The 72,089-nt window shown below is 42.2% G+C and overlaps 1 protein-coding gene and 1 long non-coding RNA gene across 4 annotated transcripts; both read left to right on the top strand.

The window, feature by feature from the left end:
- Positions 43,491-65,686, top strand: LOC8066773 (TOM1-like protein 2). 3 transcript variants are annotated; one of them, XM_021447626.1, is made up of 10 exons: positions 43,866-43,898; positions 45,016-45,094; positions 45,176-45,274; positions 52,083-52,146; positions 52,230-52,343; positions 61,343-61,512; positions 61,601-61,682; positions 62,171-62,256; positions 64,179-64,442; positions 64,539-65,686. In XM_021447626.1, the coding sequence occupies exons 4-10, from the start codon at positions 52,090-52,092 to the stop codon at positions 65,293-65,295; spliced, it is 1,530 nt and encodes a 509-aa protein (XP_021303301.1). In that variant the 5' UTR covers positions 43,866-43,898; positions 45,016-45,094; positions 45,176-45,274; positions 52,083-52,089; the 3' UTR covers positions 65,296-65,686. The 3 variants fall into 3 exon arrangements, with proteins under 3 accessions (XP_002440893.1, XP_021303303.1, XP_021303301.1); XM_002440848.2 differs by lacking the exons at positions 43,866-43,898; positions 52,083-52,146 and adding an exon at positions 43,491-43,811; XM_021447628.1 differs by lacking the exons at positions 43,866-43,898; positions 52,083-52,146; positions 64,179-64,442; positions 64,539-65,686 and adding exons at positions 43,533-43,811; positions 62,727-64,170.
- LOC110430262 lies at positions 69,636-70,987 on the top strand. Its single transcript, XR_002447572.1, has 4 exons — positions 69,636-69,825; positions 69,892-70,014; positions 70,543-70,643; positions 70,794-70,987. It is a non-coding gene; the product is annotated as an uncharacterized LOC110430262 (long non-coding RNA).

Raw genomic sequence — 72,089 nt, 5'->3', positions numbered from 1 at the left:
AGTGATTAGCAATAGAATTTTGTACTCCCTTTTTATCTTTTATTTTCAAATCAAATTCTTGGACTAACAAGATCCATCTAATTAAGCGAGGTTTAATATCTTTTTTAGTGAGCAGATATTTTATTGCAGCATCATCAGTGTAAACAATTATTTTAGCTCCAACCAGATAAGATCTAAATTTATCAATGGCAAAGAAAACAGCCAGAAGCTCTTTTTCAGTGGTTGCATAATTAAGTTGAGCTCCTATCAAAGTTTTACTGGCGTAAGCAATTGCATGATGCTTCTTATCTTTAGTTTGTCCCAAAACTACCCCCACAGCATAATCACTAGCATCACACAATTTCAAAAGACAACAACCAATCAGGCGGTTGAATGATTGGTGCAGAGATGAGTGCATTCTTTAATAATTCAAAAGCTGTTAGACATGCATCACCAAATTCCAAAGGAGCATCCTTGGCTAGCAAAATAGTGAGTGCTCTAGCAAAGAATGAAAAATCTTTTATGAATCTGCAATAAAAACCAACATGGGCAAGAAAGCTTCAAATTCCTTTTACATTTACAGGTGGAGGTAGTTGTTCAATTACATCAATTTTAGCTTTGTCTACCTCAATATCTCTTTCAGACACTAGGTGTCCTAGCACTATTCCTTCCCTAACCATAAAATGAAATTTTTCCCAATGAAGGACTAAGTGCTTTTGTTCACATCTTTGCAAAACCTTGTCTGAGTTTTCAAGACAATTATCAAAAGTTTTTCCATATACAGAGAATTCATCCATGAATCCTTCCATAATCTCTTCAATCATATCAGAAAATATGGACATCATGCATCTTTGAAAAGAAGCTGGTGCAATACATAGCCCAAAAGACATTCTACGATAAGCATACATTCCATAAGGGCATGTAAAAGTGGTTTTGCTTTGATCATCTGGATGGATCAGGATCTGGTGATACCCTGAATATCCATCTAAGAAGCAGAAGAACGAGTGGTTCACTAACCGCTCTAACATCTCATCTATAAAGGGTAAAGGAAAGTGATCCTTTTTCGTGGCTTTGTTCAGTTTCCTATAGACTATGCACATCCGCCACCCTATAACGGTGCGTTGCAGAATTAGCTCGTTCTATTCATTCATGACAACAGTCGTGCCTCCCTTCTTACGCACAACTTGGACAGGGCTCACCCACTCATTATGCGGCATAGGATATATAATCCCTGCATGCAGCAACTTTGTAACTTCCTTTTTAACTACTTCCCTCATCGCGTTGTTAAGTCTACGTTGGGGCTCTCGAGAAGGTGAAACAGAAGGATCTGTCGGAATACGATGGGTCCAAATCATAGGACTGATTCCTTTAAGATCTTGGAGTGAGTAGCCAAAGACTCAGTGATGTTTTTCTAGAACAGTCATTAATCGCAGAGTTTGCTCCTGAGTGAGTTTATCACTCATGATTATAGGAAACTCTAGATTATTATTAAGGAAAGCATAGGTAAGACCGGGTGGTAAAGGTTTAAGCTCTATGGGAGGTTTAGGTGTTTCTGCAAACTCATCTAAGGGTTCAGGTTCAGAAGGTTCAGCGTCCTCTTCTATGAAGAAAGGAGCTTCTTTTTCTAAGTTCGGTTCATTTAAAAGCTCTAAAGACGTAGCTTTTACCTCTTCCATAGGATCAGGCAGAAGATATGATTCGGTCTTATTATTCAAAGAATGAGAAATTGTTATAGGAAATATGAAATCTTTTCCAAAAGAAATGTGTAGCTTTTCAGTTTGACCTTCATAAAGGAGTTTTCTAAAAGGTTGTCCTATCAACAGGTCGAAGTCCCATGTATCAAAGATATAAAAGTTCAAATGAACCATGGAGCCTTCTACCATGAAGGGTAGGACATTCAAAATTCCAAGACTATGGACCAATTGTCCCGAAGAATCCTTTATGAACTTTGTTGTGGGGGTTAAAATTAATTTTCCAAATAATTTATGTGCAAAAGCTTTAGACATGATGTTGATCCCCACAGCAGGATTATAGAGAGCATCAAATTGATCAGAATTATAAGCACAGCGTATAGGTATAGGAGGTGTATCCAAACGGATCAATTCAGAGGAACCTCTGATTCCTCCAACCATTCGCTACTCATGATTGAAATAAGCTCTCTTAATTGATATTCATTTGGTAAACAAATGCTAAAATGACCATTTTGGGGTTTGTCTATAGAATGGTAATTTGAAATGTTTCCAAAATCAGCAAAAAAATCAGATTCTATATCTAACATGAAATCAGGTGGTGGAATTACTTCCTTTTGTAGCTCAGAACTTGGGATAGCTAAAGCAGATGAAGAATTTTGTAGAGTGTCTACTTCGGCTTCGTAGGTTTCATCATGTAGGGTATTATCTATCTCAGCTTCTAGGATTCTGTCTAAGATTGCCCTAGCTTCATGAGTTGGGATACGAAACAAAGAACCTCTAGACATTGTACGCAGCAATTGTTTATGGTTTTTCTGAAGACCTCGAAATAAATGTAAAAGAAGAATAGGGTCTTCAAGATTAAGTTTTGGACCAGGTTCTAAAAGCTCAAAAAAATGTTTCCACGGTTTACCCAAAGTTTCATTTTCTTTTTGTTTAAAAGATAGAACTTCGAGTCTAAGATCGGCGATACGGTCGAGGGAATAAAAATCTAGACAAAAGTTTGCTCGTAAAACTCCCCATTCACCTTGTTGTTGACTTACCTTCTGTCTATACCATTGTCTAGCTTATTCCCTTAAAGAAAAAGGAAAAAGCTTCCAACATAAAGTTTTATCAGAAATGCCTTCAATGCGAAAACAATCGCATGTTTGCTCAAAATCTCTAAAATGGAGGTAAGGGTTTTCGTCTTCGTTTCCCGAAAAAGATATGTTCTCAATCATGGCAATTAACCTCAAACTTAACCTATACTAGGATGTTTGGATAGGTTGTGATGACTCCCATGGTAAAAGGTCAGTTCCCGAAGGTTTTGCAAATTGATAAATCGATTTAGAATCTTGGTTTTCCATAAGGTAAGAATAAAGAAAATAGAGAATATAAAAAGATAAGAAAAGATAAAAGTATAAATACAAGCTAGTAGCAAGACTCAAGGTTATCTCAACAAACCGTCTTTCTCCCCGGCAACGGCGCCAGAAATACTTGTTGATATTTGGTAACGCAATCAGGAAATGATCCACAAGCACACAGATATCGGTGAGCACTTCACCCGAGAGGTTATCCAGAGTATCATATTTATATTTTACAACTAGGAGAAAGCGTGCATCTGACTAACCAAATCTATTACTATTAACCAATAGGCTACAACCACTATGATTTGATGTGAGCGATGTATAGAGAAGACTACAACTACACCCTCGTTCTAACCTTGGTAAGGATGATCTACTATTCTATTGGGGAGGCTTACGGAATCTAGACACCACAAAGGATGTTCAACTTGCACCTATAAACCCTACCGATCCTGCTAACGGGATTATGGGCTACAAAGGTAGCTACAGAAATGTCACATTCCTTGCTACTACCACGATTTGGCTAGATAGGGGATATCTATGAGTATCCTAGCCCAAACACCACGTTTATGCTAGCGATGATTACTCTAAACTCTACGCGAAGAGATCAAAGTAAACTCATAAACCAAAGGACCATAAAACAAAGAACTTACTAGAATTTAGAAGTTCAAATACTGAAGAATCCTAGGAGCAAGCCTCGGGTTAGGAGACTTGATCCTGCAGGTACAACCTCGGAGTAGACACCGACAGGTCGGGCTTCCTCCGATCTACACCTCCACTCTGTCTCTCTCAATCTAGAAGAACTAATTCTAATCTCACATTGGATGCTAAGCCCTAGGAGATTGGAACCCTAGAGGGACCTCTCTCTCTGAATCCTCTGTGGAAAATATGCTAATGAATAATGGGATTGCTCTCCTCCAGGGACCAGGGGCCTTGCTTATATAGCCCTCTCAAATGAACGTGGGCCGTCGGATAAAACCGACCTTAATTGAATGGTTTTCCTTGATCCTCAGAGGCGGTGGAGCATAATTTGTGTGACTCGTGCTGATTGGCAACCATAGGGGGGCAGGCGCCCTAGGGGGCAGGGCGGGCGCCCTGCTGCTGGGCCCGCTCGGCCTCCCGCTCATTCGTGTGGCTTCTGGACTCTTCTAGACTGAGAAAAATTGGTGCACACATTAATATCTATATATAAACCCGACATGTGGGCCTTTCCTCCATATTTCCTGATTACCCCTGCAGAAATAGATAAACAACAAAACTCATGGAATTCTGTCAGATCAAACCCTAATTCTAGGTGTTGCTTGTATATGGATCATTTTCCTTGTTTATTTGATGATTAAAATTAATACTTAAGGACCATCAACAACAACACTGTTCAGCAGTCAGTGCAACAGGCGACATTAGATTATAATCAATCGGCTATGAAAATTTTTCCTCAGAGCCAGAGGCTTGCTAGAGATTTCAACGCTCCACCTTATCAAGGAAGACTGGCACCTAGAGAGATACCTCCTAGCTATCATTATTGTTGATGTCATTTTTGGACACGTATCTTTGGACATGTATCTAGGAGTTAATGAAACATAGATCGACAGGCGAAAGGTGTGATGGCCGGTTAACAGAGTTACTGATGGGTTATGATGTCGATGACAAAACACTAGAATGTGACTAAGTACAGGAATGATGATTGGTCCATGCCGATGGCCGATATCGATAGTTGACGATGCCGATGAAGGGTGATTCGCTGATGATAGCAGAAGGAGGTGTAGGACTTGCCGAAAAGGTGACGGTGGTGCGCTGACCGCCTAGGATGGATAAATTAATATTTTCCATAGTTATTAGAGTATGTTTTGTACAAGGATTCTGTCTAGTTTGGAATCAGAATCCTAGTCATGTCTAATTGTAACTCTTCTAGGAGGGGTATAAATATAAACCCAGTAGCAATGTAATATACACAATCAATAAAACACAAGTTTTTACATCTATTCCAGCATCTACTTTTTGATGACTTCGTCAATCTGCATATTTTCCTTTTACTTACGAGTTCTTAGGAATTCATCGAGTCAAAACTCCGCGAGTTCTCGAGTTCCGCATGAATACCTTATGGCCGTGACATTCAGGCGCATCGCTGTTGTCGGGACCAAAGTATTTGAGTTATCATCTTTGTTGATTATAAGGTCAAATCGGCTGGCACGCCTTAACTTCTGTAATACCCAAAGTTTGGAGTTATCTATCCGCTATTTGCTATCAAAGGTTATCTCTTCTATACTATGTTATATATTTATGCATTGTCTTTTGATATTACCCTTTATTTGTAGCTATATGTGGGATTTGACTTCTAAAACTCACATATGGTGTGTATCTGATTTTGTCCTTAAAATCGGGTATTACAACTTCGAATCGGGTATTAGCCCTTTGTGTTTGCAGATCTATTTTGGCATCAACACATCTTTTGGTACGCCCAGTGGGACCTAGATTCATCATCAAGATCAACATGTCGAATATAGATTTCGATGCAAACAACATTATTGCCGTAAGTGAGGCCAATCTTAGAGATGAGCAGAAGCAAGCTATGGCAAAAGCTATAGAGGAGTACAAGCAGCTGTGTTTCAAGTCCTTCAGTCTCAATAGGAGCGGTGAGGTGATCCAAAAGGAAGCATTGCCGATGCCTCGGCAAATCACATTTGAAGCCAATCGTGGTAAATTGCAAGAGATGGTTGATAGTGCTATTAATCATGCTTTAATCAATCAATCTAGTGTACTGTCCAATACAGTTTTCAATGCTATAGCTAGAACTTTTAAAGAAGGACAGATACCACCATCTTATGTGGGCCCAGCCTATCATCAGCCAGGTTCATCATCGGTTACAACTCCATCGGCTCCTCCAGCCGTTGAAGTTACTTCTCCTCCAAGCATGTTAGGGATAACTAATGGGCAATCTACACCGATGAGGACTACTCCAGCAACATCAGAGGGACAAGTCCAACTAGCTACGGATTTATTGGCATCGGCAATGTTAGGGTCTGTAATCCAAAATTGTCAAGTTCCTCCCAACTGGTGGGGATATGGTATGCCCCTAGATTTTGGTGTAAATAGTTCTGGGATGTCTCAAGTGGCTGACGTGATAGGCAAGGCTCCTATGACATCGGCACCCCCGATATCACCGATGACTCAAAATCCCCAGTATTCTACAACTACTACTGCAAGGCTTTTTATTGGGAATTCTCAGATGCTGACATTTCAGATACCTAACGCATCGGTGGATCCGCTGCCGACGCATCAAAGGTTTATGACTCAAGCAGGGTATGTTAATCCAATGATGACACCCAATTATCAGCCATCGGCAGGGCCTACGCCGATGAATGTTAACAATGTTTGGACAGGGCATTTTGTTTTCCCACAGATGGCTGAGCAGAATCATCAGGGTACGGGACAAATATAGCTTGGTTTTCAGAATCCAGGTCCAACAAATCAGCCGATGAATTTCACTCAGCAGATGGGTGGTCAACAGGCTGTAGCTAATGCCATGATGCCTGGAGATCGTGCACCTCAAAGGCACATAGAAGCTTATCAGCAGGCGCCAGAACCTCAACCTGTACATCGGCAGGATGCCGATGCCAATTGGGTCCATAAGATAGCTGAAATAATGAGAGACCAGTTCAGGATAAAACGCAAGGTCAATAATTATTCTTATCGGACACTGTATCCTCCTGCATATGATTTCATCCCTCTTCCGAATCGATACAAGGTGCCGGATTTCACCAAATTCTCTGGACAAGATGACACGTCGACTATGGAACATGTTAAAAGGTTCATCATCCAATGTGGAGAAGCTACTAATAGAGACGAGTTAAGAGTTCGTTTATTCTCATCATCTTTATCTGGATCGGCCTTCACTTGGTTTATTTCATTGCCTCCAAACTCAGTGATTACCTGGGCTAATTTAGAGAAGCAGTTCCACAAGTATTTCTTTTCCGGAGTTCATGAGAAGAAACTTACCGATTTAGTAAGGCTGAGGCAACGCAATGATGAATCGGTTGAAAGTTTTGTGCAGAGGTTGCGGGATGTCAAGAACAAATGTTATAGCCTGGTTCTGGATGATCGGCAGCTAGCCGATTTGGCTTTTCAAGGGTTGGTGCCAATATCAAAGACAAGTATGCCTCCCAAGAGTTTGAAAGTCTAAGCCACTTGGTGCAGAGGATTTCTAATCAAGATATCAAGGCTTTTGAGCCTAGCAAAGCTTGGAACAAAAAGGTGTCATTTGTCGATGAGGTGACAAGTTCAGATTCTGATGAAGAACCAGTCATCGGCTTGGCAGAGTGGGTGAAGAACAAAAAGGCGATGTCTTTTCCTTTTGGCCATAAGGAACCAGAGAAGTTTGCTTTTGATATCACCAAAGCCGATAGGATATTTGACTTTCTGCTTCAGGAGGGGCAAATTAAATTGTCACCCAACCATGTGATTCCATCGGCAGAAGAATTGAAGAAAATCAAGTATTGCAAGTGGCATAATGCGACATCTCACAGCACAAATGAGTGCAAGGTGTTTAGACAGCAGCTGCAATCAGCTATAGAATCCGGAAGGATTAAATTTGATAACTCCAAATCTCAAAAGCCAATGAAGATTGATCAACATCTTTTTTTCCACAAACATGCTGGATGCCAAGGGAAAGACCAAAGTCTTGACGTCGAAAGCAGCTGAGAGAAGCGCATCGATAGACCCCCAGCATCAAATCACTGCCGATGACGCTAAAGGTAAAGGGTTAATCTAGGAAGGCACTAGTTCTAGAAGACCTCATGGATCTGGCATTGTGATCACTCATAGGAGACATCAGGAAACATGGCAGCAGCATGAAGATCGGTATCACCGCCAACAAGAGGATCGACGCCGAGAAGGAGAAAGGCGCCGACAAGAGTGGAATTGGCATAAAGATCATTGGAATTGCCCGTTCTTCATCCACTATTGGGAGCAAAACATTAAGTTACCAACTGATAGAGACTACCCCGAGTGCAATGGTTACAATCGGTATGATAGACCAAATCGGCGATATCAGGATGATGATCGGCGTTTCAATGGGCCGATTAGAGGAAGGATGTCAGTTCATGATCGGCTGGGGGGCAGGCTTAGTGTGCATGACAGGCTTGGTGAACGTATCGGTTATTTTCCTAGAAATCAATAGGAGCTTGAGGAGATGGCGGATGCACGAGTTCTCAATGAGTTTATTTTCTGTAGAGATGCTAATACTCATCGGGTCGAATCAAAGGTGGTTCGGTATCAACCGGTAAATCAACCACAACTTCCCCAGTGGTGTCCAGAAGGATTGACAAGGACACAGAAAAGGAGGATGCAGCGAGAACGGTAGGAAGAATTGAATCAGGAAGAGAATTCTTCTAAGTCTGAAAATCGGTAGTAGTCGGATCACAAGGGAAAGGGTCCATCGGCAGATGTTAACATGGTATTTATGTTGCCGATAGAGTTTCTTCCACCTTTTAGTGAGGATGATGAGATAGATTTCCTTGATCAGATAGCTCAGTTGACTCTTGACCCAATGACAGCTATCTTTGAAAAGCACGCTGATGATAAAAGGCAGCATCTTAAAGCTTTATTTGTCAAAGGTAGGGTTGATGGACAGTCGATGACCAACATACTCATAGATGGTGGAGCTACTATCAATATTATGCCATATGCGATCTATTGGAAGCTTGGCAAAGGGGATCAGGATTTGACCAAGACCGATATGATGTTGAAAGACTTTGAGGGAAATGTGTCTCCAGTCAAGGGGGCCATATGTGTTGAATTGACCATGGGCAGCAAAATTTTGCCGACGACTTTCTTTGTCATCAGTGGAAAAGGTGCATATAATTTGCTATTGGGGAGAGATTGGATTCATGCCAATTGTTGTATTCCCTCTACAATGAATCAGTGCTTGGTTCAGTGGGTAGGTGACAAGATTGAAATTGTCCCAAGAGATTCTTCGTACGTTATTGCATCGGCAGAGGTAGACACTTATGAAAAGACCAGATGCATTTCAGGAGAAGTTTGGGAGAAGGATTTTCTCAAGGTTGCTGATTGTGAAATTCCACCGATCTAAGCAATCGGTTCCGACGAGAAGTTTTAATGGATAGGTTCGCCGATGACAAAAAGTTTGGTCAGGGGTTTACATCGGCTAATGATCTAGTAGAAATAGATATAGGTAATGGTGATAGGCCAAGGCCTACTTTTATTAGTGCTAAGTTAGATTCTGAGTGTAAGCAACAATAGACCGACTTATTAAAAGAATATAAAGATTGCTTTGCTTAGGATTGTACCAAGATGCCTGGTTTAGACCGATCGATTATTGAACATCGGTTGCCTATCAAGTTTGGGTTTCGGCCGCATCAACAGCCATCATGCCGATGCAATCCCAATATTAATCCTGACATTAATGCCAAAATAACTAAACTTACTGAAGCTAAATTTATTCGGCAATGTCGGTATGCCGAATGGATTTCTAATGTTGTTCCCATTTATAAGAAGAATGGGAAGCTTCGTGTCTGCATTGATTTCAGGAATCTCAATAATGCTAAGCCGATGGATGGATATCCAATGCCGGTTGCTGATTTGTTGGTTGATGCTGTGGCTGGACATCGAGTTATTAGCTTTATGGATGGCAATGCAGGCTACAATCAAATATTTATGGCTGAAGAAGATATTTCCAAGATGGCATTTAGATGTCCTGGTCATGTTGGATTATTTGAATGGATAGTCATGACTTTTGGTCTGAAAATGCTGGTGCTACCTATCAGAGGGCTATGAATTTCATCTTTCATGAGTTCATCAGCAAGATAGTAGAAATATATATTGATGATGTGGTGGTTAAGTCTGGAGATTTCACAAGACATCTAGCCGATTTGCAAAAGGTGTTGGAGTGCACAAGGAAGCATGGTTTAAAGATGAATCCTAATAAATGTGCATTTGGTGTATCGGTAGGACAATTTGTTGGTTTCATGGTGCATCAAAGGGGGGTTGAAATTAGTAGGAGATCCATTGATGCCATCAACAAGATAGTTGCTCCCACTAATAAAATGGAACTTCAATCATTGATCGGTAAGATAAATTTTATTAGATGATTTATATCTAATTTGTCTGGTAAGATTCGTGCTTTCAGTCCTCTGCTTAAGTTAAAAGCCAATCAAGAATTTGTGTGGGGAAAAGAGCAACCGTTAGCATTGGACGAAATCAAGAATTATTTGACGAATCCTCTGGTTTTAGTTCCACCTCAGCAGGGGAAGCACTTCAGGTTATATTTTTCTACCGATGATGTGGTCATCGGTTCAGCTCTAATTCAAGAATTTGAAGGGAAAGAACATGTGATTTATTATCTAAGTAGAAGATTGGTGGATGCTGAAACGAGGTATTCAGCAATTGAAAAGTTGTGCCTAAGTTTATACTTCTCTTGCATCAAATTGAGGCACTACTTGCTATCGACCGAATGCACTGTTATATGCAAAGATGATGTACTCCGATATATGTTATCAATGCCGATTATGAGTGGTAGAATCGGCAAGTGGATACTAGCATTGTTGGAATTTGACATGTGACCGAGATACTAGCGTTGTCACATATCAAAGACAAGTGGATACTAGTGTTGTCGGAATTTGGCAAGTGGATACTAGCGTTGTCAGCTAAGGTAGTCAAAGGGTAGATTATGGCTGATTTTGTGACTCAGCATTGTGGTATAGTGAAAGCTTTGAAAATCGTTCCATGGACGCTCTTCTTTGATGGATCGACATGTGACCGAGGGGCAGGAATCAACATAGTGTTAATTTCTCCTCGGGGAAAGAAGCATAAGTTTTCTTTGCCGATTGTTGCCACATCAACGAATAATCAGGTTGAGTACCAACCGCTAATCAAAGGGATGGAATTATGAAATGAGGTTCATGCTGATACTGTTGAAATCTTCGGCGATTCTATGCTTGTTATAAATCAGTTGGCTGGAATTTATGAATGCCGAAGTGAGGTTTTAATAACCTACTATGAAAAGTGTGTACAACAGATAAAGGAATTCAAAGATTTCCGATTGGAGCATGTTCCTCAATTGCATAATGAAGAAGCTAACCGATTGGCCCAACACACCTCGGATATCAACTCATCTCGAATGTGTTATTGGCAGTTGATGCCGATGATTGGAGAAGGGAGATTATTAATTATCTAAAAGATCCATCTAAGAAAGTTGAGAGGCATGTTAGGTTTCAAGCCACAAAGTATGTACTCCTTGAAGGAGAATTGTATTATCGGACGGTAGATGGAGTTTTGCTCAAATGTTTGGGTGATGCTAAAGCTAGGAGCTTGATGGTTGAAATTCATGAAGGAGTATGTGGAGCACATTAGTCGGCTTTTAAGATGAAATGGATGATTAGAAGAAACGGATATTATTGGCCGACTACACTTGAAGATTGCTTTAAATATTTCAAGGGGTGTCAAGGATGTCAGAAGTTTGGCAATATTCAGAGAGCGCCCGCATCGGCCATGAATCCTATTATCAAACCTTGGTCGTTCCGGGAATGGGCTATTGATCTCATCGGTCAAATTTATCCACCATCAAGCAAAGGGTATAAGTTTATCTTGGTTGCTACCAATTATTATACCTAATTGGTTGAAGCTATTCCTTTGAAGAAAGTGATATCAGACAACATGATTGATTTTGTGAAAGAACACATTGTTTACCGATTTAGCATTCCTCAAACAATCACTACCGATCAGGGTACTATGTTCACATCGGGAGAGTTTGATGAATTTGCAATCAGTATGGGGATTAAAGTGTTGAATTCTTCTCCTTACTATGCTCAAGCTAATGGGCAGGTCGAGGCTTCTAACAAAGGGATTATTAAGCTTATTAAGCGGAAAGTTGAAGAAAATCCAAGAAGATGGCATACATTGTTAAATGAGGCTTTGTGGTCATATCGGATGGCATGTCATGGGTCAACCAAAGTTTCACCCTATCAATTGGTGTATGGACACGATGCGGTGTTACCATGGGAAATTAAGACTGGATCTAGACGGACGTCTTTTCAAGATCAATTAACTACCGATGACTATGCTACCTTGATGAAAGATGAGTTGGATGATTTGGCAGAGCATCGGTTGAAAACTTTAATTAGCATAGAAGAAAATAAAGAGAGAGTTGCTAATTGGTATGATAAAAAGGTGAAGGATAAAGAGTTTGCCGATGGAGATTTGGTGTGGAAGTTAATTCTACCGATTGGGACTAAAAGTCCAAAATTTGGAAAATGGTCTCCTAATTGGGAATGTCCTTATCGGATAAGTCGGTCTGCTCCTGGCAATGCTTATATTTTAGAAACTCTCGAAGGAGTTGAATTTCCCAGAGCATTAAATGGAAAATATTTAAAGAGGTACGACCCAAGTATTTGGGTTGATGCGTGAAAGTTTAAATGCCGATCAACACTCCTATCGGCTGGATGAACTGTATCTAGGATCATGCATAATGTTTAGGTGCCGATAACAGTCCTATCGGCTGAACCAAAATGATTAGAAGTTTTATAAGAGCATAATTGAGCGAGTTGACGATGAAGAGCTCATAGGTTCAGTAGAGCTTGGATAGTAGATATGGCGCGCAGACGGATCTGGTTGGCCTCTTCTATTTTTCGAATGTCTTCATCGGCAGAACCCTCTATCGGCTTCAGCTTTTTCTTCATTTACAGTGCTTTGCGGGCTTGGATTTTTTTTCTTGCTGAAGAGTTCTGAGCGTTTTAGGCAGTTGACTTTCTTCTTGCTGAGCTCGGGTCAGGGCCTCTTCTACCTATTTGAGTTCAGCTAGCAGGGCTTCTCTCTTTGCCGATAGATCGGAAATCTTCTGCTTTAGCTCATTCCCTGAGGACTACAGAATGCCGATGCTCTTGTGTTTTTCATCGGCGGCGCGCTTTACTTGCATTACTTCCTCTGTGAGCCGGGCGTGAGCAGCTCTATCGGCGAGACGCTGAGTGGCTTTTTAATATTGGAGCTGGCGGCTTTCTAAGTGTGCAGCTTGGAAAAGGACTTCTTCTGCATCGGCTGGGATCTGACCACGAAGAGTCTTGAATAAAGCCTTGGCTGGATCAGAATCATCTACCAGCTGGGCTGTATCTTGATGCAGCAGAGCTAACAAGTCTTCCAGCTTTGCTTTAATATCTACTGATGAGATTCCCACTGCCTGAGAAGAGCTTGCTTCTTCACCTTCGTCATCGGAGATGTCGATGTCAAAGGAGAATAGACTGTCTAGGGAATCTTGCTCCTAGAAAAGGAAGAAGATAAGTTACTTAAAGCCAGGTCTTAATGATAAAAAGTCTGAAAGAATCGAGCGACTTACTTGCTTCAGAAGAATTTCCTACCTCTGCCGTGGAGATGCAGTCGGTACTATGGGTTGATCGGCTGAAGTTGCCGATGGAATAACTTCAACTAAAAAATTACAAAGATGATTATAAGTTATAAAGGTAAATCCATCGGTAATAATTTTGTGATCAGCACTTTACCTTGAGGGGGTACGGTGATTGTCTGTTCTGGGGGAACGACCGATGATGTGCCCAGATCAACCGGATCGGCGATCTGTTCAGAGACATCGGCTGATGCTTCTTGTGGCTGAGGTGCTGGTTGTTGGGAGAAAGTACTTCTTGTGTCTAGGTTTCTGGTGAAGAAGGGGGTGATGCTACCGGGATCGGTGATACTGGGTGAGGAGAGGACGATGGTACTGTCTTCTGGCGCTTTGGCTAGGTCTTGGTACTTTTTGGACCCTTTCTCTTGGTCGGAGCTTGGCTGGGCTGGGGGGCATCGGCACTTGTTTGAGCGCTTCTGGTCTTAGCCAATTTGCTAGTTTGCTGTTGCAACAACCGGAAATTTCATGAGTAAAATCACAAAAGAATATTGATGAATTTTTGTTGGAAAATATAATTACCGATGAAGTTGCAGTTGCAGCCGATGTGCCCTAAAAGAAAGATGTGAGTACAGGACTAAATTGATGCAAGCGAAGGAAATTGAGGAGTTTTACCTTGAAAGCCTGTTGATGCGTCACGTTGTCCCGATCTTCACGACGTAGGAAGAACACCGATAACTAGGTGAAAAATAGCCGGATAACTTGTTGCAAGCAGCGATAACTAGTGCAACCTGGCAAATAAATCTCGAAGCCAACCACCGTCTTTAACCGGCAACCTGAATCGAGGATTCGCCCAACCATACTCTCAAAGAACCAACCAACATATCCTACAATCAATCCAGGGATACCTTGAAGGGAGTAGGAGCACCAATTGGGAGTGGATGAAGCCGCCGTCTATGTAATCCCGCGAGGAAATCACAAGAGCAAGGGGTAGAGATCACTCTGTGAATATTTGCTAGCACACAGCTAAACAAAAGGGATTCTGTATTTCAATTATCAAAAGTCTTAGATTACAATGAGTCTTAGGGGATATCTATACTAGCAACAGCCCTGATAGATAGGTATGAATACGAAATAGAGTTTCTGAGGGAAGGCAAGTGAATGGTCCCCTCGAAATGGATTCCCGAAGTGGCTTCGCGTGACTGTTGGCCTCCAGAGCAGTTTCCAATAAACTGACCATAACTTTTTCTTGGGAAGTCCAAATGATGAACCGTTTCTTGGGTGTCAAACTAAACTCAAAGGGCTTTCCAACAATATATGTCAACCAGCATGAAACATTGTAGATTGGTACAATTTTACTTGGCAAGTTGTACCAACATTCTGTCATGACAGACTGTTGACCTTCTGAACAGTCTACTAATTCTGGACTGCAGGCAATATGGAGTATCCAAACTGGTCGCCACTAGATTCATTGGAAAGTAGACTCATCAAGCTTTCTAACATGTCCTCATGGACCTTCATAGCTTTTGTGAGTAAAAAGTTATTGAGATTTCTTTGCACTGGTCCGTTTTTGACTTCCACTTATCCGTTTTTGACTACTTCTAGAACTTGCACTGGTATGTTCTTCAGGGTCCGATTCATCCTTCTCTTCTTCTATATACCTGAGTACAATCAAGGTACAAGACTTAGGTAGTATATAATTCTCATTAATGTTAAAATGAATCTCACAAAGTAGAGTGTGGACATTGACTCTGAAGTGTCTTCACTTGTGAATGGTGAGAAATCTGCAACATTGAAGGAGTTGCTCACGCCATAACTTGCACGAAGATTAATCTTGTATGCATTGTCATTGATCTTCTCAAGAACATGAAATGAACCATCTCCTCGTGGCAGCAATTTTGATTTGTGCTGCTGAGGAAAGCGATCCTTGCGCAAGTGTATCCACACCAAGTCCCTGGGTTCAAATAACACCTTCTTCCTATGTTTGTTCATACTTGCAGCCTTGCGTCCTGCCTTGAGTTCAATTGCTTCCTTGGTCTTCTCGTGTACCTTCTTGATGTATGCAGCACGCTTGGAGGCTTCCATATTGGTTCTTTCCTGCAATGGAAGGGGCAACAAATCTATCGGAGCAATAGGTTTGAACCCATATACAATTTCGAAACGACACATATTAGTGGTAGAGTGTACTGCCTAGTTATATGCAAACTCCACATGTGGCAAGCATTCCTCCCAAACCTTCAGGTTCTTTTTCACCATAGTTTGCAGCAACATTGACAATGTGTGATTCACCACTTCAGTTTGTCCATCGGTTTGAGCGTGACAAGTGGTGGAGAACAAAAGCTTGGTTCCGAGCTTTTCCCATAATGTTTTCCAAAAATAGCTCACAAACTTGACATCACGATCAGATACAATGGTTCTAGGCATTCCATGCAGCTGCACAATTTCCTTGAAGAACAAGTTAGCAATATGTGAAGCATCGTCGCTCTTGTTACAAGGAATAAAATGAGCCATCTTTGAAAATCTATCAACCACAACAAAAATTGAATCTTTTCCTTTCTGAGTTCTAGGCAACCCCAACACAAAATTCATGCTTATGTCTTCCCAAGGAGTTTTAAGAGTAGGTAAACAAGTATATAAACCATGAGGGTTCAGTTTACACTCAGCTTTGTGATAGGTGACGCATCGCTCCACAAATCTGATGACATCTCTTCTCATCTTGGGCCAATAAAAATCATCTTCTAGCAGCTCATAGGTTTTCCTTTGTCCAAAATGGCCTGTCAATCCTCCCCGATGAGACTCCTGCAACAAAAGCAATCTAACCGAAGAATTTGGAACACAGATTTTGTTAGCTCTAAACAAAAATCCATCATGTATATGATACTTTTCCCAACCTTTTCCATTTTTACAATGTTTATATGGTTCTGAAAATTCAGGGTCATTACTATAAAGTTCTTTCAAACTTTCAAGTCCCAAAACCTTTACCTCAAGTTGGTTTAGCCACACACTGTTTCGTGACAGAGCATCAACAACAACATTGTCCATACCTTTCTTATATTTCACAATGTATAGAAATGTTTCAATGAACTCAACCCATTTTGCATGACGACGGTTCAGTTTTGCTTGTCCTTTCAAGTACTTCAAAGCTTTATGATCAGAGTGAATAACAAATTCTTTTGGCCATAAGTAGTGCTGCCATGTTTCAAGCACACGCACCAAAGCATATAATTCTTTATCATACAAAGAATAATTCAGTTGAGCACCTCCTAGTTTTTCACTAAAATATGCTACAGGTTTTTCTTGTTGCATTAAAACTCCTGCTATCCCAATTCCACTAGCATCACATTCTACTTCAAAAGTTTTAGTGAAATCAGGAAGAACAAGTACAGGTGCTTCAGTCAAACGTTTCTTTAATTCTTGAAATGCATTTTGTTGTGATTTTCCCCATTTAAAGTCAACACCTTTCTTTGTCAATTCATTCAAAGGAGCAGCAATGGTACTGAAATCTCTCACAAACCTCCTATAAAAACCAGCAAGGCCATGAAAACTTCTTACTTGACTTACATTCGTGGAGTTGGCCAATCCTTGATGGCTTTCACCTTGGTTTCATCCACTTCTATGCCTTTTCCTGAAACAACAAAGCCAAGAAACACAACATGGTCTGTGCAAAAACTGCACTTCTCTAGATTAGCAAATAATTTCTCCTTTCTAAGCTCTTCTAAGACTTGCCGAATATGATTCACATATTCCTCAAAAGACTTGTTGTAAATTAAGATATCATCGAAGTAGACAACAACAAATTTTCTAATGAAAGCTCTCGAAACATGGTTCATTAATCTCATGAAAGTACTAGGAGCATTAGTCAAACCAAAAGGCATAACTAACCATTCATACAGCCCAAATTTTGTTTTAAATGCAGTTTTCCATTCGTCCCCTGTTTTCATTCTTATCTGATGGTATCCACTTCTCAAATCAATTTTAGTGAATATGGTGGAACCACTTAATTCATCAAGCATGTCATCTAAACGTGGAATAGGATGGCGATAGCGAACAGTGATGTTATTTATAGCTCTACAATCAACACACATCCTCCAAGAACCATCTTTCTTAGGCACTAAAATTACAGGAACAGCACAAGGACTTAAACTTTCATGAACAAAACCTTTATCAAGAAGTTCTTGCACTTGCCTTTGTAGCTCCTTTGTTTCTTCTAGATTGGTTCGGTATGGTGGTCGATTAGGTAGTGCAGCCCCTAGAATTAGATCAATTTGATGCTCAATCCCACGAATTGGAGGTAGTCCAGCCGGTGTTTCTTCTGGAAAAACATCTCCATAGTCCTGCAAAAGATGAGACACAACACTAGGAAGAGAGGTCATGTCGTTAACTGAAATTAAAATGTCTTTGTACACAAGTACAAAGAGCACTTGTTTGGGGTTGTTCCTCACTGCTCTCATTTCAGATTTTGTGGCTAGCATGACTAAATTCTCTCCCTCTCCTTTATTTTCTCCCTCAAATTTGGCTTGTGGCACTCACTCACTGAATTGTGGATGGAACTCAATTTCTTTTACTCTCCTTCATGTCTACTCACTGGAACAATTTCAGATTTCTTTTGTAAATGTTCAGCCATGATTTGTTGGGGTGTCATAGGCTTGAGAACAAACTTCTTCCCCTTTAGATTGATATTGAACTGATTTGTTCTCCCACAATGTTGGCTATATCGATCATATTGCCATGGCCTTCCAAGCAGCAAGTGACACACCGACATAGGTGCCACATCACACTCTACTGTGTCAACATATTGACCAATCTTGAATGGAACGTTTACTTTATACCCAATCTTGATATCTCCCGAATCATTCAGCCACTGTACATGATATGGATGAGGGTGTCGTAGCAACTTCAGGCCAAGTTTATCAGCCATCTCACGACTAGCAAGATTATGACAGCTCCCTCCATCAATAATCACCTTCACCACCTTATCATGCACCTTTGCTCTGGTTTGAAATAAATTATGTCGCTACCTATTTTCAGCTTCTTTCATTTGAACACTCAAGATTTGAGTCACCACAAGAGCAGCACCATGCTCAAATTCACACCCAGTATGTTCCTTATCTTTATGGCCCTGATCAACATGTTCTTCCTCAGCTTCCTCTTCACTAGCTGATTCAAATTCTCCACTATCATTCATAATGACCACACGATTATTTGGACACTCTCTTGATACATGTCCACGGCCTCCACACTTGAAGCACTGAATTCCACTACTCTTGGAAGTGGAACCCACTGAAGTAGTGTTTGATGCTGCTGGTTTTGAACTTGGGACAGCATTGTTCTTTCCACTAAAAGTTCCCTGAAAATTAGATCGTGAGCCTCCACTTGAGCCTTTCACCATGGATGGTTCAGCAGAAAACTTGGTGATTGATTTGCTTCCACCAGAGAAGTTCCTCATACCAAAGGACAAGGACTTGCTGCTCTTAGCATCTTGCTGCAATTGACGTTTAGCTTTGGTTGCTTGATGTACCAAATCAATAAGATGACGGTATGGCTGAAACTCAACAATGCACTAAATATTGCGATGCAGCCCAGCCATAAAACGTGAAATAGTTTGCTCTTCATCTTCATACACATTGGCTCTAATCATAGATTTCTCCATCTCCTTATAATACTCTTCAACAGAAAGACTTCCTTGCTTCAAATTCTGCAATTTATCAAAAAGATCATGCCGATAGTGCTTCGGCACAAAACAACTTCTCATTTCTCTCTTCATTTCATCCCAAGTTGCAATAGGATGTCTTCCATCTTCTTCATGATCACTGAGGAGCTGCTCCCACCATAACAGAGCATATGCTTCAAACTCCAGAGATGCCATTGCCAGCTTCTTCACTTCTGAATAATTATGCAAGCAAAAGATTTTATCCACTTTCAGCTCCCAAGTGAAATAAGCTTTAGGATCAGACCCACCATCAAACTTTGGCATGGTAAACTTCAGTTTTCCCAGCCTCTCCTCATGATTGCCTCTTCTACGATGTCGTCGACCATATCGATATTGAGAATGATCATCATCATCCTCCTTTTCAGATTCTTCATCATCATAATTTCTTCGACCGTGACCTCTTCCCCTACCTCGGTTCCTCCTTCCTTGTTCCCTTGAGCTTCTACTAGCAGCACTTCTATCACTCATATCTCCATCTTCACCATGGTTGCTTGCTCCATCATGAGGTTGGCGACGCCTTCTGATTTCAGTCATAAGGTTCTGAAGATCTTGTGACAACCTATCTTACTTTTCTTCTATGCTTTGTCGGAGTTCATTAAATTGTGCCAAAGTGACACAATCCTCTATTCCATCACCCATCTTCCTGTAAGGTTAGCTGAATACAAATAATTTGTATTTATGGAATATGAAAATTTGGTGGCCCTCACAACTCACCTCTCTAACCACCGAAGCTCTTATGAATTCCTCTGCTGCAGATTACAAGGAAAACAAATGTGTGGTGGCAACTGAAAGTGATGGCGAGGCGAATACAAGAACAGAGAGTACCGATTACGATGGTTTTTATGTGGAGCTTGGTGGGGAGTAATACACAGGGAATGCAATCTGAATTCTAGTTGTTGTAAAGTTAAGTAACGATCCAAACTAGAAGTTTTCTGCCTAGTGCTGATCAAAAGATTCGAAGTGTATAAATAGATCACACACACGCAAAGAAATTTCAGAATTGATGCAAACAAGGAGTATGATTGGGATGCAAGTGTTGCAATCAGATCCAACCAAAGTTTTGCACCAAACAAAGATAGCAAACTGGTTGCAGATTTTGATATGAAACTTTCAGCACTTGTGCACATAAATCAGCTAATCTTTCAGACTTTCTCTTTGAACCTTTCTCATTTTTTTCACTTCACTTTTTTTTGCACTTTCTTTTCTTTTTTTGACACACTTTTTTCTTTTTATGTAGAACTAAAAACAGGGATGAGATTATGATACTTGCACAACTAAAGATAGAAATAAAACAACAACCAGAAGCTAGATAGAATCAAAGTTAACACAAAGAATGATATAGGCTATAGAGATTTTTTTGTGGGGATTTTTAGATATAAAAGAGGCACAATGAACATGCGAAGGATAACTCATCAGCAACTAAAACAAAGACTCTAATGGACTGTGACTTAACCGAACTCACTAAAATAACAGATTGAAAGAAAGGTCTAAGCAATATATTTTTCTGGCTTTTTGGTGGATAGGACGAAGCAAAAATATATGTGTAGCTAGGGATAAAATTCCTACCGTGGTAACGAAAGCTTTGATACGAGATGATGCGTCACAGTGTCCCGATCTTCACGACGTAGGAAGAACATCGATAACTAGGTGAAAAACAGCCGGATAACTTGCTGCAAGCAGCGATAACTAGTGCAACCTGGTAAATAAAACTCGAAGCCAACCACCGTCTTTAACCGGCAACCTGAATCGAGGATTCGCCCAACCACACTCTCAAAGAACCAACCAACACAACCTACAATCAATCAAGGGATACCGTGAAGGGAGTAGGAGCTCCAATTGGGATCGCATGAAGCCGCCACCTATGTAATTGTTGACGGTCCTTAATGCTCACATTTAACCTTCAACTAATCATGGAAAAGGATCCAAATGCATCCGACACCTAGACTTAGGGTTTTATCTGACAGAATTCCACGAGTTTTGGTGTTTGTCTATTTCTGCAGAGGGTGATGAGGAAATATGGAGGAAAGGCCCACACGTCGGGTTTACATAGAGATATTAACGTGTGCGCTAATTTTCTATCATCTAGAAGAATCCAGAAGCCACGGGAACGAGCAGGAGGCCGAGCGGGCCCGGGGGCAGGGCGCCCGCCCTGCCCTGGTGACCAATCAGGGCAGGTCTCGCGGATCGTGCTCCACCGCCTTTGAGGATCAAGGAAAATCGTGCGATTAAGGTCGGTTTGATCTGACGGCCCCCATTCATTTGGAAGGGTTATATAAGCAGGCCCCCTGGCTCCTGGAGAACATACCTCTTCTACAGAATCAAAGCTAGGGTTTCAATTATTCATCCAAGTAGAGAGGATCCCTCTAGTTCATCTAGTTCTAGTTCTAGTTAGTTCTAGTTGTAATCTAGAAAATAGGGAGAGAGAAGTGGAGAGCGGAGGAGCCGGATGTGTCGGATCTTCCTCAACATTATACTTTTGCAGCAACTGGTTCGTTCTCCAAGTTCTTCAATTCATAATTCCTGAGTTCTTTAATTACTTTTATTTACATTCAAGTTATTCATTGGATTCCCACTTGCATCAAGTGCATCAAGTGCTAGAGTAGTAATTAATAGATTAGACGTGGTGTTTAGTCTTGCAATTACCTGGAATTGCACCCAATCCTACGAATTGTCAATGTATTCCACCTCGTTCGGATCGGTGTTTGTAGGACCGAAGTTAGAGCTTCCTAGCCCCCTTCTCATCTCTTTCTGTGGTTAGTGTTCTAATGTCCCGAAATAAATAATCTTTGAAGTAATTCTTAATTCTTAGATCAACTAGATAACTCTTAGGAAACTTCCTCTCTTCCCACCAAAAATAATTATATAGTTATCCTTGGGCGATCTTGAATCTTAATTAGTACACTCACGTTCTATGTGGAAAATCGATACTCTGGAATACTCCCGAGTGAAAGCTACATCAGTATCCGTGCGCTTGCGGATTTTTCTGTTTGTGTTTAAAATACCCAACAAGCTTTGTGGCGCCGTTGCCGGGGAATGGTAGCTGTGCTAGTTTCGAACCAAGTCGTCCGTGTATCCTTTTTCTTTTCCTTTTTTACCACACTCACCTTACCATTTTCACCATACCACATAGATTTCACTCCAAACATTAATGAGCATGGAATTTATTTCATAGCCACTTCGTTTACTCCATGCTCATATGCAACATCTTCCCAATTTATTGGTCTCTCCAACATCACCACATTCGAGATCTCCAACCCCCTCTTCCTTTCTATTTATAAAAACTTTAAAAGGGCGGTTGTCGATGCATATGTTTATAATAAATATTGCAGATCTCGTTGAGTTGATATAGGTTAGCGTTGGAGGGGAAACCACTTCGCCGACATAAATTGATGGTTTCCCAAGGACAAGCTTAGTGTCCTAAAATAAGCACTGATCAGATCGTAACATGAGCTTTTAATTATTTGCAATATTACCTTGTGTATTGAGCATATAAGGATAATTGTAAGAAATTCCTTCGGGTATTCTTGTCACTAACCTTTCCAGGATTGGAGCAAGAAGATCGGATGAATGACAAGCACAAGGTATGTCCAACCAATCATCGTACAATATTGAATTAAATGCATCCAAACTTGAATTTTGCAAAATTCAAGCTTGGGGAGTACTTTACATAAAAACATCCTTTGCCATGTTGCTATGTTTGTTGTCCCTACCTTTGGGACATGCTCAATTTGTTAAATACTAATCACACTACTTCATCTCCACTTGAGTAGATCTCTATAAATGCTCTCATGCTACCTTTATTTGCTTTAGTATCTGTCTAGGTTTGGAATAGTTTCATTTATCTCTTAATTAAGCATGGTGCTTAGTTTAGGAATGATGATCTTACTTCCAAGAGATTTTTAATTAGGTATGGTGCTTAGGTTAAAATGCCCTCCTAAATCAAATTAGACATGGTGTCTAGGTTGATTTTTGAGCCGATAGTATGCTATAGTAGATATTGGATATTTTATTGGACTAACCCCTGTAGGAAAACTTTCAATATCGACTTGGGAAGTCCTGAGATAAACTCACATTGGAGACAAAGAGAGAGACACATGAAGTTTCACAATTTACACAAGGAAGGCATAGCTCACAAGAGACGATCCATGGAGGGTGCCACAAACACGATGCACAAGTGCTAAGAAAGGAAAGCTTCCACAAGGTGATACTGTACCATCACTCTTCAAGTAAGGTAACATCTTAAGGTACTTGACTATCACTTTTATAAGCTTCTCCTTAGTTCTGGCATTCACATGAATAAAAGAGACAAACATGTATGATTTACAACTCTAGATTAACCAACTCAATCGATTTAATATGGTTAGTCCTTCCACCTTTGTGATCCCACACTCCTAATCATATGAACTAAAATGTTGCACACGCAATCTTTCCATTAGGTTGAGCGATCTGATCTGACAAATGTTTTAAATGCTACACTCATGATCTTATTATCCATCAACTTTGTCTTGCTCACTATGCTTAAGGTTAGAGAAGAACAAATACACTTTTGGTTCTGTTGGTGTTTTCCACCAACAGGGCCCATGCACTTGATCTCTGCCTTGTCTCTATGAGCAGGTACACTTCGAGCAAAATATGAAGGAGTTTTACAACTCCCAGACTCCACCAAGTGAAGAACCTGGATCTACGAGCACAAATACACTGGAGATACTGGACACACAGGCAATCACTGCCCTGAGATGCTTGAGGACATAAACTACATCAACAACTACTACTACTACAACCGACCTCAACAAAATCAAGGCTGGAATCAACAGAGGCCTAACTACTCAGGTAATTATCAAGGTAATAATTCTTACAATAATAATAATAATAATTTTCTACCTCTGAGAGAGTTAGTGTCTAATCAAGGAAAGCTAATGGATAACCTATCTAAGAAATTGGCATCTGATGATAAAATGTTAGAAAATATAAATAATAGAATGGATAATTTCTCTACTGCCATCAAGAATCAAATTAGCTTTAATAAAATGATTGAATCTCAGTTAAATCAAATAGCTCCTGCTGTTCCTGCTACTAACCCTGGTATACCATCACAACCGGAAGGATTAGAATCTGCAAATCTTGTAGACATGTTTGATGTAGGTAACTACTGGAGCTACCCCGTTGTGGAAGTAATTACCGACCTTCTACCGGTCAAGAGAGGCGATCCAGGATGCCCCATCATCCCGATCTCCATCGGCATGGTGGACTTCCCAGAACCACTCTACGACTTTGGCTCCAGCGTCAACATTATGCCTAGGCTTGCAGATCGGACACTAAGTTTCCCGAAGGGAATATTGAATAACCTCTGCGTCCAAGTTGCTACCTTGTAAGCCCCAGCAGACTTCGTGGTAATAGAGACTGGTACTGATGAGAGGGCACCCATCATCCTAGGGAGGCCATTCATCTATGCTAGTGCTGCCAGGATTAGTTTCTACATCAAGGGGAGGAAGGAGACGTTTTCCTTCAAGAACAAGACTACACAAATCTTAGAGCAATCCTGACATGAACCAAGGAAAGGACCAACAGGAGGAACAGAAACAAGCAAATGTGGACCGAGTCAGCTAAGATGGTCACTGCAGTTCAAGGAGGTCAAGATCGTCGACTTAAGTCACCGTTCCTGACCAAAAAGGACGACCCAGGTATGCCAAGCATCCAGTGCTCCATTAATGGATACAACTTCCAGATGACGCTTTGCGACACCGTGTCGGGCATCAACATAATGGCCGCAGTCACCTATCAGCTCCTGTTCGGAACCATGCCCCAAAAAGCGACATACATTCAGCTCCAGATGGCAGATCAGACATTCCGAAAGGTTGAAGGTATAGTAACTGATGTCTCTGTCAAAATAGATGATCATTTTGTCCATACAGATTTTCAGGTTATTAACATGGGAGAAGACGAGTATGATTCACCCATCATCCTTGGGAGACCCTTCCTCAGCGACGTTAAAGCAATCATCTACATTGGAACCGGAGAAGTCCACATGCACTTCCCCTCTGAGAAGATATGCCGCTATTTTACTGACCCTAACTATATAGTTGAAGACTCTAAGCAGGTCAGGACAAGAAGAAGACGACGCAACCGCAACCAGAGGAGGCAAATCATCAGGGACAGATGGGCAGACTACGAAGGATAAGTGGTAAGGTCTAAAGACATATAGCTTGAACAGAACTGCCCTGAGGAGACTGTAGCACCGAGTCATGTGTGGAGAGAGAAGATAGTTATACACGAAGAGGAGGCGCCGCCGGAACCACCGACTACGTCATCCAGCAAATCCGAGGACGACTGAGAAAACGGAGAATCCCGTTCGGAGGACTTAAAAACACCGAACGCCTTGCCAAGAGGTAAACTTGGTAGTTATCTTTTCTCTTTCAATTATATAAAATCATTTGCTTAGTTAATCAGGTTCATATCATCTTGAAAATAAAATAAAAATGTTAAAAATAGTAAGCCCCATGTGAGTATGCTCATGGTATAAAACCCATAAGTACATTCACTTTGGTGGCATAAAAATAAAATAAATATATTTCTGTCCTATAAAAATGAAAATATAAAAATAAATTTATGATCCTACCAAAGAGAGTAATATTTATTAGAGGAAGCTCAACATGATTACGGCTAAGAGATTTTATGCTAACACTTAACTAGTTCCACAAAACTTTGTTGTCTATTTGAGCTCCACAGAATTCAAGGATCAAAGAAGACTAGAATACGGAGGACATCCTAATTGCTGTCACGGTGCTGTCGACATTCAAATACAACTTCGCCATCTGCTAGCTACATCAGAAGAAATTACGTCAAAATCCAGCTTGGGGGAGAGCACCCCCATTTATCCAGCTAAGTGTTCTACTCACGTTTATACTTTACTCAAATAATAAAAAGATCCATAATCATAAAAACCAAAATAAAGATTTTATGCTTATATATCTATATATCTTTGCTTAGTGTGCTAAATAAAAAAAATAAAGTTTGCTATGAACCCTCATGATATGCTCTCACATAGAAATGACGAATAGTTGCTCTGCCATGACTAGTTCTCAAAATTGAAATCTCTCTCAAGTTTAGGCATGACTGTTATTAATTAAGATTTGCTCTAAACCTAAACTTGTGGGAAGAGTACTTGATCTAAAGTCTAAGTCGTTAACGGATACGATATGGGAAGGTTGAGCTGTTGTTTATCTGTTCCTAGAGATGCTAGAATTCTGGAGAATTTTATCTTTGAAAATCTTTAAAATGTTGCATGATGAGTTCCTGTATGATGAGAGTTTAAAATCCTACCACAGCCATATATACATGCTTATTAGACTATGAACCATACATTTACTTTTTACTGCTTATGAGCATTGAGTGTGGTCAAGCTGTGTAGACCCTTAGGAGCTTGTCATGCGTTAAAATCAAGATTCACTTGCACGTTCACTCATACATGCTGCTTCTACTCCGGAAGTACGCATCCACATACATCCACTCATTTGGGCAGCCTGGAAGAGGACTTTTTTTGCATCGGTTGGAATTTTACCACGAAGGGTCTCGACTAAAGCCTTGGCCGGATCAAAATCGTGTACTGGCTGAGCCGTGTCTTGGTGTAGCAGGGCCGACAAGTCCTCCAACTAGGCCTTAATCTCTACCGATGTGATTCCGACTGCCTGAGAGGAACTTGCTTCTTCACCTTCATCATCAGAGTTTTAAATAGCGAAGGAGAATAGGCTGTCTGGGGATTCTTGTTCCTAGAAAAGGGAAAAAATAAGTTACTCAAGATCAAGTATGTCAAAGATTTCAACCGCTTCCAACTCGGTTTTGGTCGCCGATGTCATAGAAGAGGTAGCCATGAAGAAATTTTTGGCAAACTAAAATTTACCATGCCAAAATTTGTTGTTGAACCATCCACGAGGAATTTCTCTGGAGGAAGCAAATCACACACAAAATTTGCTGTTGAACCGTCCATGGTGAAAAGCTCAAGTGGAGGCTCACGATCTAATTTTCAGGGTAGTTTTAGTGGAAAGAACACTGCTGTCTCAAGTTCAAAACTAGCAGCACCAATCACTACTTCAGTGGGTTCTACTTCTAGGAGTAATGGAATTCAGAGCTTCAAGTGTGGAATGCCCCAATACTCAGGTAATCATTGTGAATCATGATGGAGAATTTGAATCAGCTAGTGAAGGGGGAATTGAGGAGGAAGCCCATGGAGATGAGGACCTTACTGGCTGCGAGTTTGAGCAAGGAGCTGCTCTTGAGATGACTCAAATCTTGAGTGTTCAGGCAAATGAAGCTGAAAATGGGCAGCGACACAAATTATTTCAAACTAGAGCAAAGGTGCATGATAAAGTGGTGAAGGTGATTATCGATGGAGGGAGCTGCCATAATCTTGCTAGTTGTGAGAAGGGTGATAAACTTGGCTTGAAGCTGCTACGACACCCTCATCCATATCATGTACAGTGGCTGAATGATTCGGGAGATATCAAGATTGGATATAAAGTAAACGTTCCATTCAAGATTGGTGAATATGTTGACATAGTAGAGTGTGATGTGGCACCTATGTTGGTGTGTCACTTGCTGCTTGGAAGGCCATGGCAATATGATCGATATAGCCAACATTGTGGGAGAACAAATCAGTTCAATATCAATCTAAAGGGGAAGCAGTTTAATCTCAAGCCTATGACACCCCAACAAATCATGGCTGAACATTTACAAAAAGAAATCTGAAATTGTTCCAGTGAGTAGAGAGGAAGGAGAGCAAAAGAAATTGAGTGTCATCCACAATTCGGTGAGTGAGTGCCACAAGCCAAATTTGAGGGATAAAAAGAAAGGAGAGGGAGAGAATATAGTCATGCTAGCTACAAAATATGAAATGAGAGAAGTGAGGAACAACCCTGAACAAGTGCTCTTTGTACTTGTGTACAAAGACATTTTAATTTCAGCTAACGACATGACCTCTCTTCCTAGTGTTGTGTCTCATCTTTTGCAGGACTATGGAGATGTCTTTCCAGAAGAAACACCGGCTGGACTACCTCCAATTCGTGGGATTGAGCATCAAATTAATCTAATTCCAGGGGCTGCACTACCTAATCGACCACCATACCAAACCAATCTAGAAGAAACAAAGGAGATACAAAGGCAATTGCAAGAACTTCTTGATAAAGGTTTTGTTCGTGAAAGTATTAGTCCTTGTGCTATTCCTGTAATTTTAGTGCCTAAGAAATATGGTTCTTGGAGGATGTGTGTTGATTGTAGTGCTATAAATAACATCACAGTTCGCTATCGCCATCCTATTCCACGTTTAGATGACATGCTTGATGTATTAAGTGGTTCCACCATATTCACTAAAATTGATTTGAGAAGTGGATACCATCAGATAAGAATGAAAACATGGGATGAATGGAAAACTACATTTAAAACAAAATTTGGGCTGTATGAATGGTTAGTTATGCCTTTTGATTTGACTAGTGCTCCTAGTACTTTCATGAGATTAATGAACCATGTCTTGAGAGCTTTCATTGGAAAATTTGTTGTTGTCTACTTCGATGATATCTTAATTTACAGCAAGTCTTTTGAGGAACATGTGAATCATATTCGGCAAGTCTTGGAAGTGCTTAGAAAGGAGAAATTATTTGCTAATCTTGAGAAGTGCAGTTTTTGCACAGACCATGTTTTGTTTCTTGGCTTTGTTGTTTCAGGAAAAGGCCTAGAAGTGGATGAAAGCAAGGTGAAAGCCTTCAAAGATTGGCCAACTCCAACGAATGTAAGTCAAGAAAGAAGTTTTCATAGCCTTGCTGGTTTTTATAGGAGGTTTGTGAGAGATTTCAGTACCATCGCTGCTCCTTTGAATGAATTGACAAAGAAAGGTGTTGACTTTAAATGGGGAAAATCACAAGAAAATGCTTTTCAAGAACTAAAGAAATGTTTAACTGAAGCACCGTTACTTGTTCTTCCTGATTTCACTAAAACTTTTGAAGTTGAATGGGATGCTAGCAGAATTGGCATAGGAGGAGTTTTTATGCAACAAGGAAAACCTGTAGCATATTTTAGTGAAAAACTAGGAGGCGCTCAACTGAATTATTTTGTGTATGATAAAGAATTATATGCTTTGGTACGTGTGCTTGAAACATGGTAGCACTACTTATGGCCAGAAGAATTTGTTATTCACTCTGATCATGAAGCACTGAAATACTTGAAAGGACAAGCAAAACTGAACTGTCGTCATGCCAAATGGGTTGAGTTCATCAAAGCATTTTCATACATTGTGAAATATAAGAAAGTGAATCACACATTGTCAATGTTGCTGCGAACAATGGTGAAAAGAACCTGAAGGTTTGGGAGGAATGCTTGCCACATGTGGAGTTTACATATAACACAGAAGTACACTTTAACACTAATATGTGTCCTTTTGAAATTGTATATGGGTTCAAACCTATTGCCCAATAGATTTGTTGCCCCTTCCATTGCAAGAAAGAACCAATATGGAAGCCTCCAAGCGTGCAGCATACATCAAGAAGATACACGAGAAGACCAAGGAAGCAATTGAAGTCAAGGCAGGATGCAAGGCTACAAGTATGAACAAACATAGGAAGAAGGTGTTATTTGAACCCAGGAACTTGATGTGGATACAATTGCGCAAGGATCTCTTTCCTCAGCAGCGCAAATCAAAATTGTTGCCATGAGGAGATGGTCCATTTTGTGTTCTTGAGAAGATCAATGACAATGCATACAAGATTGATCTTCCTGCAAGTTATGGCGTGAGCAACTCCTTCAATGTTGCAGATCTCTCACCATTCACAAGTGAAGACACTTCAGAGTCAAGGACGACTCCTTTTCAAGGGGGGAGGATGATATGACCACGCCACCAAGCAATACGTCACAAGCTCTTAGTAAAGCTACATTCACTCAAGTTTCACCTACGCTGATAGCAGTCCAAGTCATCAATGGACCAATTACACGTAGTCGTGCAAAGAAGCTACAACAAGAGGTCCACGTGCTACTTTGTGAGACTCATTTTAACATTAATAAGAATTATATACTACCTAAGTGTTGTACCTTGATTGTACTCAGGTATATAGAAGAAGAGAAAGATGAATCAGACCTGAAGAACGGACCAGTGCAAGTTCCAGAAGAAGTAAAAAACGGACCAATGGAAGTAAAAAATGGACCAGTGCAAAGAAATCTTCATAACTTTTTAGTCACAAAAAACAGTTCATCATTTGGACTTCCCAATAAAAAGTTATGGTCAGTTTATTGGAAACTACTCTGGAGGCCAACAGTCACGCGAAGCCACTTCGGGAATCCATTTCGAGGGGACCTTTCACATTGCCTTTCCTTAGAAACTCTATTTCGTTTTCATACCTATCTAGTAGGGTTGTTGCTAGTATAAATACCCCCTAAGACTCATTGTAATCTAAGACTTGATAATTAAAATACAGAACCCCTTTTGTTTAGTTGTGTGCTAGCAAATATTCAGAGAGTGATCTCTACCCCTTTCTCTTGTGATTTCCTCGCGGGATTATATAGGTGGCGGCTTCATCCGCTCCCAATTGGTGTTCCTACTCCCGTCAAGGTATTCCTTGATTGATTGTAGGTTGTGTTGGTTGGTTGTTTGACAGTGTGGTTGGGCGAATCCTCGATTCAGGTTGCCGGTTAAAGACGGTGGTTGGCTTCGAGTTTTATTTGTCAGGTTGCACTAGTTATCACTGCTTGCAGCAAGTTATCCGGCTGTTCTTCAGCTAGTTATCGATGTTCTTCCTACATCGTGAAGATCGGGCCAACATGTCGCATCGGTCGACCAAGCTTTGGTGAGGTGAGCACACCAGCCTTGCTCCATTGCTGTCCCCATCAGTCATGGAGTGCAACATGTGTTCTTATTTGGTTTGGTTCTTCTGGTGGGTCCGTGGATCCTTGTACCTCCATATTTCACCCTTGAACAGAAACACAAATGTGATGTGAGGGTCGAGATGGACTTGGATGTGTTGTCTTAGGATCCTGGAATTGAGCCAGCACCTGGACCGCCCCAAGTGTAGGTCGGCCGACTGGGACTTGGTGGGTCCAGGGGCTCATTTTCTCCCAAATATAGGTGTTCCTGCATCCAAATACTTAGAGCACAAGTGGAACCTCTTAGTGATAAAAGATGCCTATGCTATGCCATTCTTCCACTATTTTCGGGCTGTTGACGGTGTTTTCATGTGTGGATTTTATAGCTTATCCACCGTCAACAGCCACTCACCAACAACCTTCAAGTTAAGCTCTTTGATGTCTAGCGAATTGATTACATGGGACCTTTTCCAAAGTCAAAGGGATGTGAGCACATTCTTGTGGGAGTTGACTATGTCTCCAAGTGGGTATTAGTCACCGTCAACAGCCAATTAGGCTCAATCTCGTAGATCCTGCCTCCACCGACCTTGAGGAGTAATCTTGAAAACCTATTTAGGCCGGTTTGATCCGAGGGCTATGGTGCAATCAAGAGGGCTATATAAGCAAGGCCCCTAGCCCCTGGATCAGTACCAATTCATAAACCCTAATTCATATTTTCCAAAGAGAATTATCCAGAGAGGAGTCCCTTGAATGGATCTATCTCTTTAGGGTTTTAGCAACAAGAGAGATTGAGAGAGTACAGGGTGAAGGTAGAAGTGGAGGAAGCCTAGCCTATTGGTGTCTCCTCTCAAGTTGTACCTGTGGGATCAAAGTCTCATAACCTGAGGCATGGTTCTAGAATCATTCGACAATTTGACTTCTAATACTATAAAGTTTATTGTTCTTTGGTTTATGGGTTTACTTTATTCACTTTGTGTAGGGAATAAAGTAATTATTCATAGTGTAAGTGCGGTGCTTGGGCTAGGAATACTCGTAGATACTTCCTATATGGCCTGATTTTGTGGTAACAATGGGGGGAAGTGACAGTCCCCTTGGTGTCTCCATAATCCATGTCCCATTAGGAGGTAAGGTAGGAAATATTGTGTTAGGGTTAAGCATGCTCTGTGGTGTCTCTTTTCCTTAGGTGCTCCACTTAGAACAATAACTAAACAGCTTACCATAAGTTAGAGGAAGACTGATAGAGTAATCCTCTCTATATCACTCATATCTTACTATCTTGTCTGTAGCATAGGGGTTAAGTATAGATTTGGGTTAGTTAGGTGCATGTTTTCTCTCTGTGGATAAATAAATAACGATACTCTAGAATATCTCTCATGTGAAGTGCTCACTGATATCCGTACACTTGCAGATTATTTCTCTATGTGCGTATCTAGTATCAAAAGGGAGCCTCATCAAGCCAAACTTATGAGTCCACATATGTTGCTCACCATACCATGTTCTTCATTGGTCATGAGAGCATCTATCTGAGCATGAACCTCGGCCCCAGCCCTCAAGCGTGGTCTCGGGTCCGTCACTTTGACACCTTTTGTAAAGCTCTTGATGTCTTCTCTAAATGGATGGTCAAGAGGGAGGAATTGACGATGTTTGTTGAAAGACGAATTGTTGACACCCTTCTTCAACAATGTGAACCTCATAGCTTCCTTGCATAATGGGCATGGGAACTTCACCAAAACACACCAGACATACATTAACCCATACGCTAGGAAGTCCTGCTAGGAGTAGTGTACCAGACGTGCATTTTGGTGCTTGTCTTCATATCTCGGTCATATGTCCACACCCCTTTGAACCAAGCACTGATCTATCACAGGCATACCATGTTCTTGTCATTGATCACAGGCTCCATGAAGACACCCATATTACTCCCCTGGTGTCCTGGAATAATGAATGATAGGAACACAATTGCCGTTGAAGGGAGAAATTTGGGGGAGATTGAGGGGGATGATGACATGGGCCAACATGTGTATGGTGCAGCCATCATACCATATGGATTGAACCCATCTATTGTTTGTGCGACATGTACATTACGAGCCTCCTCTACTTTGAGAGGATGGCGCACATTGAAGTACTTACATGCATTAGCATCGGATGGATGTACCATCTTCTCAGGATTGTATTGTGTGCCATTTCTATGCCATGTCGCACGGTTGTCAGAGGACACAGTAGGGTCTGATGGTGTTTTGACATGTCACTTGGATTGTAGAGGTCTCAAGTGAGTTGCCATTCTTGTGGTGCGCGTGGGAGCCGGCTGAGTTTTCTGTGATCGGCGTGGTGGCAATGTGTCTCTGTGGGACAGGGCTGGGACGTTGGCATAGGGTGGTCACAGGCGGTGGCAGCACGGCGAGCTGCGAGCGGGTGCAGGGCACGTATGGTGGCGGCGTGGACATGGTGATGATGGGAGTGTTGTTTGATCCCTCCAGATTGTTTTGTTTCGAGGTTTCTTTCCTTCCTTTTAATCATGTCGCAAGGGGCAGCACCAATCGGTTACATGCAAGGGAGGTGAAGACATGCAACAGCGTGCAATGCTAATCTTGCTCTTTCCTTCTGAAACAAACAATAGATTTGGTCTCTCCTTTTTTATTTGAATTGAATATTGCAACGGCAGCCACGCATGTTTGAGAGACAGACTGTGGGAATATAGCAAGCAGGACTTTGGGGCCACATTGAAATTTCGCACCAAAAAGTGTCCATGTTTTGTTCTTTTTCTCCTAAACTAAAAAGAACAAAAAGGAAGACAATCATTTGGTGCAACAACAATTGTGTCTCGCCTTAGCTTCACCTCATCCTGTGCAAAAAGAAGTTTTCCACCTCTGCCTATTTGGTTGTCGCACGTCCGTCCACAGCAAGAAAGGAAGGGCGCATACATCTCTGTTCATAAGGAAGTCCACTTGGCCACACAGAAGGAAGAGTGTCTCTATTTGCTCACATGAATCCATGCCGCGGGCAATCAGTCAAGACCTTCATCCACCCCTCACCATGTGACTCCCCATCGATCACTCGCTGGTGCGACTGATACCCACAATAACCCCGAATCACCGACAATGAAAGATCACCCTCTTGACTCTGCCACCGTCCGCAGCCACGTCTGCTTCTGTGGCCTGCGTGTTGCCTCCTCCGCCAACACTCCTTTCTCTATAACACCTAGTGTGACATTCGCGCAGGCGTTTGACTCTGCCCCATCCGCAGCCATGTCCGGCTCGTGGCATGCATCCCACCGCCTCCGCCAATGCCGGCTCACTTTGGATGACATGCCTCCATGATCTCCCTTGTCGGTATAGGACGGGCTGCTGCTGGATGCAATGCTACGTCCGTGACCCCTGCACACGCAAATGTGAAGCCATCAAACGACCTCGCCACTCTGTTGCCACGGTGATGCACTGGCGCCGTTCCCGCCACATCACTGCACCTATATTCCTCGGCTCGACCAGCGTGGACCAACGCACGTTGTCGTCCGGGGCAGCACCGACGCTAACACCGGCGCCGTGCTTCGATGGTGAGCCGCGTGGACGTTGTCGGTGGGAAACGAGGAATCACCGCGACGTCGAAGCCATTCCAAAACCAAGCAGCTCAAGGCAGCTACTCTCCCTGCATTCCGCATCCTGTGTCCAAGCCCACAGTGAGTCGTCAATCCTCTCCAAAGGTCTACGCCAAAATGAATTGACATTATGAAGTAAGTGCCCGTTGTTGTGTCCTATGTCCTTACCTTGAGTTTCACTTCATATTTACACTGCAAAAACTTTAGCAGAAACCTAAACTATGACTGGCTCAAACTCTGTTTTTGTAGCTATGTAACCTGGTGCTATCTCTGTATGAAGCGAGTGCAGGATGTTCTGTTGTGAAACTTTTAAATCCTTGAAATAGATGTCCTCCGAAATTATACTCCACATGCTAAATGATTTTTGTGAAAACGCAATTTTCTGCATTTTGCCAAATATTTTCAAGGGATACTTGCAGTACATCCAATTTTGGAGAGAGATCCATCTGAACAAATTTTGAGTATCAATGCAAAAAAAAAATTCTATTACACACTATAGGAAATATACTAATCCTCATCCTATTTAAATATCAATTTTCATACTCCATGGTAACTACCCCTTGGAGTGGTATATATGAGGATATGGAGTACAACTTAGCATAATTAAGTTTGTTGCTCCTACTTTTATTAGTTGTTTTCTATAGACTATTTTAAACATTACCGTGTTTGCAGTTTCTTTTGCCATGTCTATATGTTCAAAAATATGTGTTTTATGTTTTCGATCAGTAGGAAAAGATGCTTACCATGATTGACCCTAGACCTGTTAAAGAGTAGTGTAAAGACACACCAGCGCTGATGTATGCCAAATAGACTCTTTGGATTTAGCTACAACTACATGATATTAAACATTAGATGGGTAAGAGCATCTCCAATAGTTAGGCATTTGAGTTTGGCATTCTTGTTTTTTTTTGGCAAAAATCTCAAAAACACGTATCCAACAGTTTTGCATCTTGGATTGGCATTTTGGGCATGTTTTTATTTACTTGGTCAAACTGTGCATATATGCAAACCGGCGGAGCACATGGCAGACGCGATCGCCGCGAATCCCGCGCTACTCCTTCATACAAAAATTTCGCGGCAAGTCAAGTTGGGTCCACAATTTGGTAAATGCCAAGTCAATTTTGCAAAACTCTTGGAGATGGTTTGTTTTTCTCTTTTCCATTTTGTTTTGGGAGTTAGCAAACTACAACAAATGGCAAAGAAAAATAAATGCCAAACTGTTGGAATCGATGGGTAACTAACTTAAAATTAGAAAACATTGCAGAGGACATAGTTGGGTAACTAACTTGAAAGCAACACTACTTGCAACAACAATACCTATGTTTTAACTATTTCTATATATTACTGATCGTGAATCTTGCTACGGATATTTAAGAGGATATCTTATCCTATGGAATAGACCAAAAGCCACACACATATTTATACGTACAGTGAGTATAACACTTCGTTTTAAGTTTTTGTGGAAGTTTTTTCACAAGATGTAGGTACTAATATTTACATATATATAGTCAAATTCAAATGTGTGACAAGATGGTATGGAGATGCGGCGAAACATATTTGTGGACTTATTAGCGCATGAAAGAAAAGGATATCAGAGATTTCTTCCTATCGATATTAAATATTATCTTAGCCGCATCATGGAAAGGTCTATAAAGTAGAGTTTGTAAGCCTACGACGCCGTGCTCTCTATGACTATGATAATTTCAAAAACTTTGTTTTTGCATTAATTGTTATTTTAATATTAATAATTAAATTTTATAGTATTGTTATTTTATTGTATGATCTGTGTATTTTTAGTATAAACTTAGCAACGCACGAACACACTATACATAGTAGTTGAGAGAAGGAGATGAAACTATTTACTTCCCCAGGTTTTCTAGTAGTCCTTTTGTTTACCAAAAATATCGCTGATCTTCCTTACATGTGAGCATTTTACAGGCTGAGATAAAAAAACTGGTTATTTTATGCCAAAAAATCTTATCGAGAGACATGATGAATAGCAAGGATAGAGAGTTAGGACAAAAGGTAGATGTCTTTTTTTGACGACTGTTGAATCCCTTAATCGACTATGATTCTCTCATTTATATAGAGGGGTGGCCTTATCATAAAATAAAATAAAATAAAATAAAATAACTCTAAGATGTATTTCATCAGCTTCCCATGCGAAAACACGAACCAAAACCAAATTGGCCTCCAACCATAATCTCAGAACAGCAGAAAAATTTGCCTGGCTGGTTTTGCCAAGCCAAACCACCTTGCCAAGCCATCTACAGGGGAACTTGCGTGTTTGGGAATCCAGCTATGCTGATTTTGGCACAACATGTCCAAAATATATATATTTTTTGCTTAGATTTCACTTTTGTTCGTCCCAAATGTTTGCCTTCAACATCTCGACACTAGAAACTTATTGTCAATTATATTGCCAACAGATTCACCTATCTATATATTATGATTAATATACCCTATGTTCTAAATAATAATTCGTTTGGGCTTTTCTAGAAACATAGCTTTTCTTATGCATCTAGATACTATGCTATGTCTAGCCAAACTCTAACACACAAGGGATCACACGTTCGTGCACTCGTGCGACCCATCCGCTTGTCATATGCCAGGAGGAACAAAGGGTTAGCCTTCCGGAATGCACTCACTAGTGGCAGTAGAAGAGGGTTTGAGGGCAGCGATCATGACATGAGAGTGGTTGCGGGCGAGACTACGATAGGGTGAGGTGGGGTGGGTGCCATCCGCTGTGGCGGTGGGAGATGGTAGGAGGGCTAGCACAAGGGGTGGGAGCAGGAGGTAGAGATGGCACGGCGAGGCGACGGGAGCCGCCGACTGGGGTGGTAGAAGTTGAGGGCGCGGAAACATGTGACCCATCACATGTTAACTTGGTTCTATGTTTAGATAAATAGTAAAAGTTGTGTAACTATAAGAGCCAAAAAGATGTATATATAATTTGAATCTGAGTGATTAGTTGGTGGTGTCTATATATTCTTTTTATAAAAAAGTTTGTGCTACGTGGATTGTGGTGATCCTAACGGGCTACAGCTACAAACGATGTCATGTCATGAGTACAGTGCGTGCATGGCCGAGAAAAAGACAACCACAAGCACTGGCTGTCCACTGGCATGGTCGATGCAGCTCCGTTGGCTTTGGCCACTTTCTGACTGCTCCCTCTAGGACCTCTACTTTCCAGCTAGCAGAAAACAAAAGCACCGGTCCTGGTTGCAGCGTCAATCAATGCTCATTTCTCCGTCGCGACCAAATCAGAAAAGCAATTAGGCCACAGGGTACCATCGACATCACGTAACAACGATATGTGTTTTGACTTGGAGCCAATTAATCTTAGTACAGAGATTGAATCAACAGGCAATTAATTGGCTCAAGTCAAACGGCTGAATCATCGTCATCGACGCGCGCTCGTTCCTAAACCCACCATGTCGGCCCTTTTCCCATGATGTGGCGATGGCGACTTGGGTATGGCCACAGCAGCGCTGGGCGGCGGTAGCTAGTGCAAATCTAAATAGCAGGCACCACCCCAGACAGCGTCCAGGGAAAGAGAAGTTGATATGCCATGCAGTCATGGATCCACCATTTTGCTAAGTCACACTAGTGCCAAGCTGACAGAGGCCAACGCTGTTTTTTCGTGCATGATGCACTTACCACTGGTGGCACATGCTCTATATCATATCTTACGTCACAGCAGCAGAGTAGAGGTGATTAATTTTTTCCTTCTTTGAAAAAAAAACTCGCTGGACAATCTTGGATGTTTCAGCTTAAGAAGAATCTTCGAACTCATGAAGAACTTCTATACAGATTGAGAAAATCTTCGAACTCATGCCCCATCCTTACACAGGGGCACCATCGTTCCGTGAGACGAGATGGCCACATTTGCTTGAATATGGGACAGGTGACGGAGTGTTTTTCCCCGAGTACTTATATGAATGGATCAAGATGTTTTTATGTTCAGATGCCATTAGCTCAGTAACACAACTCTGATTTGTTCTCTTTGCCAATTGAGCTAAGTCATGAGCAACTACATTGCACTCTCCTTTGATCTTAAAATTGACCTCTGTAGTTAACTGACTACAGGCTTTCATTTCTTTTAATTTACGATATGCATTATATGGGGTCTGTCTTCGATTTCAACAGTGAATTTGACACTCCTGGATTTTGGAACAACAGTGGAGTTAATTATTTTGGTTGTTGTATTTAATAAAAATGGTAATGATACAAGTAGATTTATCTTGAAAAACATTATGACTTTTTTGAATCACAGTATTTATGCAGATGCTCACAAATACGCATATGTACTTTCACCACTATAAACACTAGCCAGCACAACTTTTTTTTCAGATGACTTCACATGCTAATATGATCTATAAAAATGTTGTAGCTCTCAATGTGAGCTACAACATTGCAATTAATAATTCTTTATTTAAGATCATTTACAGGTTCGTTTAAGAAATCAAAATTTTAATTTTTTCAAATGGCCATAAATGTTGACATATGGTATTTACCATACTGCTTGTAGCTCTTAATATGATCTTTAACTTTGTATTTGATAACTTCTTTATTTAAGATGGTTTGGAGACCTAAATGTCTGTTTTAAGTTATTAGACTTTGAAATTTTAGTTCCTGTTTTTTTTTATAAACAGCTATGGATGAACAAATGATCTACTCCCTCCATCTCTATTTAATTGTCATCGTTGGTGTGCGTGCCACAAATTTGACTTGATTTATAGAAAATACATGTAACATTTATATCTTAAAATAAATTCATTAAAAAACTAGATTCAAATACCTTTCTAATGATACTAATTATGTAACATAAATATTAATACTTTTTAATATATATGTAATTAAAGTTGTTTCCCGGGAAGCGTAAATAACAGTTATTGGATGGAGGGAGTATATTAAAGTTGCAGTGCTCGGCGAAATCTAAAAGTTTTTGGATGGAAATTTTTCACCAAAGATCATTTTAAGAGTCCAATACAAAAATTACATCGATAAAAAAACCAAAGACATATCGGTCTCATATGCCATATCTCTGCTAGATTAGCAAAACCATTTAAAAAACTATATAAACTATTTTAGGTAATTTCTCTAATTTTAAGAGATAAATTGTGTATGTTGTTTGGTATCCAAGTTTAGGATTTTTTTTTCTAATTCAGTAACAATTTTAAGGGTAAGAAAAATTTATAGACTCCTAGTAGAGGAAAACAGAAGCAGAAAGTCCGAACAGGGTATGGGAATCTTTAGGACTCTTCTAAATCACTTTCTAAATAATTATTTATAGAGCCATTTGAATAAAAATTACTTCCTATATCTTTCATCCTCGAACAGTTTCACCATATCTTACGTGCATTCTAAAGTATCAGCAGTCTTGCTATTCATTTTTAGCTAGCGAGGATTTCAAGATAGAGAATCATAATATTTGCATATCTAATTAATGAAGCTCTTGGAGTTACTTCTAATTATGATATTCCTTTCCAAATCTCTATTTATCCATGAATAAAACATATAAGAGGCTCTTGGAGTTACTTCTAATTAGGGGGTGTTTGGAACTGCTTTGCTCCACATTTTTCCAGCTCCGCTCCATGTTTTTTAGCTAAACGGTTTCAGCTCCACGCACTCAGTTTGAGGAAAAAGGGTGGAGTTGTGAGAGCACCTAAAGAAGTACTCCACAAACTCTAGTTTTTTGTGGAGCTGCTCTATGATGGAGTTTGTAGAGCAGAGTTTGTGGAACTGTTCCAAACATCCATTTATTCAGGACTAGTTTGTAAGAGCTCTGCTCCTAAGATCTGTTTTCTTGCTTACCTGGAAGGATTGTCAGGAAGGCAGCAATCCAGGCCATCGATTTTGATTGTTTGGTTTTGGTAATTGAGTGACAACTTAGGTGGATTAATAGTGTTTATGTGAGATGCACAGAAGATTAGTCCATAGGTGATTATGTGATGAGACATGTGACCAAGGTGGAGAAGATCAAGATGAGGCTTGACAAATGAGACATGACATGGAGTCATGTGACCAAGGTGGAGAAGATCAAGATAAGGCTTGACTTGATGGACCGGTTGCAAGAGTGAAGGACAAATCGAAGGCTTTGAAGCGAGGGACCACGTGCGACGGTGAAGCTTGAGCAAGACTTGGCGCCGATGGACCGAGGCAACAGTGAAGAGCAAGTGAGGTCAAGATCGATGAACCAATATGGTCATGTGATGATATGAAGTGGATCATAACATTTGATGATTGTTTGGTGCATGTGTTGCATCAACATTGGAGGAGATGAAATGGAAAGCGCAAGGCAAAGGTATAACCTAGGGCATTTCTATTTCACCAGTCATAGGTGTGTAGAGAATATTATGACCGGATTTAAGATAGATGGCCGTACTATTAAGAGGACAAACTTGTTTGTATATTAGTCATCTAGTGCCACTTGAGCAATCTAACTTTGCATACGTGTTAGGATCGAGTGACGTGGCAAGTGGAGAGGCTAACACCTTTGAGAGAAAATTTGTGAAAATGCTAACACACTTGCACATGTTGGTACACATATGGTGGTATTCGACACTTTTGAGAAAATAAAACGCATATTTTCTATTGCGCCGGTGGAAAGTTTGGAGAAGTCGCGGGAGTGAAAAACACTCACCGGACGCTGGGCTCGGAGGCATCAGATGCTGTACCTGCTGAGGTGAACACACCGGACGCACGAGCAGTAACGCAAGCGAGTCTGGTGACGAGCGTCCGGTGGTCTGCAGAAGTAGAACCCACAGCATCGGACGTAGAAGAGCGTCTGGTGGCCTGCGTCCGGTGACCCTGCGTGAAAAATACCCTCTCTGCGTATGTGTCCGGTGTGCACCGGACACGTCCAGTGCTATTGTTTCAGGCGAGCGCGCCTGTTAGCCGTTGGTGATAACGGTCGAGTTCAAATGGTGAGCATCAGACGTTGGGTTCGAAAGTCTGATGGCTCCCTGCACTGCGTCCGGTGCCCACGAGTTTTGCCCAGTAAAGGGGTAACGACTATTTCAGCCCTTGGGGCTATAAATAGAAGTGGTGGTCGGCCTTGGCTGAGGCTGAGCACCCTTGGGACTTAGTATCCATGTTTGGGGAGTGCTAGTCAAGCCTCTAAGTCACATATGCTTGATAGTGATGATCCGATTGTGTGAGTGAGTGATTCTAGTGCGTTCCATTGCGAGATTGCATCGAGTAGCACTAGCTGTTCATGTTGCAAGCCGGTGGTGCTTATTACTCTTGGTGGATACCACCTCCTAGATGGCTTGGTGGCTTGTGACTTCATCGAAGCACGCAAGGAGATTGTGCGGTGCTCCGGAGAAGAGATTGTGAGGGCTATGGTGCTCACCCCGCGGGGATCGCGAAGAGCAACTCTGATTGAGCAAGATGTGAAGGGTGATAAGTGGTCCAACCAGGTCAAGTGCTAGAGCTTGTGGTAAGCACTACATGTGGGAGAGTGTGACTTGCGGGTCACCACTAGCAAGAGGACCGGCGGCAACTATGGAGCTTGTCTCAATGGGGACGTAGCTTGGTGGCAACCAAGTGAACCTCGGAAGAAAATTATCGTGTCAACATTGTCCTTCCCGTTGGTTTGCAAGTCCCTAATACAAGCTTAATCTTACATTCATATATTTGTGCTTGTGTAGTTGCTCTTGTAATTAGTTAGCTTGTGTAGCTTGCTAGTTACCTTCTTGCTTGTGTAGCTATAAGTAGTTCTCCTTGCGTGACTAATTTGGTTTGTGTAACCTTGTTAGTGACATTGTTAGTTTGTGTAGCTAAGTATTTTGTGCTCACTAATTTGGCATTGGTTGCCTTGTTATTGAGCATTGCTAGTGAGCTTAGAAGCTTTGTGCTTTTGCTTACTAGTTGTGTTGGAGCTCCTCCAGTTTTGCAAAGTACTAGTGACATAGGTTTTTGTGTGACCTTATTTCTAGAATTTGTTAGGTGAGCTCTTACTAAGGTAGATCTTGTTTGCTTGTTTAGAATCTTTTGCCAGGTGGTAGAAAACTAAGATAGAGGAGTGTAGTCTTCGTTAAACCGATAGTTTTAATTCCGCATTTGTTTTAGTTAGTCAGCGTAATAAAGTTTTAGAAAAGACTATTGACCCCCCTCTAGTCCGCCATCTTGATCCTTGAGAGGCATCAAACAAGCCTCTAACTTCTTTAAAGCGGATTCTATAGATTCTTACTAAACATTTAAAATACAATTGGATTTTAGTGGGAAGTTGATAAAAATTACTTTTCTAATTATACTACAAGCTAGGAGTTAAAAAAATCTGTTGTCCACCTCTTGCCAACATTGTCTGTTCAAACTCCACTAAAGTTATATTACTATAGAATTAATTTTTAGCGCTCTCTACCTTGATCTTCCGCTTAAATCACTCTATGGAAAATAGGAAGTAGTTGGCGATGGTTTTCTAGTTTGGCTACCTGTAGCACTCTCGTCTCTCGTTTGTATTTGATAATTATTATTTAATTTAGCTCTAAATTACAAATAAACTGTACAATTAGTTAAGATTTAATATGATAAGAAAATTTAAAATGTTTTTAGATTTTGGTAGAATTAAACAAGGTCCTTCATGCGTTTATGCTTCCCAAGAAATAGCTTTAATTACATATATATTAAAAAATATTAATATTTATGACACATATTAGTATTATTAGAAAGATATTTAAATCTAGTCTTTTTAATAAATTTATTTAAAGATATAAATATTACATGTATTTTATATCAATCGAGTTAAACTTATAGCATATACACCAACAATAACAATTAAATAGAGATAGAGTGAGTACAGTATATCGGAGATTAGAAAGTAGAGAGACTCAGAAAGTGAAGTTCTACTGAATTGGCTGCTGGCCGCCTTCTTTCGTTTCGCTTTCAGCCAGGTGTGCGTGCACGGATCGCACGGGTGGCCGCCGAGCCTTGCCCTCGGGTCGCGTGGGCCGAAAGCGCAGCATATATGCGTTGCGTTGTGTTGCGTCGCGCCCCCTAGTAATGGCCGCCCGTTTTTGTTGTTTACCGCGCGCCACCACCCGAGTGATCCATCCATCCCCTCCATCGGACTCTCCACTCCCCCCGCGTCCCACGAATACCGCCGCCCCCGGCCCTTTCCGCGTTTCCTCCTCATCCTCCTCCTTTCACCGCCACCGTTGCCGTCGGTGACCCCTGCAGGAGGAGGCGCGAGAGGTCGATCGAACAGCACAGCCATGGCGGCGGTCAAGGTGGACAAGGCCACCAACGAGCTGCTGCTGGGCCCCGACTGGACCCTCAACATCGATATCTGCGACGCCGTCAACTCCGATCACGGGTACATCTTTCTGTCTCCGTCGTCTTTTTCTTCTGGGAGGTCTGTTTTGAATTCTTGGTTCCTGTGCCACCGCAATAATGGCGAAAGGTTCGTGTTCTTGGCACGATTCCTTTGATCAGTACTAATAGGAAAACTATTTTGCTCTGCTCTGTTCTAGTATCATCGAATGAACTGCGTTATTCATGCAAATTGCAAACACAGATTCTTTCGAGATTAGACAATTATCTCCTATCTTCTCTCTTCGTATCAGCAACCTCTAAAAAGTAATATGCCAAAATATATATCCCATTTTTCTCTGAATCGCCTTGGCACTAGAGGATAAGACCAAACCTTTTTTATGTGAACAAAGTATCCAATCAAGTGCTGGGACGATGACATTTCCCAGGCTTCATCGTGCCCTGAAATTTAGTATTTGCTTTCATGGTTCCTCGTATCTTTTTTCTTTCCTCTGAAAAATGTTCCCACGCAAAAAAGTATCCAATCGAGTAAGCGAAGGCTGCCTTTTTCTAATCAAGTATCCAGATGCCGCGAGAAACTTAGGAATCTGCTCTCATGGCTACGCAGTTTGTATGCTAAGCGGTATTTTCCTGTACTGCAGCCTAAGAATATCTTGTTCAGAGTAGTATGCTACAATAGAATGCACCATGGATTGGTGCCGCATAACATTATTTTCCTTAGCATAATACTGCTGTAAAAGTCTGAACTGCACCATGATCCTCTTCATTTCCCCCTTTGTGTTCTCATTCTAAATTATCATCACTACTTTTAGATGAAAGGAACTTATAAGTTTTTAGATGAAAAGGGCTTTGCTGCTATGTTGAATATCATACATTGACTTCTAAGTTCATGCAATTAACAAAATTAAGCAATTTGACGAAATAGTTTGCTGTGAAGTATAGGTCAAATAGCTAAGGCGTTTTAGCAGGAACAAGATATGGAATGGATCAAATAAAAAGTATGTCATCTGAATATTTTTCTTTTGAAGAATTACTTAAAATCCAAACAGCAATGCAGGGGGTTGTGGGGATGTGAAGTTGTGAACCCACAAAACCCACCATATGAGGTAGCCTCATTTGCAAAATTAAAATTTCTCTGAAATGTGAGGATCTGTAAGGGATAGGGCATGGCAAAGTTGTGCATGTAGTTTCTTATTATTTGTTTCCTACCAGAGAAAATCACTAATCAAACCGTATACTAATTTCAGGCAAGGAAAAGAGGTGATTAAAGCTTTGAAAAAACGTATTCAGCACAAGAATGCAAATGTTCAGTTTCTTGCTTTGACGGTATGCTTCTAAGCTTAAAGAACTGTTTAATCTTTTTTTGTTTGTTTTTATGTGAGTGAATCCTCTGAGATTTGTTTACAGCTATTAGAGACTCTAATAAAGAACTGTGGGGATCATGTACATTTTCAAGTTGTAGAGCGCAATATACTGGAGGAAATGATCAAGATTGTGAAGAAAAAGGTCACTTTTCTCAATTTCCTTATAACCATTTTAGGCTTTTAGTTACGTATAATATATACTTTGTGGTTTGTTGGCTTGTGACTCTGAAGCAGAACTCTCTCCCTGCTTTTAGCTCTTCTCGCACTTGTATAGCTCTCCTCTTATTGCGGACATAAGGGTCTTATCTTTGCAGTTGTGTTTTTCCTTTTTAAAAAACTGCACCAATTTAATCAGTGAGTGGCAACTTTTGAAAATATTCTTGTTTCTACATGTGGCATGAAGCTGCAAAGCAACTTGACTCATATGTGGCATCAAGCTGAACAATATCCTTGTGTCTCAACTCTCTCATTGTGCTTGGGGCATGGACTCTGTTGGGCTCTAGCCCCTTTCTTTCTTCTTAATATATATAATGAAGCACAGCTTTCCTACGTTTTCAAGAAAAAATATGTGGCTGAGTGGCTCCATACCATTCGTGGTCTATTTTGATTTTAAGCTAAACAGACCTGTAGGATTCTGCCATAAACAATTAATATAATGTTCAGAGAGACTGCCTTTTATTTCATAATATTGGAAATGACTAGTAGAATCTGTACACAGGTTGGTGCAGTATTGGAAACAGGGCGAACCACTGAATATTGGGGTTTGATATTTCATTTGTGTCATGGACCTAGCTGGCAGGGGGGGGGGGTGGCTGCAATGTGCACAGGGGTAGTGGCGATGTCTAGGGCAGCCACAAGGAGAGCAGAGGAGGCACGGGGAGAAAGGGAGAGAGGATAGAGGGGAGAGAAACTTCTGAATTCTTCCTTATGGTCCAAATGGTTGCAGGACCTCTATATTTATAATCTCTTGGGGACATGACCCGAGCAAACTAGAGGAGTCCTTATACATTTGTACTCTCCTCTCCTAACAAACTAATATTATTTCCTAAACAAACTCTATTTCTATTTATTATCAATCTTATCCAAATCTATTATAATTCTCATCTATTCCTATCTCTTTAGTGTGGGAGGGGCCGTTGTGTCCGCCCCCTCGCAGCACCCAGGTTGAGAACGCGGCCGGCCAGGGCCCCGAGCTGGGCATCGCTTGGCCCGTCACAGCGGCCCATACTTAGGCCCATGACATCTCCCCTCTTCTCCACTCAGTGCGTCCTCGCGTTGAATCATGGTCTAGCTGTTGATATCGCTTGGGGGAAGAGCTCCTCCATAGGGTATCGCCTTGATTCAGTTGATGAGATGGCCCAGTACCATGCCCGCACGGATCATGTTGTGGCGTGTGTGGTCGACGATAGAAACTTGAATTTAGCCAAAGATGTATTAGTTGTGAGTTCCGGTAGCAAATGTCGGCCTATGTGCCTCTTGAGTGGCGGCGATCTGACAATGTACGCCGGCATCGATGGTGAACATCTGCATGGGCGTTGGAGGCCACTTAAAGTGGTGTACATGGTTGTCAACGCTAGGGAGGACGAAGCCCGTGACACGTTGGTAGATTGTTGATGCAATCCTTGTTGGTGTCATCGTCGTGAGGTGCAGAATGTCGCCAAACATAAGTTGTTCGATGTAGACGTTCCCGGTGGAGAGGAGTTGGCAACCAGTGCTATTGAAGATGATGACCATTGTCGACAGTTAGTATGCCTTGGGGCCACTCCCGCGCCATGAAGACGCACACGGGGAAGGTGTACGTGAATGTCGCAGTCATTGGTGGAATATGGAAATCCACCGCAAGTAGTCGCAGGTTCGTTGTTCGTCCAACGATGAGGAGTGTCCTTAGTAGGTTTGGCAATAGTGGTGATGCCGCCGGGAGGTAGAAGCGCTCGTCAAAGAAGAGGATCCCTTGGTCAAGGGACCAGGCTAGTGCAGTTGTGCTGCCTATGATGGCGGTGGCGATGGCACGTAGCTCAGGCACGTCACGCGGCTCTGGTTGCAGCGCGGCTGAAGGGTCAAGATGGCGGACTAGGGGGTGAATAGTCCTTTCTAAAACTTATAGCGCTGGCTAACCAAAACGCATGTGGAATTAAAACTATCAGCCTAGCCAAGACTACACCCCTCTATCTAAGTTATCTAGCACCTTGTAAAAGTTCCTAAACAAGGAAACAAGGTGCTACCTTAGTAAGAGCTCGTTTAACCAATTTTAGATACAAGGTCATACAAACCTATGCCACTGATACTTAAAAGTACTTAGCACGGGAGAGCTCCTACACAAGTAGTAAGCAAAAGCACAGTGCTCCTAAGCTCACTAGCAAAACTCAATAACAAGACAACTAATGCCAAATTAGAGAGCATAACTTACTTAGCTACACAAACTAAGCAATGTGACTAACAAGGTTACACAAACCAAATTAGCCACACAAGGGAACTACTTCTAGCTACACAAGCAAGAAGGTAACTAGCAAGCTATACAAGCTAACTAATTACAAGAGCAACTACACAAGCACAAGTATAAGAATGTAAATACAAGCTTGTGTTAGGGACTTGCAAATCAACGGGAAGAACAATGTTGACACGATGATTTTCTATTGAGGTTCACTTGGTTGCCACCAAGCTACGTCACCAAGCTACCAAGCCATGTCTCATATGCAATGAGCTCCTCCATCATCTCATATTCACCTGTGGACTAAACTCCTGTGTATCTTACATAAACACTATTAGTCCACCTAAGTTGTCACTCAATTACCAAAACCAAACAAGGACCTTTTAGTGGCTGCTATGGTGATGAAGGCAATTCTTCTTTGTTAATCGAAGTTTAATTTTTGTGTGTGCGCGTGCGCGCGTGAGTCTGCGTGTGTGGTTTGTTTGAGTTTCTGTACGGCTCCATTTTTTCCTTCTATTAATACAATGATACGCAGTCCTCCTGCGTATTCGAGAAAAAAAAACATGGGCACATTTTGTAGGGGCAGCGGCATGATCGGTGTCGGGGCAGGAAGGGCCAACATGTTCTATGGTGCTCGACAGGTGGTGTCGGTATCGAAGATGACAGTGCGTTCGCCCCGTTGGAACTGCATCTCCAAGGAGGCGAAATTTTAGAGGACGTTGGTGAGGTTGGCCATCCATGGCGTGCCAAGGATGATGTCGATGTTGACACCGATGTCCACCAGGTGGCGATCTGGAACGTCTCAGCATTGATGCGAAACAACACATTGAAGTAGGCTCCCCGGTAGGCAACCTCATTGCCACTGTTCATTGCAGTTGTAGCACAATCCCATATGCCGCTGCTCCGTCATCTCCTCAGCGGTGAGGCACTTGAAGGTGCGAGGCAGGGCAGTCGGCAATGTAGTCGATGAGGAGGCCGGTGTAGTCGATGTAGTGGGTGTCAAGGACGACGCCTTTGGGGTAGGGGAGGACAAGCTGCAGAGCGTACTAGTGTCGTAGATTTGTTTGCGTGGGAGATAACAGCTGCATGCTGCTCGTATGCTCATGCCAAGGACATGGCCATCTCCATGCCCTTCGGGTTCTAGAGCTTGATGTTCATCTCCATGTGCTCCATGAGACCGATAGTGTAGATGTTGATCTGTTGTTGCTCGTCAAGCATCCTGGCTGAAAGATCCTAATATGGCTAGAGGGGGGTGAATAGCCTATTTAAAAATTCTACAAACTCACTAGAACAAGAGGTTAGTAAATAACAAAGCAAAGCTTTTTGCTCTAGCTCTAATGGTGTGTTTGCAAGCCACCTAACCAACAATTCTAGTTGCTATAATCACTAGTCACACAATAACTATGTCTCTACTTACACTAGAGAGCTACCTAAAGTTTCTAAAGTTTCTATACAAGTAAGTAAGCTACTCTAGTTTGTGGAAATGTAAAAGGGAGGATTTGATATTTATACCGCCGCGTAGAGGGGATGAACCAATCACAATAATATGAATTCCAACCACCGAGAGAAATTCAATGAACAATCACAATAGAGACACAATTTTCTCCCAAGGTTTACGTGCTTGCCGACACGTTACATCCCTGTTGTGTCGACCAACACTTGGTGGTTCGACGGCTAAGAGGTGTAGCACGAACCTCGTTCTCACTAGGACACCGCAAGAACCTACCACAAGTGAGGTAGCTCAATGACACGAGGAATCCACTAGAGTGGCTTTTGGCACTCTGCCGGGAAATAAGCCCAAGAATCTCTCACAAATATCACCTTGATTGGGGGTGGACACAATCACCAAATCCCCTCACCAATCAACAAAACCACAACCGTCTAGGTGACGGCAATCACCAAGAGTAATAAGAAATCCACAATTGCAATCACCACCTAGTGCCACAAGAATGAAATCACAAAAGCACAACACTAGGGTTTTCCCAAATCCTCTCACCAAAGAACACCAAACTATGGAGATGGAGAGGAGAGGGGGTGATGCTCACAAAGCTTAGGGAGTGAGAGAGGAGGAAGGGAGAGCTTTCTCTACTCTTTGAAGGAGCCACCAAAGAGGAAGAACTGTGTTCTCTTCGAGTTCTCGCGTCAGAAAGAAGGGAAACATGTATTTATAGTGTGGCACCGGAAGTTCCGGTCCCTTCCGGTGCCTGGGACCGGAACTTCCAGTCCAAGTAGGTCTGACCGTTGGAGGCTTGGTCCAAGCATATCTGACCATTGGAGAGCCTCAGTCCAAGTAGATCTGACTGTTGTTGAGGCTCGGTCCACACCAGAACTTTCGGTGAAAGACCGGAAGTGAATCCTAACACGCGAGGGCATGCGCAAAAGCTCCTAACCGGAACTTCTGGTCATGGACCAGAACTTCCTGTCAGAGACCGGAAGTGTTCTCTCCAATGCGGGCGCACCTCTCTCAACCCAACCGGAATTCCTGTCAGGCACCGGAACTTCTGGTCCTGTATTCTCAGCACCATTTCAAACCTTTTAAGGTTGCTAACTTCTAGCTGCGAACTCCGAACTCGATGATCTTAGACATTTTGGAAAGCTTACTCAAAGGGCTACACAAACCATATGGATACTTGATCCAAGCCATAATGGATCAAGCAGTATTTCAATCTAAAAGCCATCCTAATGTCTGAAGAACATCGAAAAACCTCTCTCTTCACCAAGTTGATTAAAATCAACTCCAACACCTTCTCCTTTGCAAATGCGTCAACACCACCAAGTGTACACCACCATGTGCATGTGTGCTAGCATTTCACAAATTTTTTTATAGGCTTTCTCATGCAACTCACCACGTCACTAAGCTCTAGGTATATGCAAATGAGACTCACACTTAGTGGCACTAGATAACCATTGCAATTCAAGATTTCCCCTCATCATAGTACGGTTATCTATCCTAAATCAACTCACACCCGTTAGGTGTCTTGAGTGGTAAAACAAAATGGCCTAATAAAAATACCTTTGTCTTGAGCCTATTTTGTTTCTCTTTCTTCTTTTCCAAGTTGGAGCACTTGAATATCATCTTTTGGTCACCTTTATCATCATGACCATCATCTAGCTCCACCACTTGGTGGGTACCAACCTATCTTTGTATTTCACTTATGACAAAGATTAGTACACTTAGGTTTTATTAATTATCCAAAACCAAACTAGGGCTTTCACTAGCGCATGCCACGTGTGCCAGGAAGCGCTGTGTGTAGTCGCCAATGGTGCCGGTCTTCTGCAGGGACGCCAGCTCGCCCAGCGGGTTACGTCAAGTTGGTGGGCCCAAGTGCTCATTGACGCAACGAGCGAACTATGCCAGTCGTTCACCATGTTGTCCTGCGTCAAATGCATCTAGCATTGTTGTGCTCCACTTGTTAGATGAAAAGAGGCATACCAGACTTTCTCGTTGGTGGGTGTTTTCTGTCCTTTGAAGAATTGCTCGCAGCAGTTCAGCCATGGTAGCGGATCCTCCTTGCCTTCATATGTGGGGAACAAAAGCTTGTAGTAGAGCGGTTGGAGGACCGGGAAGGACCCTAGTGCTGCAGATGGGTGTGGGTAGGGCGGAACCGTCCTCGGGTAGGGCGGGGAGGACCCCAGTCGCTCCTCTAGCTCAAGCAAGGTGATGAAGAATGATCTACGATCTCGAGGATGCCCGATGACTTGGAGCCTTCCATCTTCTCCTTGAGGAAGGTACGCCCGATGATCTCCATGGCTCGCTTCGTCTTGGGCTTGAGGTCCTTGGTGACGGCCTCACGTTCCAACTTTGCCCTGGCCGTGACTAAGGCATCAGCATCCTCCTTGGAGTCTCCTTGCTCCATGCGCTTGACGAGGGTGGTAGCGAAGGCCTCGAGGTACGCCTTCATCTCCGTCGACATGGTGGTGTTTAAGTGCATGGATGCGATCTGGCCTCTGGATACCAGGTGCGATGGACCTAGCTAGTGGGAGGGTGCGGCTGTAGTAGATGGCGCAGGGGAAGGGAGATGGCTACAGGGAGAGGGGAGAAGGTGCAGGGAGAGAGGGAGAGGAACAGAGGGGCGACCAACTGCTCCATTCTTGCTTAAGATCCAAATGGTTACATAAACCCTAGACTTATAGTCGCTAGGGGACTTGACTGCCAAGCAAACTAGAGATGGCCTTATAGGTTTGAACTTTCCTGTCCTAACAAACCAATCTTATTTCTTAAACAAACTCTAATTCTATTTATTCTCAATCTTATCCAAATCTATTATAATTCTCATCTAATCTAATTCTCATCTAATCTGGACTCTTTTGGTTGGGAGGGGGCCGGAGGGGTTGTTTTCCCCTGCCCCCTGGCCACGCGTGCCTGACAGTGCCAGTGGCTGTGGCCGGCCAGGGCTCGGCGCTAGGTCTCGCTTGGCCTGTCATGGTGGCCCATACTTTGGCCCATGACATTTTGAAATTTTAGTTATTGAATAGACAATTTTGACTGCACATTAAGGCTTAATCCTTCATCTTATTTCAGCTATCATATGTATTTCTCCGAGCTTTGTCCATGCAGACAATTTGCTGTATATACTCACCATGAGGTTATGGCATTATATTTCAATAACCATATGTAGCATAAATATGAGATCCTTTACATTCTCATTAAGTTTGAATGCTGTCACAGGCGGATATGCAAGTGAGGGATAAGATCCTGATGCTCCTGGACTCTTGGCAAGAAGCATTTGGAGGGCCTGGTGGAAAGCACCCTCATTATTACTGGGCATATGCTGAATTGAAGGTGTGTTTCATGTTTCTTGCACTTCATATAGCTATATCACGCAGAACACATTTTACTTTTGGGTTGATAGCATAAATGGCCAGACCAGAGACACCAGTCAGGCTATTGATTCACTGGTCCAACTATTGGTTTACCCATCAAATCAGTGGTTTTACATTATTTATCAATATAATATTTATTTCTCATGGCCTCTTGTGATAAATATGCATGTTTTCTACCATATATGTAATAAGATATGTCCAAACATATCTATGGTGTGACATAACAGAGGACATATGCTATGAACTGTTAGAATATAATTATAACAGCCCATATTGGGCTTACGACCCTTTGGCCTTGTACTCCTAGCCTGACTTGTATTAGTGCCACATTGTAACTTGTACATGTACTGCAAGGCTTCTCGGCCCCCCTATTGGGTGTGCGGTGTTGCTCTATATGGCATCAATCTAATAACGATCCTCGCTTCCTCTGCCCGTGCGCCCTACCTCTAGGGCTCGTGCCATCTCACCACACAGCCGCGCCGGTCCGCCGCCAACCCGGCCGCCCGACTTTGTCGCACCGCCCAGGCCGCCGCCACACCCGGCCGTCCGGCTTCGTCACCCCGCCGTCTACCCGCGCCCCGGCTCCTCGCGATTAGGCGCGCCAGTCCGTCACGACGTAATCATCGCAGTCCTCTGCTACCTCCTGATGAGGACATCGCCACGCTGGATACGTTGACACCATCGTCTTTTCCATGTTGCAATTCATCTCCAACTCAGCTACCACGTCACTCTCGGATTCAGCAAATACGTCGTCAGTGTTTTGATCAAAACTTCTTCATACGACATCGAAGCTAAATGATCTTAGACTTGTTGGAAAGGGGACGACGACGCCGTCGTTTTGGATCTGGTCGTAGCTCCAGATCTTTCGTGGATTAATCTTTATGTCCACGACAAGGTGCTGAATCACCTATTTTGGGGCAACTTGGTCATGTATCGAATTTGCGCCTTAAGCCCATGTTGTGGGTGCCTCCCCCTGGTCGCCTCCAACCCTAGGTCGCTTGTCCTTTATTTTCCACGCAGCCGCCGCTGTTTAGACTCGGGTTTTGTTTAGGGTTTAGTTTTCCATCGAGAAACTGAATCGTTCATTGTAACTGTGGTGACAAATCCTTTTACAGTGATCCAGGGCCCCCGTTCTTGATCTCTTCCACTGTGTCGATTAGTCCTTTGGAACTGAGTTCTTAAACTCTCATTTGAATATTCGCGTCATTCATATCTGTAATTTTAGATTGTGTGTTTATACTTTCTTGCTTGTGTTCTTCGATTCGCTTGTAGGAAAAGCCTTCCTGGCGAGGTCAATCAAGTTGTGCTTGGTTGATAACCAACAGAGCAGTGGTGTAACGGTTGCAGGGTTCAAATCATGCTGATTTGAAGCCGGATCGCCAACGTCGAGTTCTCCACAAATCGAATTTACTAATTACCTCTCGGAAGATTGGGCCTGAACCTCATCACCTCCGGCGTCCTCGGGTCGTCCACATCCGACGCCATGGGAGACGGCGTCGCCCCTGCCTTCTTCGCTGCCTATGCAGCCGTCAACGTGAAGCAGCACGTTCTGATCTCCCTCAGCCTCGAGCATCCCAACAACTCCAAGTGGAAGGCGTTCTTCACCGCCCTCTGCGGCAAGTATGGGCTGCTCGAGGCCACATCGACGGCACGGAGGACGCGTGCCCAGCTGGCCCCACGTGGTCTCAGCCCGACGCCTACATCTGTGGTTGGATGTACGGCTCCTGCGACGACACCGTCCTCGACCTCGCCATGGAGCCCGATCAAGACGCGCGAGCTCTGTACGTCTCCATCGAGGCCCTGTTCTAGGTGAACAAGGAGCCTCGGGCGATCGTCCTTGGGCAAGAGTTCCACAGCATGTCCCAGGGCGATCTCTCTGTCGACGCCTACGCGCAACAGATGAAGCACACCGCCGATGCACTACGGGAGGTTGGGCATACCATCTCCCCCTCATAGTTCGTGCTCAATCTCCTGCGCGGCATCAATCCCCGCTTCGCCACCACCGCCGACATCATCGCCAATATGTCGCTTCTCGACTTCAAGTCTGCCACCAACATGCTCCGTGTCAAGGAACTTCGTCTCGGCAGCGAGGGCAAGGAGGTTTCGTCATCAGCGCTCGCCGCATCCACCAACTCCTCTTGCACCTCGCCTTCCTGCCAGTCCACCTCCTCTTCGGCCTCCAACCGTGGAGGTGGTGGCAAGGGCATGGGGGGCAGGGCAAAGGTGGCCGCGGCGGCAACGACAACGGCAACAACAACAGTGGTGGGCGCAACCAGTATCAGCGGTCTCCGGCGGTCGTCAGGCTCCTCAGCCGGCCAGCCCTTGGGTTTTCTACAACCCTTGGGCCGTCCAGTGGACTCCTCAGCAGTAGCAGCAGCAGTGGGGTGCGCCATTAGCGCCTCCCCCACCGCCCCCACCTCTGCATCAGGCTCAAACTGCCTTCGCGCCGCCCCAGTTCTCTGCGCCCCCGGCGTACGGATCCTAGGATCAAGCCAGCCTGATCGCCGCCCTCAACCAGATGGCGATTTAGGGCTCCAACTCCTGGGTCATGGACAGCGGAGCGACATCCCACATGTCCTCCAACAACGGTATTCTTCTTTCCCGTCTCCTGACGCCACCGTCCTCCATCACGGTCGGCAACAGGCAATCAATTCCTGTTCTTAGTTGTGGCACATCTCTTTTACAAATAGCTGATCGTTCTTTTCATCTTGATCATGTTCTTGTTGCTCCCCAACTCACCCGTAACCTGTTATTATCTGTTCGACAGCTTACTCGCGACAATAATTGTTCAATTGAGTTTGACGCGTCTGGTTTTTCTATTAAGGATCTCAAGACCAAGACGGTTCTCCTTCGGTGCAATAGCAACGGGGACCTCTACACCATTCCACATCGCACACCTCCTCGCTGTCATGTCGCCGTCATCTCCTTGAAGCTGTGGCACTCCCGCCTTGGTCATCCAGCACCCGTTGTCGTCGCTACTCTAAATAAACTATCAGCTATCCAGTGTAATAAAGCAGCTCGCTGCATTTGTCATGCTCTACATGAACCTTAGTTCATATCGGGGATAGGAGGGATAACCATTGCCAAGAGGAAGGCCGAGCAAAGTCGGCGTGGAGGGAGACTAGAATATTTGGGGTAACTAGATTGTTTGTTGTTCATTACTTGATTCAATCTCAACTGGTTATAGGGTATAAATAGAGGAGCCCAGCCCTGGCGCGCAGCCTCTAGCTCCTCGTTTCTCTCCCCACCATTAACTCTAATCTCTCAACCATACTACTAATTCTCATTGATTACAACCACATGCTCTTACTGCTGTGCTGCTGGCAGCTGCATGCGCCTCTATTACTGCAGCCATAACTACTAATCCCCAACCATCTAGTAATTGCTATTGATCACAGCTGCATGCACCTCTATTGCTGCACTCCTGACAGCATCTCAAGCCCTAGAATGCCTTTGTTACTGGCGCCCACATCACAACATAACACAACATTACTACAATAGTCTATTGTTCAAAATTCCAAACTAACATCCAAATATCGAATTCACTAGTTCGATACAAAACAACAATTGTATGACCTATCTTTAAGATGAATCAAACCATTAGGGCTACTGATTCTCGATGTTTTCATGTTGAACCTGTAAACCATTCCAAATTTCTATCTTTTTTCTCAAACATACAGGAGAGCTGCATATTTTTGATTGAGAAGAGAGAAATATACAAGGAGGGGGAAAAGAGTAAGGATTCTTAACAACCCAACCTGCACGCAGTTTTTTAATTCAGGAAACAGCCTGTGACTAGAGAGTGTTGGAAATAAAGATATGTATGGTTAGAAATAATTGGAGATGGAAACAAACTCTAGAGATAAAGATAGAATCCTAGAGATAGAATAGGATTAGGCCTAGTACAACTTGACTTGTACTCATAGTCTATCCACCATATGTTCCAATAAATACTCCCTGAGGAATGGATAACATCAGATCAACAACAGATCATTAGGCTTTTCCACTATACCAATTATTTTCCACACAGAGTGGTGACAATAACGACTCCCCTGTCCACATGGATCTACCTAAGCAATGATTCCACTTTCTGCAAGACTGTTTGAGCGTTTATGTGCTTTCAACTCTAATTGTAGTTTTACCTATATATTTTTCAATTTAGTGGTTATAGCGTCTTTGAAGACAGAATCACTCCATTTATTTCCCTGGCCGCTAGAATGATGGGAGAATTTATCCCTTCCCCACTCTTGTTCATACTGAAGATTGTGTTTACCCTCATTCTGTTAAGACTACTCAGTGGTGTCAACTCAGCAGTGAAAACACATATATGTCCTTGCAGATTTGCCCATACTTTTCTAGGATTTGTGCTTTTACTATGTTTTGACCGACGTTTTGAGATATTTCAAAAGACTTCGATTGAATTTTGGATATATTTGAAAACCTGCACATATTTCAAATTGGATCGAGTTTTGACATATTCTGATAGAAATTTGAATATATTTAGGGTTTTGACGGACACCTTGTGCCTAGCCCAAGGTTGTCAAAATTATAGATTCTAAACCCAAACGGAGACTTGATGGATTAATGTCATAGGATTGGTCTAAAATCTAAGATTCTACCTGAGTCTACCAAAATTATGTATTTTAATTTGTTCTGTTGTCAAAAAAGAGATTTGAGCAGTTATTTATTATTTTGTACCAAAGATAAATCATAGTCATATGTAATGTTTTACCCATACCATATCTAAGAGGGGGACCAACATGAAAATACAAAGCAGAATCGTTGCCTCCCGCCCATGCGCCCACCTGCCCGGCATACCTTGCTTATAGCAGCCTGCCATGGCCATGCTAGGGTTAGCCACTGATGGGTATTGTTAGATGAGACGGTGTGAGCAGGGAGGACTTTTAGTGAGTTATAAAAGGCAGGTGAAAGGGTAGGGAGGGTAGTTTGGTCCTTCTCCAATTTTTCAATCAGTTCCCTCTTTGTAGTTATTTTAATCCAACTCCACTTAGTGGAACTCCAAAACAGGGGCAATCGGCTATTGGAATAAACAAAGGTAAAGGCAAAATCACAAAGTTGGAAAAGTACGTGTAAAGTCACAGTTAGTGTCAAAATCTCAAATAGAGTTTAAAGTAGGGGTGAAAACATCATTGCTCGTTTACTTTTTGTCTCATTCAAGATCTTTCCATGTGTGGCATAGCTGTAGTAAACATCACTTATCTTGTTCTCTGTCTTTCTGCACCATTTTGCCTTGTATTCTAATCAAAATTGTTTAAGAACAACATTTTTGGAAAATTTAGCAAGAACCATATTGCAAAACGTTGCATGTGTTGTTTAGGTGAGAAATTTTTTTTTCTCGAACAGCGCAGGAGAACTGCGCGTCATTTCATTAAGGAAGAAAAAAGGTACAAAGGTCATAGAGATCCATACAAAGGTCACAGAGACCCAAACAACACACTCATACCCCACGACTCACACACCCCCACACAAAGTACAACTGAAAACAGAATCGCCACTCAGAGGCCAAAACACGACCATAACCTCTAGACCCTATGCCTCAGAAGGCAACCTAAGGACCAGCTCCTGGAGTTTGGATGCCCCCGCTGAGCACCAAATCCCTCCCTCCGAGCTAATGGCCCTAAGGACTTCCTGAACATTTGGCCTCATGTTGTCGAAGACACAAGTATTACGGTGCTTCCAGATCTCCCAGGCGACCAAAATAATCAAGGAATTGAGGCCTTTACGTGCTTCCTTGGGGACATCAGAAGTTGTTTTCTTCCACCACCCAGAGAAACGAGTCACCGTAGGTTGTGGAGCCAACTGCAGGAGCCCCAAGTGTTGGAAAACCAGAAACCAGACTTGTCGAGCAAAAACGCAGCCCACTAACAAATGATTTATTGTTTCTTCTTCTTGATCACAAAATGGACAAGCCTCAGGATGGGGAAGGTTCCTCTTTGCTAAACGATCAGCTGTCCAAACCCGGTTGTGGAACACCAACCAGATGAAAAACCTGCAGCGGGGAGGAGCCCAGGTTTTCCAGATCCTTCTCCAAGAACCAAACTTGATGGATCCAACAAAAAAGGCAGCATAGGCCGATTTGCTGCTATATGAGCCATCATGTGATATTTTCCATCTGAACTTGTCTGGGGTGTCTGGATGCAGAACGAAACCCTCCACAAAATCCCAAATCTGGAAGTACTCAAGCATGACTTCTACTGTACGGGCTCCTTTAATATCCTGCACCCAACATCTATTATGCAGGGCTTGAGCCACAGTTCTTCTTTTGGTTGTTCGTTTAGGAACCGCCTTGAACAAATTAGGCGCCAAATCAGCGATGGTATACCCATCCAGCCATCTGTCGGTCCAAAACAAAATTTTCTCACCATCTCCAACTATGGCATCAACAGCAGCATGAAAAAGAGCCCGGGCCTTAGGAGGGACAGTAATAGGAAGACCAGCCCAAGGCCTTGCCTCATCTGTTTTCTGAGCCCACAGCCACCGAATCTTAAGAGCGTAACCCAGGAGTTCCAGATTATGAATACCAAGCCCTCCATATTCAAGAGGTCTCTGTACCTTTTCCCAGGCTACTAGGCAATTCCCTCCATTGGCCTGCTGATGACCTTTCCAAAGAAAACCTCTACGTTTTTTGTCGATGGCCTTAATCACCCATTTTGGAAGGTCCAAGGCAATTAGGTGATAAATTGGAACAGCAGTCAGCACCACCTTAACCATTACTAACCGTCCCGCCCTATGCATCAACGAAGCCTTCCATCCAGGGAGGTAGTCTGCCACCCTATCCACCAAAGGTAGCAGCACCTCTTTAGTTGGCTTTCCGATTGAAAGTGGGAGGCCAAGATACGTGCAAGGGAAAGCCTTAATAGAGCATGAGAGAGTGTTTGCCGTGAGAGCCAGCTCCTCATCTGAACAGTGAATGGGGGACACTGAGCTCTTGGCTAGGTTAGTTCTAAGGCCGGAGGCATGACCAAAGAAATCCAGGAGATGCTTAATGGTGATAAGATCCAAACTGTAGGGTCTCAAAAATATCACCGCATCGTCAGCATAGAAGGAGACTCGATGACGTGCTTGCTGGAGGACTAGAGGCTGCAACAAACCCACTGAGGTGGCATAATTAACCAAGGAATTCAGAACATCCATCACTAAAATAAACAACATTGGGGACAGAGGGTCTCCCTGCCTTAGACCACGGTGGTGGTAAATTGTGTCCCCAGGCTCTCCATTGACTAGGATCTGTGTCGAAGAAGTGGATAGGATTAAACAAATAAGATCCCGCCACCGCTGCCCAAACCCCACCTTGCGCAAGACCTCCAAAAGGAACGACCAAGAAACTGAATCAAACGCCTTGGAGATGTCCAATTTAAGCAGGATATGTGCCTCTTTCATCTTATGCAAGGATTTGACCATCTGTTGAACCAACATGAAATTGTCATGTATTCTTCTTCCCCGCACAAAGGCACTCTGGCTTGCAGAAACCATAGAAGGCAAAAGAGGGGCAAGGCGGTTCGCCAAGAGCTTAGTCACCAGTTTGGCAAAGCTGTGAATAAGACTTATAGGCCGAAAACCCTTAACTTCAGCACATCCGCTTTCTTAGGCAAAAGGGTAATGTAAGCTGAATTCAAGAGTCGAAATTTGAAAACATAGCCTCGCTGGATGGCGCCCAGCGCTAACAGCACATCACTCTTAATAATACTCCAACAGGATTTATAAAACCTCCCTGTAAATCCATCCGGCCCTGGGGCCTTATCCAGGGGCATAATTTTTATAGTAGCCCACACTTCCTCCTCAGAAAAAGGAACATCCAGCTCAGATAAATCATGTTGCTGAATCTCCAAAACGTCAAGATCCAGAGTGTAATCCCTTTCTTCAGCCGTACCAAGAATGTTCTCATAGAAATCATCCACTGCCTTCTGCTTATCCTCTTGCGAGACGACCACCTGATTACCAACTTGGAGTTTAGAAATGAAGTTTTTCTTTTTTCTGTACCTGGCCTGTTGGTGGAAGAAAGCAGTATTGGCATCACCTTCCTGGATATACAGAATCCTGGAACGCAGCCGAGCAATGGTTCTTTCCAGAGAGGCCAAACCGAGACAATGAAGTTTGAGTTTCTTTCTCAGCCATTCCTCATGATCAGAGAGCGCCCTAACATCTCTCTCAATTTCCAGACGATGAAGGATCTCCCTTGCTAATTCCAGCTGAGCTTTAATATTACCAACTTTCCGTTGCCCCCATTTCTGCAACCCCTTGCTGAGACGCTGCAGCTTAAAGAACAAGCGCTCAACAGCACAAGTAGACTGTACCGGAGCCTCCCAATTCTGTTTCACAGCATCCAGAAAACCAGGCATCTTGGTCAAGAAGCTCTCAAAATGAAACCTACGCTTGCCGGCAGTGCACACCTTCAAACCAAGGATGAGTGGGCAATGGTCGGAGACTCCAGCTGCTGTACTTTGCAGGACAGCATCCGGGAAAATGTTTTCCCAGTCACCACAGCAAAAAGCCCGGTCTAGTCTTACCAAAGTTGGCGATCTCCTTTCATTGGACCAGGTATATTTACGACCCAGGAGTGGAATTTCTTTGAGATCATTGTCATTTAGAAATCGCCTGAATCTTCCCATCATTGCTCTGTCTAAATTGGGGTTATTTTTATCGGCAGCCTGATAAATCAAATTAAAATCTCCTCCCAACAGCCAAGGTCCATTGCATAGATCCCTGACATTTCTCAGTTCCTGTAAAAACAGCACCTTCTCCTCATCGCCTTGTGGCCCATAGACTCCAGTGAACACTTGATTTTTAACATTGGGAATACCGCGAGAAACATTTAAAGAACGCCTCTTCTGAATATCTTACTCATGTGTTTATTTTTCTCTCTAAAGTATTCGTTTTTTGAGACAACGCTTCCAGGTGGTAGCTTATTTTTCCTAAGAATGAATATTTTTCTTGCAGCGATCTGGTGTCGAATTTCCAAAGCGTTCACCTGATGCTGCACCAATATTTACTCCTCCGGTCACACGACCAGAGTCTTTGCCATCATATCTTCAAGCAGGGTATGGAATGCCAGTTGATTCTTCCTCAAGGCTTGATGAGGCAATGTCATCAAATGGAGCTTCTCTGAGGTGATCTTACTTTAAAGAAGCATTATTTTGGATAAAAAGTTTGATTCTTTTGTGTTCTGTGCTACATGACATGCTTTTGCGTATTTAGCATCTCAGACTTGGAACGAATGCTGGGGGCTGTGGAACTATTAAATGAGATGTTGAGAGCTGTCAATCCAAATGATAAAGACGTAAGAACATATATGTTTGATTATATCCTGGTATATGTAACAAATTTATTGTGCTCAAAAGTTCATAGTTTTTAAGTTTAAACTAAGTGATTGCTAATTTGATTGTTATTTTATCCTTGAGTACCCTAGCTTGCGTCTTTAAGGAGTCTAGAGTTGGCAGATGATGATTTTGTTAGTAAACAATATGTTTCTTGCTACTTTGCTAGTATGTGTCTTCTGTCTATCTATAGCTACTTAAACTAGGCTGCACGACCTATTGCTTATTTTGCCCATCCCTCTCTATACATCTAGGAGGATGAGCTGGCTCCGTTGGTCATGGGTGTGGATGTATGCCCAGACCAATCAGGGTCAAGTCTTTTTCTTCTTAATATAATGCCATCTAGTTCCTCCTAGGTTGGTCTAGTTTTCTTTTCTGTATACATATAAACCTTATATGAGCTAATGTGCATATTTAAAGTAGCATTTCTGACATTTTTTATATCACTTAGGCTGCCAATGATGAAATTATTACAGAACTTGTGGCCCAATGCCGGTCATACCAGAAAAAGATCATGAGTTCAGTAAACATAGTAAGGTATGACTATGTGAATCTTTTGTTCTATGATCTTTCAGCACTGGTGCATATCACTTATCAGTTATCGCCTGCTATTGCTATTAAGTTGTTGGGAGCATGGAAGTTCTAGGTTTAGATCTATTTTTTTGAACGTAATGCTGAAGCTCTGCCTTTCAAATAAGAAGAAATAGAATTCACCCAGTTTATGAAGGAAACTAGACCCAAAAACCGCAGTCGCACAGTTTTTTAAAGGAAAACTGGAAAAAAAATTAAACACGACAGCCCAGACAGCTAGCTCTGAGTAACCCATAAACACCCAAAGGTGACACAACTGACGGATCCTACTGCATGTCATCATTGTCAAGCTTATCACAACGCGATAAGCAGCTCCGACTTCCCACGGCAAACATCATCCAAAGCCCCTAACACTTCACTACTCATTCGCAACAAGCCGCAACCTCATAGAAAAATAACAGTGTGTCATCGTGCAGTTGCGCGTAGAGATCGCGTGCGGGAAGAGAGGTGGTGTGTCACGAAGTAGAGGGCTCGTGCGGCTCGCACGAGCGGAGGACATGTCGTGGGGTGGGCAATTGTTGACTGGTATCAAGCACTTTAATATTTGATACACTCGGCGAAATTTCGGACGAATTTCATGAAATTCAGTAATTTCGGTGGTGGTGGCTGATCCGATGATGAATCCGATGTTTATAAGTAGTTTTCTCAAATACGCAAGAGTTATGTGTATCAAATCATTAAAGAAGAAGATTAATATTGGCACTGCTTCACTGGAAAATAATTCGAATCATTCATATTAAATTCCTAGACTGAGACATCCCCTATTGTTTGAGGTGTTTTGCCAACTGTAGAAAGAAAAACATCCGACAACTCTTGACATAGTATAGAATTGTTGACTGGTATCAAGCACATACTCAGATAGCCATATAGGGTAATTTAATAGGATGGTAGTATTTTTTTTTATTGAACATGCAAGAGAGCTGCATATCATTATATTAAAATGAAAACACCAGGTAGAGAAACCTTTGCAAAACACACACCAACACCCCACTGCTCAAACAACTGGATCGCCCATCATACATCACAACCACAAAACACTACCATGACCAGGAGGAGAAAAAAAACTTCCCTCAAGAGACAAGGCAGATAGACAAGCAATGCCCTCAGCCCATAAAAACACAAACACTACATTGATTCCAAATGGTCCAGCTTCCGAGAATTACAATGGAATTTACACCGCAAACCTGTTCGACCACCCCTTTGTTGATTCTAGAACACCAGCCATCAAAGGAAGACTGTTGAGGAGAGAGGTTCTGAAGCCCCACCCGTTGTAGTAGCGCAAACCAAAACTGCCATGAAAAAACAGATGCCACCAAAAGGTGATTAATTGTTTCACCTTCCTGATCACACAATGGGCAGCAAGGAGGATGTTGCAAACCTCGGCGAGCCAGCCGATCAGCCCCAACATTTGTTATGGGCAAACAACCACGTGAATAAGCAACATTTACCCAGAGTCCAACCAAATGGTTCCCAAGGGCAAAAAGAAACTTATCCTTGGAAGAAACCATCATAAGCCGACCTTGCTGAATATTCCCTAGATGGTGCAAGACTCCAAATGTTCGTATCATCCACTTCGGGCTGCAAATTCATTTGAACTACGAGATCCCACAGATCAAGGCACTCAGCAAGGATACCAACATTCAACGGCCCCTGTAAGTCACTGACCCACGTCAGATCAATGAGAGCCTCCAAAACTTTCTGGCTGTTGGCTCTCCACTTGGGTACCATGACGAAGAGGGGAGCAATATCAGCTATACATTGTCCATGTTGTATCGTCAACTTATCTAACAGGATGGTAGTATTAAAGATATTTTATTTTAGTCTGTACTCTCAAACTAATTTTCTGTTGCTCCCCTTCTGCACGGCAGGGACGAGGAACTCTTGGGCCAAGCTCTTGATTTAAATGATAAATTACAAATTCTGCTTGAGAAACATGATTCGATTGCATCAGGTTCTCCTTTATCTTCTGATGTAATAGATGTTATCAGTGAAGTGCCATCAGGAATGGCTCTAGACCTAGGAGCAAATGTTCCTCCACAAGCTGCAGTTTCTACAACCATAGTACCAACCAATGTTTTGAATGACGAAGATGAAGAAAATGAGGATGACGAGTTCTCTATGCTAGCTCGAAGGTTACACTGTCCTGATGCCAATCTTGAATCTTGACATTTGATTCTTAGTTTTGTTTTCCTTTTATTATCCAGAGCTAACTGTTACTTTTTGACCAGGAACTCAAAATTTCAGTCCACAAACACCCCGAGCACCTCTTCATCAACCATCCATGATGAAATATCAAGTTCTACAGCTTCTGTTCCCACAACATCACCATCCATTGCAAGCAATGCATTGTCTCTGCATGATCCTCCAGCCCCAGTGAGGACATCTCCAGAGGAGCAGGTTATGAGTGACCTTCTTGCACTCACCATATCAACTCTATCACCATCCTATACCCCGGTAACACCTGAACCAGGCTTAAATCAAGCCAGCTCACCGACAAGTGGGCATCCGCAGGCTTATCATGGAAACCAAAGACATGTATCTGCAACTTATGTCGCTCCGTGGGCTCAGCCTCAGTCTAAGACCACAGGAAGTCAACAACTGACACCCACTCAAGCACAGTTATCTTACAGCTCATTTGCTTACCCGCCGCCACCCTGGGCTTCACAGGACAACACCGAATTGAACCCTTTTGTAGCATCATCATCATCATCATCTCAGCACCAGTCCACTTCGAGCACTCCTATCATGCCACCGAACTTGAGGCCTCTGCAGCAATCACATTCTTTTGGGGTACCACTTCGAACCGCGAGTTTGGACTCACCAATAAATGGGAACTTGAAGCAACCACTGTCTGCTGGGGCTCGGAGGCCATCTTATGTTCCTTCAAACAAGTTTTTCGATGACTTGTTTGAGAGAAATTCGGATGGTAGCCTGAAAGTAGGCAGTACAATTGGTGGTGGCACTACCAGCCCATACAAGGCATAGTGATGTCTATGGAAAAGGAAGTGTAAAGATTGTCAATGTGCAAGTTTGTCCGTTCGCTTGTCCTGGCGTTTGATGTTACCAGCTGCCTGCATCTTCTTGAGGTTTCCTCTTTTCAGCCTAGACTGATTTAGTTGATGCTTCTGTGGAACATTCTGACCATTTCATAAATAATTTTGCCAAACCAAGCTATGTGAAAGCATCAGCCTATTTGTTAGCCAGACATCTTGAATGGCAAAAGGTGATCATTCCTAAATCGTGTAATAAAACGGGTTTACTTCTATATGTCAGTTTTTAACGGCTTTAGAGATAGAAATAGTTTGTTGTCTCCAGTTGGAGTAACTCAATAATGATTCAACTTGTAGGTCAAGTTGACATGCAACTGTTATCGTCACACGATGAGCTATTCGTTGCCTTTCTTTTTGTATGGTACAAGAGGGGTGCACCGTACTGAAAATTTTATTAAGAAACTAACAAGTTACAACAGAGAACTAAGAAACAAAAAAGAGAGGGAAGAAAGAGACGTGATACTGGGCCTCTTTAGGTTTGGATGTTGTCGTATTTACTTCAATCCATGTGTGTTGGTGTGGATTGGAGTGGAATTTAGTTCAAATTCCACTCCAATCCACCTCAACACATGTGGATTGATGTGAATACGACTACATTCAAACAAGGCCTTAGACTTTAGTGATGGATGGGCATTTGGATTACATGAAACGTTTAATCAGGTCATTCCGATTTCCAAATCTGATACTATAAATTTGTCTTGAGAAAGTAGTACACGAAATTGGGATTCAGGTTCATGTATTTCCAAACTACGTGAAATCAGCAAAATCATTTAAAAGAGTCGGAACTATTGGTTGTAAAAATAGCTTTTCACAGCATTTTATAGCAAACACATGAGCACTACATGATGGATCAGTCCCAGTTACATACAAATTGACATTAGAAGATAGCACAATTAATCAATCACAAATTGTTGGTACAATAATTGGTTTCTCACACCAACAATCTCGGGAGCTCTCAGAGGGAGTGCAGAAGCTGAAGTCCTAGACCTCTTGAGCCACAACACACGAACTTGGTGAATCGATTCCGGGGCGTGCCAGTCAATTTGACCTGAAAATTAACAAGGTGAAAGTACAAATATCAAATTATGGAACCTGCCGGTAGCCAGTTATTACTAGACAGTTCCGAGATGTATGGCCTTAAGAAACTGTTGAATTAAGAAAATTAACTAGAAAGCCTTAAAACAATGCAAAAAGATAAGTATTATCAAATATATTGAACAGATGCATCTTTCGGGTGTAAATTATCGGATCGGCTATTTAGCCGATGCGCTATGTATAAATATAAAAGATAGTTTACATGCATTATCCTTTTATCCACTAAATAAACAATAACTTACTAAAACTGGTCTAACAGCCTGCGGTTTCAATAAATTACTTTCACAATTTGCAATAAATCTATATTCACCTAGTCTAATGGCCAGCGGGCTTCAATAAAATCAACACAGATTACTAGTTCATTTAATGCGTAAACAGACTCATGCACGCGCGCTATTCGTTTAAGCTTAACTGGATCGACTATTTTAGCCGATACAGGGTCCATGAGGCAGGAACAAGATCTATCCATGTTGTTATAATCGGATTTAGTTATTAACACCAAATTAATCATAACTAAATAAATATCTCGAATACACAACATGTAACGATCAAGATCAACAAATTAGCTATCTTATATTCGCTTAATGATTGTGGTTTGCTTTGAGGTTCATGATAAGCGTTTATATTCGAAGCTCGAGCCAACTCGTTAAACCTTGATCACACAGAATATTGTTACAATAAATAAAACATTAAACTTTGAATAATATTGGTAACTTGATAAATCTATTAAATTACCAATTTAAGAGCCGATAACTAACTTGAATCGAGATTCATAAGAGATTGAAGCAATGTAGCCTTACAAACACAATTCAAGTCGATAACTAGTTCATAAGCTTGACATGAGGTTAAATGATGCAGCCATGACAAACTAAACATGATCTATGACAATACTTACAAGCAAACCGAAGGTCGAATTCAACCGATGTAGCTTGATTTGTTGAAGGTCTCGTCAAAATCTACTTCTACTCCTACTCCTAAGGTTTGTGGCCGGAGCCGAAAGGGTTTCTATTATGATTGTGTATATCCTTACAAGGATCGAGTTCATAATATTTATAGTCTGGAGTCCTAGTCTCATGCTCTAATATGACTTTTTCCTCAAAAAGATAACCTGGACTCTAACTTCTCTTTCCTAATTGAACCCGACACGTCTTCTTTCGTGTTGCCTTGTTCCGACATCCTTCTGATCGACTAATTTCGTTACGCTTCTGGTTTAGTCGATCCACTCATCCGGTCGTCCCTCCTTCTGTGAAGCAGGCCCAGTGGCGGTTTTCTGACTCGCCAAAATTTGGGATTAACACATGCCCCCCAATTTTGGGATAAAATTGGTTTTATTCCAAAAGTGCCACTCAAAACCGATACAGACATATTGATTACTCCGTTTCCTCCTCTGTCTTCCCCGTTCATCGGTCTTAAAAGCTAGGGTTTCCCTCCAAACATCTTCAATCGAAAATTCGAAGTCCACACGATCCGCCTAGTGTCTACGCAATTAAACCTCAACACATTGAATCCTTACATCTCGGCGACTCTTGCTCTGATGGCGTCTATCGACAACATCCCAGCGGTATGCTTCTTTCTTTTATTTCTCTGAATTTTCCTGCCCTATTATTCCTTTCTCAACTTTTGATTTCCTTGTCTCTAGGATCTCCAAAACCAGGTCTTCATCCCGCTTGAGGACAATGTACACAAGATTTTCCTACGCCCGATGGGTGATCCAGATCCTAGCAGGGTCATTGTCGCCGAGACTAACAGAGTTCTTTTCATGGAGTCCAATATGCATCCAAATCTCTAGGATAAGTGGACTTCTTTAAGGAACTGGCCTTCAATTATTCTAGGCTGGAGGAATTGACTAATCAAGGTAGCAGCCAAGAAGAGAGTAGACTAGACAACCAGAATTTTGGACCAATGCATCTCCTTATCCCTCTCTGATATCAGAACCGATGCTCAAAGCTGTCTGCTTCTTTTGGTCCAATACTTACAATGCTTTCCTCTTCAGGCAAGGCCCAATGTCCCCAACATTAGCCAATGTTCACATGCTAACAGGCCTCAACATTGCAGAACACATCAATCCTTTCAGCCTGCTGGTGAAACCCACTGCTAGACTAGATAGCACCAAGACTGGAGGTTGGTCCCAATATATTATCAATCACAAGGCTGATAGCAGATCTGTATCTGATAGAGAGCACACAACCTTTCTGAACATGTGGCTAGATAGATATGTCTTCTATGGTCAAACCTGTTCTCCAACTTCCAATTATCTGACTGTGGCAGAAAAGATAGTAGGCAACTCTGAAATCCCACTTGGCAAGATTCTTCTTGGAGCCTTGTATAATTTGCTGAACAAAGTCTCCTAGTATCTGATGCAGAATGAAACTGTTCCAACAATTACAGGCCCCTAGTGGCTGCTGCAGTTATGGCTCAACTTACACCTACAGAAGTTAGTGACTCCAGAACTGATCAACCTATCTTTCCCTTCCTTGGAATATTTAAAAGAGCAAGAAGAACACCTTCCAAAGAGTCAAAAATTTTGCCGATGTATGTCCTTTGGTGAGGCAGCATCGACAATAACCATTGATGTATCGATTACTGACTTTTTCAAGCTCTTCTACAAAGACTTCCCACAAGCAACTCTGGAATGGTTTGTATATTCGGATATTCCAGAATTTGAACTCCTAGCTTCATTCCGATTCCAAAACATTTATAGTTATGTTGAGGAATTCAAAATCTTGAGTCATCTGGTAAGGCCAAGTCTTCTACCTATTGAGATCAGACATGGCAGAGAAAAACCCCCAACTTCTTATGAATTCTACTGTCCTTCAATAGTAGCTAGACATATGGGTTTTGGCCAATTGCCCCCAGCCTTATTCTTTGCTGACAAGGTGAAGCCGAGGGAAGCTATTGCCACTGGGATAGAGTATAATAGGATTCTTCATTTTGAGCAATCCTTGCTGCCAGAAGCCATTATTGGATGGAACTATACCCTTTTTACTTCCACAGCCTATGATCATTGGTGGCAAGAGTGGAGCCAGCATATTTTAATGCCCCAGTATCTACTTACTGCTCCCTCCTAGATCCAGATTTTCAAGCCACACCCGAGGTATGTTTTTTATATCCTGTATTTCCAGAGTCTTATACCTCAAAATACTTTTAATCATTTTGATTAACCATTAGTGAACTATGATATATGGTGCCCCAACCCAAGACTAGGTAATGATGCACCTTCATTAAAGGCTTTAATGAAGAAGCCAGCATCAAATCTTCTCGATGATCAGCCGAAAGAAAACAACCGGCTACCTCTCATAAGACAACTTCAAAGAAGACCAGGACTACTTCTTCTAAGCAACTCAAATCTTTAGCCGATGCAGCTATCAAGGTATCCTTTCATAAATACATAATATGCCCATGCATCTGTTAACTCTCTAACTTTCTAACTTTTCAGGATGTTGCTCAGAAATCTATTGTTGAAAAGGAACCTGAACTTCTTGATCCTTTAGATGATGTATCACCAGCAGCGACCATGATGTCAATCCTGACCTAGGCAACATTCCAGAAGTATCTTTAGGTAATGATGACTGCATTATCTACTATTGCTAATAGATCTAGATTGGAGAGCTTCTTTGGGGAAAGAGGTGGCTGGTTATGGGATACTATTGAGGGGGGTCTAGGTACGTATTTATATGGGTTTTCAAGAGATGGGATGAGGACAGATTCTAGGCTCTACGGGATCCGTACGAAAGAATATCTGATTACAATTGGATTATGCACGAATATCCGTAGGAAGAGTGTAGAAGAATAAGGAACAAGAGTCGGGACGAGGGGCGACAAGGGGGCGCCGACCGGCCCCACATAGGCGCCGGCCGGCCCCACCAAGGGCCCACTTTGGGTGCCCTTCTGCGTGGTGCCTTTAGACTCTTCCTATTTTCTATTAGATGCGTTTTCAAATAAATTTTCGTACCAGAATAATTAGAGCTTAATATGTTGGTAATTGGATAAATTCTATTTCATCAACTACTCCTGAATCAAATGGTTCTAAATAAAGTTTAAGTCAGTGTCTATTTACCTTGAATAACGTACCTTCTCTTGATTGTAGAGTTACTGCTCCATGTTGTGATGAATTCACGACGGTGAAGGGTCCTTCCCATTTGCTCCTTAATTTTTGAAGCCTGAATAACTTGAACCTGGAATTAAAAAGTAATGCCTTATCTCCTGGTGCAAATTCCTTCTTCTTGATCCTCTTGTCATGCCATCTCTTTGTTCGTTCTTTGTAGATCTTTGAATTGTGATACGCCTTTTCTCTCCATTCTTCTAGTTCTGATAATTGCATTTTTCTTTTCTCTCCAGCGGCTTCAAAATCCATATTCCATCTTTTGATAGCCTAGTGAGCTTTATGTTCTAGTTCAACTGGCAAGTGACAGGTCTTACCATATACTAATTGATATGGTGACATACCCAAAGGTGTTTTATAAGCTGTCCGGTATGCCCATAGTGCATTTGGTAACTGATCCTTCCATAAAGTTCCCATCTCATTTACTGTTTTCTGGAGAATATTTTTGATTTGTTTATTTGATGTTTCTGCCTGGCCACTTGTCTGAGGATGATATGGAGTAGCGACATTATGTCATATTCCATGCGCTTGTAGGTATGAATGAAACTTCTTATCAGTGAAATGTGTTCCTCCATCACTTATAACCATCCTAGGTGTTCCAAACCTTAGAAATATAACTTCTTCAAACATCCTCTTTGAGTGTCTTGAATCAGCCCTTTTGCATGGCATGGCTTCTACCCACTTGGATACATAGTCAACTGCCACCAAAATGTACTCATAATTCCGTGATTTCACAAATGGTCCCATGTAATCAATTCTCCAGTCATCAAAGAGCTCTATCTGAAGATTGTTGGTGAGTGGCCTAGCATCTCTAGTATTGATATTTCCGTGCTTCTGACATGCCCCACATCTTCGGATGAAATCTTTGGTGTCTTCGTACATGGTTGGCCAGAAGAAACCACTCTGCCAAAATTTTCCATGAGTAAAGAATACCCCATAATGACCTCCATATGGTGATGAATGACATTTCTGAATGATCTGCATGCCCTCCTCCACTGGTACACATCTTCTAAGCAACTCATCTGAGCATACCCGGAAGAGATAGGGTGGATCCCATATGTGGAGACGACTTTCATAAATGAGCTTCCTTTTATTTTCTCCTGGTGGTACGTATCCTGCAACCATAAAGTTGACAATATGCGCGTACCAAGGATCTGTCTTGGTCACTTTAAACAACATGTCATCTCTTAATGAGTCATTAATAGGTAACTCCTAAGGTTCTTTAAAATACATCCTAGACAAATGATCAGGAATAGGATTTTCTATTCCTTTTCTATCTTTAATTTCCAAATCAAATTCTTGAAATAATAAGATCCATCTTATTAATCGTGGTTTAGCATCTTTCTTAGTGAGCAAATATTTAAGAGCAGCATAGTCAGAATAAACAATTATTTTGGCTCCAACTAAGTAAGACCTAAATTTATCAATAGCAAAAACAACATCTAAAATTTCTTTTTCAGTGGTTGCATAATTTAATTGTGCTCCTATCATTGTTTTGCTAGCGTAAGCAATTGCATGACGTATTTGATCTT

The sequence above is a fragment of the Sorghum bicolor genome, chromosome 9 (genome assembly GCF_000003195.3).
Source record: "Sorghum bicolor cultivar BTx623 chromosome 9, Sorghum_bicolor_NCBIv3, whole genome shotgun sequence".
Lineage (NCBI taxonomy): Eukaryota > Viridiplantae > Streptophyta > Magnoliopsida > Poales > Poaceae > Sorghum > Sorghum bicolor.
The sequence above is the reverse complement of the archived record's forward strand: the minus strand, read 5'-3'. Positions and strand labels throughout refer to the sequence as shown.

Bases quoted from the DNA above. Each gene is read 5' to 3' on its own strand.
- LOC8066773 (XM_002440848.2), top strand. From the start codon at position 43,711: ATGGCGGCGGTCAAGGTGGACAAGGCCACCAACGAGCTGCTGCTGGGC. The intron at 45,275-52,229 runs GTCACTTTTCTC...ATGCTGTCACAG, and splicing joins TCAAGATTGTGAAGAAAAAG to GCGGATATGCAAGTGAGGGA. The intron at 61,683-62,170 runs GTAAGAACATAT...TATATCACTTAG, and splicing joins TCAATCCAAATGATAAAGAC to GCTGCCAATGATGAAATTAT.